Below are 72,089 nucleotides of genomic sequence, written 5' to 3'. Positions count from 1 at the left end.
ATTTAACTGAATCCTTGGACTAAATGAATCCAGCTATGGTATTAGACTTTGCTTATAAAGGGGCTATAAGCATCTAGTCTCTGGGCTCCCCAGAAAGCACAGCACCCAGACTAGTGGTTCTCAGACCTAATGGCACCTTAGAATCACCTAGGAAACTTAAATAACAATATGGGGGTGTGGGGTAGAACAGGACACTGTTAGTTTTGACAGTGATTCTAATTCTGCTTGCATTGAGAACCACACACTTAAGTGGTTGCTTGGCATGTCCTGGTCTGTGATCTTGCTGATTTTGTCTGTCTCCTCCCCTCCTTCATTCAAACATAATCATTGATGGGGAGGCCAAGGTATTGTTTGACTCCCAATCCCCAGTGCCTGACTCTCAGTGGACCATTGGCACATGTGCTCTTTATATGCCTACATTTCTTAAAGGACTAGTACTTACAGCCACCATCTGGCTTATCTGTAAACTCTACGGATGGTTCTTCAAGATGTAGAAAGATGAACCTCTCTGGACAAGGTCATGGTAAGAATTGTTTGTAATTCCCATTCTTTTCTTTAAGAACTAGGCCCCTGTTTACATTGTGTGAATCTTCTGAGTACCCTAAAGCATGGCAACTACTCATAAGGGAGAGAATTCAAAACAAAACAAAACAAAAACTTCTTAAAAATTGAAGGCAGTGGAGAGACAAAGCCTGTACTCTAGAACTCAGGCCATCTCCATCTCTTCTGCTGGCCCTTTTCTAATAACTGGAATTTCCTTTGGAAATCATTTATTCTAGGTAGTTTCCCTCCCCCGGTCTACTATTCTTAGAACACACCTATTAGTTGTAATTTCTTTCCAGCTTTTGAGTTCTTTGTAATGTTTTCCACCATCAGGGATGCCTGTTGTGGTTTATTTTTAATAAACTTATTGCCTATTCCCACTGGGAAACTTTTATGATGGAACTCATAGTTACTCAATTACTTATTTCACGTGTATTATATTTGTAAGCCTCCTGGGGAATGGTGGACAGAAGACACATGGATCTGGCTTGGTCTCTGATTTTCCCTCTTCCCCTGCAGGAGTCTTTCAGCCTGCACCGTGACCAACCTCACCTCCTCCCCCTTTCAGGTTGTGCCGCGGCCTCATCCATCAGGAATTTGAGTAAAAGTAAAACTGGAAAATTCTCCTTTACAATCAACACCATTCTCAGTTCACTTCAATCTTATTCCCCCTGCAACTCTGAAGCGCCTCAGCTGCCTGGGAAAAAGCAAATTGAACTGGGACTCTTTTAAGACCTGAGTAGATTAGAATTTTTTTAAGATTTTCCGTGTCTTTAAAAAAAACAACACTTTCATCCTTCTGAGAAAATGCTTGCAGGTTTTCAAACTGAGGAATAAAATCAATGCAGCTGCGTTTCAAACTGAGAACAATTGTGACAACGTGGATGAACCTTGAGAGTTTTATAGTAAGTTAAATAAGTCTGACACAAATAGACACCATATGATCTCATGTATATGTGGAAGCTAAAAGACAAAAACCACACACACACACACACACACACACACACACACTCACACACACACACTCAAAACACCAAAAAATAAAAATAATAAAACCAACAACAACAACAAAAACAACCCAAACTCGTAGACAAAGAAAACAGATCTGTGGTTGCCAGAGGTGGAAGGCAGTGAGCAGGCAAGTAAGTAAAGGTGTCTCAAAGGTGCAAACTTCCAGTGATAAAATAAAAAAGTTACGGCAATATAATGTACAGCATCATGACTATTGTACATTTGAAAGTTGCTAAGAGAGAGAATCTTAAAAGGTCTCATTATAAGGAAAAGAAAAAAAATGGTAAGATCTAGGTAATCAGAGTTGTTCTGGGACACAGATGTCCAAACATCTGTTTGATAACTCTCCAAGGAGCATATTTTCCCCAACCCCTCCCCCCTTTTTCTACTTTATTTCTGTTTTCATTAAAATTTAGGGGGACATTTTGTTATTTATCTGATACTTAAGCAAATATTGATAAAAATTATGATTTTTTAAAAGCAGGATAAAACTACTAACTGGGAATGGAAAGATAACAGTTAAAATGGAAGTTAGCAGAGTAATAACAATAACAAAATGTCAATAATAATAGTGTCTGCCTTTTTTACACCTTTAGATTTTCTGAGTCCTTAACTGATCTTTATATAACATCCTAGAGAGGCCTAGCAGTAAAGACTAGGACTCTAGTCACCCTCCTTTCACCCCAATAATAGGAAGGACAGAAGAAAAGTAAAGGAAAAAATATACTAGATAATTCATAAAAAAATGAATTGCCTTTTTTTAGGGTAGATGTATTTCAAGGCCCCATATCCTAGAAATTTTAAAATAAGGCAACTTTCTTCATTTTTAATGGAAAGTACAACCACTTAAGGGACTTAAAATTTTGAATGTATCATTTGGGAGAACTTTAATGAGTAGGAATGTCTTACTCATTCTTCCATGATCTCATTATTAATAGCTATAATTCAAAGGCACCATAAAGGTTCAAAGAATGCTTATCCACCGGGAGTTAAGGCCTATTTCTCTTGTACACTAAGAGGGTAATTAAGAGCCTGAAGGCTATGGGGTAAAGGACACAATACATTATTCCAAATGTTTACTTTTTTATTAATCCACTCACCTAGCATTCTTAACCTTTCTCCCTTTCCTCAGTTATCATTAGTAATTCTGAACTCCTTGGAGAACATATCATGGCCTTTTAGGAAGGAGAATAGAGTTAATAAGGATTGTACTTTGAATATCCTCTTTCTGGACAACGCAGTGGTCCAAATACTGGCCCATTCTGTGCAGCTCCTGGGATCCTAGGTAGAAGGAAACAATTGTATGCTTGAGTTTAAAGTCATGATAAATAAATTCTCTTTACACGGATGGGTAATAAGGGGGAAAAACCCATAAAACTTTCCTTGGGCAGAATGTAAAATTAAACAAGACTTGACTCAACCAGTTCAGCAGGCCAGGTCATATGTAGCTGAGGGGCAATAATACAGAGCTCCTTGTGAAGGATGGAAAAAGTCAGCCCATTCCATGGCCAGACTTCACATTCTCCAACCCTCAGGTATTCAGTTTAGTTCAGTTCAATAAATTTACTGAAGGCCAGTGATGTGCTAGCAACAGGAGCTGATGAAATAAATAAGGCATGGTTTTTTGCTGCTAAGAGCTTGGCAATTGGTCACCTGATGAGCTGAATCATGAATTCTTCCCAACACGATTATCGATGCAGCCAGGTTTACTTGGAGCCTTTTATTTCAGAAGATAAATGGATTCTGTCACTTATCTGCCTAATTGTATGTCTTATTCCTCTATTTGAGTTATTTGTTAGTAGGGTTATTGAATATTTCTCTCTAGGTATGTGAGTTTACTTGTTGTCATTTTGCTCAAGTAACTCTGCTTCCTATGAAACTTATCTTTAAGATTTTATCCTTGTTTTTGTTTGTTTTTGTTTTTTTCAAATCTTATTACACTGGCAATTTTCTTCTCTCTTTATCTCAGTTCCTGTAATGTTTTTTCCTCTCTCTTTCTTCTATTAGTTTTTGCCATCTTTTGAACATTGTTTTTACTTTTATTCTTAGAATTCACACACCTCTGTGCTCCCACACAACTTTGCTGTTTCTGTAAAGGAAAAACTCCTTAAAATGCCTATGAAATAAAATACAAACTCTTAACCTTAGAAATGAATATCATCCCTGAGGTTTCGGTAACTCACCTCCCCGACATTTCTCTTCCTACCTCCCAACACAGCCTGCTCCATCTCGCTGCTTGCTGCTCTGTGCCTTCCTGCTTTTATACCCATGCTCGCGATCTTCCCCACTGTGCGTTTCCTGAAGCCTGGCCTGCCTTCGATGTCCATCTCACCTGTGAACCTCATGAAATATTTTATACCTGTGAGCAGAATAACGACGACAAACGTTTGCACCTGCTCGACCTCAGTCAGACACTATGCTAATCACTCTGCATATATTATCTCATCCTCAGGATAGCTTCCTAAAATGGAGGAAACAGAGGTTTAAAAACTTGCTCAAATTCACAAACAAGCAAATGCAGAAGTAGAATTGGATCTCAAAGGTTCCTCCCAACCTAAGGCACAAATATCTCCAAGACACTGAAGGAGAAACTTCAGGCAGTGAAACAAATGAGAAGTTTACAGAAATAATCGAGGTGAGGAGGACAAGCTGAATTAATGGGGTTTGGAAAGAGAGAAAAATGATAGAAATATTGACAGGTGGACAATGCTTGACATTTTATTGAGCCTGAGGACAAAGAAAGAAGCCAAGAAAAAGCCACTGTGACAAGTCTTGGTGATTAGGGAAAGTGGGGATTCTGTCCAGAACCCTAGCCTGCATTGTTCGAATCAAAGCCACACAGAGAATAAAACATTTTGGGATAATACCTTAAGTATAACCTGTTGTAATATTTCCTCTGAGTAACTAAAATTTGCCCCTGGCAGCTCTTCAGCCATGAAGGCGAAGACCTGAGCCTGATCTTATTGCCCAAGGGCAGCAGAGGGCAGGCACTGCAGAGACTATACTAGTACAAAGAACTCAAAAGAAATTAATGTGCTGCTCTCAGTTTCAAAAAGTCAATGATGAGAGGATAGTTTGAAAAAATAAAAGACTATTGCTTAGCAAGAGCCTTGATTTATGGGAGATAAAGGGTTTCCTTAGAATTTCTAAATCTAAGCTTTGAATATGAAGAACCGTACACAGAGGATAGCAGCATGGGGCCCTGACATGAAGACACTTCCAATTAGGCAGGAAAATAAAATAAAAATTCTTTCTATGTCTAAGGAGAGGAGCTGGTAGGATAGCAGATGGAAGAGAGAGTGACAGCAAGGAAGAGAAAGAGAGCATAGAAACACAATAACACAACACAGTTATGCAGAGGCAAAGAGCAAGAGTGGTGTCTGGTCTATGCTCCATTGCCCCCTCACTAAGGAAAAGAGAGAACAGGATCTGGTGTTGGGCACAGGGTAGGAAAAAGCAATAAGTTTGGAATAATCCCAAAGCCAAAGGATTTGCTCCTTCTTTCCTACAGCATGGCCCTTTCAAGAAGGCTTGCCTTTAGCATTATGCCAGAGCAATGGTACCCCAAGAATACAGCAGTGAGCGAACGGCAATTACCAATAATTAAGAAGGGGTTTTGCTGGATGGACTAAAGACATCATTCCTCAGTGTCTCGGGTCTTGTATGTGGAGTGCAAGGGAAAGAGAACATTCCCTATGTCCTGGAAAGGAATGTGGAAATAGTAAGAGAGGTGGAAGAGGTCAGAGGTCAGAGGTCAAGAAGCAGAAGCTGAAGAGTGAGGTGAACTGTAGCACTTGAGGCCACTGCAGAGAAGTCAGCAGGGGAGAGGTATGGATCCCGAGAGAAAAGGGGGGCCTATCTGTGCTCCTGGTGTGAATAGCAGCAGTTCAGGAGGATAGTGACCAGTGGGGTTCCTACAGACCACCGAAGAGGCCAGGGGATGGTGGCTGACTAGGAGCTACTTCTCTTCTCATGCAACGGGCACATTGGCTACTTGAAACATTAAATTACCTCTGGTCAGACAAGTTGAAAGGGGAAGAGGAACTTGAAGCCCGAGTGTTTATTGCAAAAGTACTGATTTAATCAGGAAGAAAGGTTTAGAATTTAAACTGGAATGACTTTAATAAATTTAAAAATATATTTTTATTAATTTCAGAAAGGAAGGGAGAGGGAGAAAGAGATACAAACATCAATGATTTGAGAGAATCACTGATCTGCTGCCTCCTGCATGCCCCCCGCTGGGGATCAAGCCCGCAACCTGGGCATGTGCTCTGACCAGGAATCGAACCATATGACCTCCAGGTTCCTAGGTTGACGCTCAAACACTGAACCATGAAGGTCGGGCTAAATTTAAATTGGCAAGTAGAAAAGGCAGAAAGTTCTGTGGAGTGGTCTTTACATAAAACAGTTTACTTAAGTTATAGAAAAATAATTTCATAGTTTTCTGAATCTGCATCATAGTGGGTCCATTTTGACTTCTCCACTATGAATGGCCTCAAATCAACTTTGTATTTCATGGTGTGGTGCCCAGATTTGTATCATTATCAAATAGGGGCTCTCTGAAAAGCTTCTTATTTTAACCGTTCCCCCCTTACTATGCAGGTGCTAAATGCAGATATTAAATTTTTAAAATAATAAAACATCATTCACTAAAATCTATGTGCCTAGTAAATGTGAATAACCAAGGGCAAAGTCCTACTTGCCCACTGTAACTACACTGACAAAAATAGGGAACATAAAAAAAAAGTTTAGGGAAAGAAAAATGTTAAATTCATTTTCTGAATAATATTTTTATTTTACAATAGTTTAAAATTTGCAGAAAAACTATAGAGATAGTACAGAGAGTTTCCATATACCCACACCCAGTTTCTCCATTATTAACTTATGTGAGTATGGTACATTTGTACAATTAATAAACAAATATTTATACATTGTTATTAACAAAAGTCCATACTTTATTCATATATTCTTAGTTTTTATCTAATGCCTCTTTTGTTCTCAGATCCTTTCAGGAATCCACAATACATTTAGTTGGCATATCTCCTTAACCTCCTTGGCTATGACAGTTTCTTGGAATTTTCTTGTTTGGATGATCTTGATAGTTTTGAAGAGTATTGGCCAGGTATTTGGTAGAATTTCCTTCCACTGAGATTTTTGTGATTTTTTTCTCGAGATTAGACTAAGATTATAAGTAAGACCACAGAGGATGTGATTTTTTATCACATCATATTAAGGACATATACAATCAACATGACATTTCCCTGTGGATGTTGATCTTGATGATCTGGCTGAGGTCATGTTTGTCAGGTTTCTTCCCTGTAAAGTTCCTCTTTCCCCCTCCTTTCATGAAGTACTTTTTGGAAAGAAGTCACTGCAAAGCTCAAACATAAAAGAAGGGAAAACTGTGTTCCACTCCTTTGAAGGGGAAAGTATGTTCATAAAATGTATTCATTATTGACACACAAATTTTGAGATGCCTCAGAGAAATGTAGTGGGAATTCTGTGAGTGTTAAAATATGAAAACTTTTAGATCCATAGACAATCAGGGCAAAAGAAAGTGTGAGAGTGAGAGCTATATAGGGAGAAGAGAGACAAAGAGAGTGTCGTAGAGGGGTGTCTAGAAGATGAGGAGCCAAAAGAGGGAGTTAGAGGAACAATCAGTGGGGTAGAGGGAGAATGGGTATAGAACAGAGTCCTAGAAGCCAAGGGAGAACAGTTTCAATAAGGAAAGGACAATCAATGATGCAAAATGGTACAAGAAGGACAAGAAAGCCCAAGAAGCTTTTTTGGGTTTGGTAACTAGAAAGCTACTGATTACTTATTATTCATTAATTTTGTGCCCCTATCAATGAACAGAAACTGCAATGTGCTCGTTTGCACTTCTGCTATTATCAACTCAGCCATTCCCAGAGCTGAAGGTCCTGTCCCCACCCAGCTAAACTCTGATCATGTCTTATCTTGGTTTTTCAATGAATTATTTGTCACCATTACTACAAATTTGCATTTCACCACATTCAATGGGATTAGGGAATTCCTGACTTGGAAAATTGTTAGCATGCTTTGATATTACAGTTGGGTATTGACTTATGAAAGACTATTTCCTTGAGTGACCTTTATTTAAGTTTGGAGGGCCTTAAGAAAATAATGGGATGCTTAGAGTGCAGACATATCATGAGCATGGTACATTGACAGAGATCTCCTTGGGGACTTTGTATGCAAATACCTCATATGCCAGCAATAGGAGAAGGAGCAATAGGAGAAGGAGCGGTACAGTGGGAAAGGCAGGGAAATGGAGTGAGGAGAGCTGCATTTGAGCACAGCTTGCATTTCTCTTCGAGCTGCATGATGTCAATGGAGACTCTTCATCTCTTGGGTTGGCCTCTTCCTCTAAAGTGAGCAGGCTGAGCCCGTGGGCAACCTATGTGTTAATTTATACATTCTATGATCTGAAGTGCACATGATTTGGTGTTGAATAAACTTGAGATATAAAGAAATGTTTTATTCAATATATCATTAAGCATTTTCCTTCTGAACTAACTACTCTTGAGACAAAAAAAAAAAGAATAGCACATTTATATTTAGGTGAAATTCATTTGTTTTCTAAAGTCAGTATTAAATTGACAGCCTCAAGCCTTTGGCAAATATTTCAGTCAGACCCGCATCAGAATGTGGCTCTTTTAAGGGGCCGTGGAAACTATCAATTCTAAACCAAGTACTTGAGATCCCACATAGACCCAAATCACAGGAAATTAAGCTTTTTAGGGCCTTACTTTTCAAACGCTGTCCTTGAAGTGATATTTGGTAGGTAAGCCTATCCCTCCAAGACAACATTATTGTTGGGATGAGTAATTCGGGACTTTGAGATATATATTTGAATAATAACTATTCTGAGAAATTCTGTTAGAGATAATATATGTAAATCACCCAGCTATGTCTGTGGCTCATGGCAGTCACTCAATATTTTCAAATTTTTATAAAACAATGCTCAGCTTTCATTGGGTGCTAAATAACCAAATTAGCAATGGTCAGAGTACCTTCCTTTCTCTCCCAATGCAATGGTCAGGCACTAGTGACTTTTCTTTTCCATTTGTGGGTTCCTCGGGAGATTATATGCAAATCTTTGTATTTTGAGCCATTTAAAATATGTACTAATGAAGATAATTTGTATACACAACATGTGTTTTGGAAAGAAACATTTTATTTTATAGGAAAAGTGCTGCAGAGAAAGATTTCCTTCAGGATCTATGTCCAACAACCCCAGTTCCGTGAAGACTGCACAGCCTATTCTGGATAGAAGCCTGGTTTCCATCCCATTCATAGCACCTGGGAGCGAATGAAGTCCAGCTGGATGCTTATCGTGCTGCTCTATTTATTTGTGTTCAGGTCTCTGTCCCTTAACCAGCTCCTAAGCCCCCTGGGAAAAGATACTGTGTCTTTGCCTGACATCCAGTTACTCACTATCTATTTAAAGAACAGAAGTTATATCTAGATTCCAAACCTGAAGATAAACCCAGTATTAAAATCCAGGTGTCAGGGGTGGTGCTAAGGGGTCACTGGGTGGGAGCAGTGGGGAGGGGTTGTGGTTAAATATGTTCCATTATCTCCTTTGCCACCACCAAAGGTTTGCCAAATAAAGTCAGGATACAGCCTGGCTGGTGTGGCTCAGTGGTTGAGTGTTGACCTATGAACTAGGCAGTCAAGGTTTGATTCCTGGTCAGGGCACATGCCTGGGTTGCAGGCTCGATCCCCAGTAAGGGGCGTGCAGGAGGCAGCCAATCAATGATTCTCTCTCATCATTGATGTTTCTCTCTCTCTCTCCCACTCCCTTCCTCTCTGAAATCAATAAAAATCTATTTTAAAAAAATTCTACTTCTGTACTTTTTTTTGCTCAGTAAAACAAGAGGTCATAATATTTTTGCCCTGGCCAGTTTGCTCAGTGGCTAGAGCATCGGCCTGTGGACTCAATATTCCCAAAGGATTTTTTTTTCTTTTTTCCCAGCTTTACTGAGATATAACTGACATATAACATTGTGTGAGTTTACAATGTGCACAGTATTGATTGGAGATTATATATATATATATATATATATATATATATATATATATATATATATATCGCAAAATGATTACCACTCAAAGGATTATTGAAATAGTGTTTCTCCAACATCATTTTAACTTTGTAAGACTTGAGGGGAAAATGTCATTACAACTGCTTGGGTACTGTTCAAGATGATAGGTTCTTTTCCCTCACAAATTAATTTATTCTTTAGATATAATTTCCTCAACAAGTATACAGACCATAAACAAATCCCTGTGCAATTTGTGCTTCTTAACTGATAAGTACTAGTGTGGCAGGAAGCCCTCAAATGTACAGCATGCCTCTCTTTATTGAGATTTTAAGGACATTTTATTTTTATTATTATTTTTATATTTTTTAAAAAATATGTGTTTATTTTAGAGACAGAGGGAGAGGGAGAGATAGAAACAGCAATGAGAAACATCGATTGGCTGCTTCCTTTACGTCCTATACTGTGGATTGAGCCTGCAACCTGGGCACGTGCTCTGACCAGGAATCGAACCAGTGACCTCATGGTGCATGGGTTGACACTCAATCCGCTGATCCACACTGGACAGGCAGGTTATTTTTAAAATACAAATATAAAAAATAAGATGTAGAATATAACGTTTTAGTGAATCATCAGTTACACCTCATGACTTCAGAAATAGTCCTGTGTTTCTGTCTACTCGAGAGCATGCGGCAGGCATCTTTCCGGAGAGGAATATCTGGGAAGCATCAATCTACTCTATTTCAAACCCATGATTCTCTGTCTTTTACAGTTTATTTAGACATCCCTTCACATTTTATCATCTCTTTCTTAAGGTGCTGCAGTTTTGGATGTCAATTCAATACCGTGAAAAGAGAGGAGCAGATTTTAGGTGTAGCTCTTCCATTGCTGCGTTTTTCTTCTCACTGAGAAGCAGATTCAGAAGATGCAATACCCCCTTCACCACTCATTGATTAGGACTCTTTGTACTGTCTGTTGATCTAGCATCTACTTTACTGTCCAGAGACGGAAAGGTTGATAGGCCCACCTGCACAATTCATGGCAAGCTTAGACTGAAACACTTGAACTTACATTTTACTCTACACTGCACATCATGTAAGTGCTTCACAATATTCTATTTTTACTTAAGCCAAACTTCTGTGGTTTGCACTATTATTTCCCTCATTTTATAAATAAGGAGATTGAAGTTTTGTCGTTTTAAGTAACTTGTCATGGCTACATGGCCAGTAAGTTGCCGAGCCTTATTTTATTCTGATGATTGGACTTCAGGGCCTGTATTTTTATTATTTTTTATTTTTCTCAACAAGGGGTTATTATTATAAATATTTATAACACATTTAAAGACACAGAAGTAGAGGTTAGTTTATGCACATAAGCATTATCCTTAGCTTGAAAGACTGGAAGAAGGCATTCTTTTAACAGCTATGTTTCATAGGCAGTATTGAAATAAAGTAGTTAGCGATTAAATAGTCTCTTGGCAGGTCAGAATTCAATGCTGACTGCTGGGAAAAAGGGAGGCACATGCCTGCCTCTGGTTAACATCTAAATTACTTGGTTTTTAGATAAGTTGGACACTGACAACTTGTCAATACAATAAAAAAAACTTTCTCTTCTTCAATGATAATGCCCTTTTCCTGTAATAATCCAAGATGTCCTTAAGAATGGGGCCTGATGATAAATTACTCCCTGATAGAGCAGTCCAACATTATAACATTCTTACACACACACACACACACACACACACACACACACACACAGAAATTTGGCAGATATTTTTTAATGTTCAGTTAATGTACAATTCCAAGTCACTCTTCAGACAAATCAATTGGTTCTGTACTTTGGTACAATCTGCAGATAACTCTTCCTGGCAGGTCCATCAGAATAGAGTGCAACTTAGACCAGCTGGTCTGAAGAACTCATACTGAATGTCTTGCTGGATTACTGGTACTACCTGGCACTGAACTCCCTGAGTTAAAATCCTTGTCATTATATTTTGTGACAGGGATCAGGAAATTCTTTTTGTAAAAGGCCAGAAAGAACATATTTTAGGCTTTCTGACCATATGGTTCCTGTCACAACTACTCAACTCACATTTCCCCATGAAAGCAACCACAGGCTAATACATAAAATAATGAGGGTGGCTGTGTTCCAATAAAACTTTATTGATAAAAACTAGTAGTGGGCTACATTTGACTTGTGGGACATAGTTTTCTGACCTCTGTTCTATGATATAAAATCCTGAGGCCTCTTCCTAAGGGTAGTATTGTATGGAATCTAGATATATCAATGCTTGTTTGCACCAATGAAGGGATACATTTTCCCAAGGCAAATATACTCTCAGTGTCCTTAATTCTCATAATGAGATGCCAACTTTACTTGCATACATAATAAAGTATGAGAAACATATAGACTACTAATATAATATACATGCTCTGTAGAAATTTTTCAAATAACTACAAAATCTGAAACTTGGGGATCTCTTCTTGCAAAAATATGTTAAAACAAATATGTTTCAATATGCAATAGATCTGAGATTTTTAAAATGAGTAAGATTGATCTAGGCAAAGTATAAAATGAGATTGAGAAAAAGAGTATTTCTCGGCAGAGCTTCAGTATGTGCAGAAGTCCTGGAACAGGAGAAAGCTACTGTGTGGGATCTGTAAGAAGCTGAGGGTGGCTTAAACATAAAGAGCAAGGAAAAGAGTGACACAAGGACAGATGGGTCACCTTAAAGTCAATGTGAAGGGTTGTGGTCTATATCCAGAGGGCAATGGGATCATACCAAGGAGATTTCAACAGTGACACAGAAGAATTAGATTAAGATTTTAAAAGGTGACTCTTGAAGTATGCAACAGACTGACGTATTTCAGAGGGAAAAGGGGGGGGTGGGTAGGAGGGTGGAAAGAGAGTAACCAAAGAGCTTAAATGCATATATGCATAGCCCATGGACAGACAACAGTGCAGTGAAGGCCTGGGGAGGGGGCAGGAGCTGGGTGGAGGGGGTCAATGGTGAAAAGGAGACTGAGAAGGAAGGAAAGGGTGCAGGGAGAAGCATTTGATGCTGTTGAACAGTGCAGATGAGAGAGACTGGTAATTTGAATTAGAGTCATGGCCATGGGAGGTCAAAGAACATGCCATACACAAATTAGATGTTTGGAGTTCAAAGCTACAGGATTTAACGTCCATGGATGTGGGAAATAAGGGAAAGCAGGAGTCAGATATGACTTCTAGATTACATAATTGAATAAACTGAGTGCATGGTGGGGGCATTTCCTGAGACATTGGTGGAGGGTCAGGTGGTAGAGGGTGTGAGAAAATGTTTAATTTTGAACATGTTTAATGTGTGTAGCTTTAGAGTCATCCCAATAGAAATGGCAAGTAGAGTCTGGAGTACAAAGAAAAGAAAGGAGCTTAAGTAATGGAATCAGAAGACATTAGCAAAGAGATGGCTAAGTGGAGCTTGGCTGCCAGATGAGATAGAGTAGGGAGAGAGTTAGAAGAGCCCAGAGCACCGTGGTGAGGGACCCCAGGTTGAAAGGCCGTAGAAGAGGATGCTGTCAAGGGTACCTGATTTTCTTTCTGAAAATCCAAATGATGTACTTGTATGTACTGAGTACTTACAATATGTCAGGCACCAATCTAGGGCCTTGGGCTACAGCAGTGAAGGGCCTGAAGTCCTTGCCTTCGTGGAGTGAGAAGGCACCTATCTAACAGTAAATGATGAACAAAAGTCTGAACGCTCTCTTTGTTCAGCAGGTATTGCTTCTGGAGGCCAGCAGAGTGCTAGCCTTCGCATCACAGGTCTTCTCCTCATAGGTCCTGTCAGAGATCTTAATGCCCCATATACGTTGCAGAAAATAGCCGCCAGACGAGACTGGGTGTTTCATTCTCAAAGGTCAATCAGGGGGCAGGTGAGGAAATGCATGGAGAGGCGTCGGGTTAGCAGTGCACAGTGAGGTTACAGTTTTCCTGATTCTCATCTATTCACAGTGTCAGGGGGCCAGAGAGTAGAGGGGACCCGCACAGAGGAAAGGACTTTCACTAAGCAAGGCAGGCTAGTCCAGGAGTTTTTGACACCATGTTTCTACTCAGATATAGCTTTTAAAAGTGCAGCAGACATTAACTTCTCTCCTTACACACAAGGATGCTAAAAGAGGTGCATGAGTGGGGTGAGAGAAGAGCTCTCAGAACTTCCTGGGGAGCTGGGCTTTTTCCTTTTTTTTTTTTTAATTCTCACCTGAGGATATTTTCCCATTGATTTTTAGAGAGAGTGGAAGAGAGAGGAAAAGACAGAGAGAAACATCGATGCGAGAGAAACACATCGATTGGTTGCCTCCTGTGGGAGCCCTGACCAGAGCCCGGGCCGGGGAGGAGACTGTAACCAAGGTAAGTGCCCTTGACCGGAATCAAACCCAGGACCCTTTGATCCACAGGTCGATGCTCTATCCACTGAGCCAAACCAACCAGGACTGGGCTTTTCTTTTTCAAACTACACAGGCCCCACTGAAGCTTCCCCTTCTGTCCCCAGGGAGCTCCCCCTACTGTCCCTTGGGCAGCCTGACAACCTAGCACCACAGTCTGCCCTTCTTCATCTAGGTCTGAGAGGGGTGGGCACTGAATTTCTTTAGATACAACTGAAATTTTAAAAATTCTTTATGTTGACCCATCTAAATTTAATTTTTTTCTACTGTGTATATATAAAGACATAGATAAGATGAAATGCAAACTGGGAACATATTTGAAAATACGTATGAAAAACAAAGAATTAACATCGCTATGCAAAGAGCATGTGCAAATTAATTTAATATAATGTAATAAAACTAAATTTCCACAGAATGATTGGCAATGAACAGTAACATGGAATTCATAAGACATGAAAGCAAACAGCCCTCAAGAACTGAAAATAGCTTCACTAGTAATAAAAGAAATGTCAATTAAAAATAAAATATACTTCATTAGTCATATTGCAAATGTAAAATATAAATAATCCTGGGAAATGGGCTTTATCACATGACCTTGTTGGGACTATGACTTGTTATATATAGTGGAAGCAGAGAGGCAATATATTTAAAAATGTTGTGTCAGGTACAAACAGTTGTGTTAAATGACACCTATTTTAACATGGAATATTTTCAGAATGTCTTGCAGAGTGTTTTCTAAAATGTAAAAAAAGTAAAGTGATTCAATAATTCAACTGAAAAACCATAAAAATTAAGATGTGCTCTATAGAGTTTTAAATTACTTTTTCACTAAAGCAAATGCACAATCTCTTACCTAAAAGTCAATCTCATACCTATGCATCTTTAGTAACAAGGAATATTAGCTTTAAATGTCTGAAAATGCATTGAGTTTTATGAAGTATGGAAAGCAGGTGTATTGACAAAATTAGACCTTGTATAGTGGAAATCTGGCAACATTCTAGTTTTGGCATTGCATTTGTCATTGCATATGATAAGGTCTAGGTATTAGACTTACTAGTATTTACACACTGTATGTTTTTGACCTAGCTTGTCTGTCTTGCATTGCTTAAAGGAGCTAGCCCTGGGAAAGACTATTAGATTGTTTTATGCATTTTTTAAAAGCACATTAATCTATAATTTGTAAGTTTATAATGTTTTCCTTGGTAGTTTTAATTTTTGATTTGCACATATTTTTAAAATTTTTTTTTATTGATTTCGGAGAGGAAAGGTGAGGGAGAGAGAAATAGAAACATCAATGATGTGAGAGAACCATTGATTGGCTGCCTCCTGAATGCCCCCTACTGGGGGCTCAACCACTGAGCCATTCTGGCTATTTGCACATATTTAACAAGATTGCTTAAGACAAGAGGATGTGGATGTGTTGATAAGTGTGTCATAAGCTGTGCCTTACAGCAGACAGGTAATTCTGCTATTGACAAAGGCAGATTCACATTGGTTACTGAGCCGCGTCCAGCACGACCAGTGGTGAACCTGAGGGGATGATGGATTAAAGAAAACAGACAAGAGAATATAGCTGGAGCTAAGTGGGACACTATTCTCGGATGGAGAGACAGTACCACAGCCTGCAAGCCGAGTCTTTATTTTATAGTCAGATCCCACGAGGCAAAGCAAGGGCGTGGTCAAGATGTTTACAATGTTCTCATGGGTTTCGAATCTACTTGATTACATGTACCTGAGAACTCTATGGAGCTTTGTTTTGCCAGCACTTGTTGCACCTCCCACAGCCCACATCACTCAGTCACCTGGGACCACAGGTTCGGACCATAAGGTCAAGCTTACAACCATAGCCTTTGGCTATAATTGTACTGGGAGGGCTCTGCCCTCCAAGCTGGGACCTGCACGTGGCTTTGCCACGAGAGGACCGTGCCCTCTCATTAGTCCGAGGCTTGAACCTGCCCAAACGCTGTAGCCGCTCTCCACAGGTTACTTCATGAGTGCAGTTTCCATAGTGAAGAAACATCTATTTTGGATTACAAAGAATTTTTTTCTGATACATTCCAAACGAAGAGAAAAGGATACACTGGTAAAGTTCTATAAGGCACTTCCCTAGAACTGTACAGACATGACCAATTTTAGTTAACCAGGTACTTCAAAATGTGCTACTTATGTTTAACAGGCAGGAGAATGGAAACTTTAAAAAATATTTTTTGGAATTAACATGTTTTAACAAATTAGGAATTGATCCCAAGAATTTCAATAAAGGAATCACCAAAGACTCTCACCGTTGGTAACGGGAAAGCCGTCTCCTTTGGCACAGGTCCTCTTTGCTGGGTTTCCTTTTCCTACAATTCCCTAGCACGATATTTTAGTAGCTGCTGGTTTCATTTGGAGGCTAATAAAGTAATACTGTTGATTAAGAGGATTAAAGTCACTCTCCCCTTGGCTCCCATTCCTGCATGAATGAGTTGCATATATGAATGTAATCCAGATACGGAAAAGGCAGAAGCCAGAAAAAATAAGAACCACTGAGAAAGAAAGTGAGGAGAAAAAGCCAAGCTTGAATGAGAACTGTATTTGTGACTTTGCTACAAAATTTGTTACTGGAACATTTGGACAATTGTCAAAAAAATATGTCAGATTAACCTTTGGGGCACCAATAGACATTGCTGGTGTCTATGTCAAACTACCTAAGGTTTTTCCTTTTAACTATAGCAACAGACACTACTAGGCAAGTTTTTTCAACCTATTTTTGGTGCATGAACACCTTTGGTGAAGTTTCCTAACGTAATATTTTTAAATGCATACAATAAATAGGGTACTAGTTTTCTATTTATTGCTGCATAACAAATTACCACAAACTTAGTGGCTTACACCACACAAATTATTAGCTTACAGTTTGAAGGTCAGAAGTCTGAGAGAGGTCTTACTGGGCTCAGATGAAGGTGTTGACAGGGCTCATTCCTTTCTGGAGGATGTAAGGGAGAATCTGTTTCCTTGTCTTTTCCAGTAGAGGCCACCCTTATATTCCTTGGCTCATGGCTCCCTTTTTCCAACTTCCAAGTTTGCAAAGGCTGATCAAGTCCCTTGCACATCCCCCTCTCTGCCCACACTGGGAAAGGTTCTGTGCTTTTAAGAATGCATGGGATTAGATTGAACCCACCTGGATATCCAGGGTCATTTCCCACCCTGTGGTCCTTAACCTGAATCAAATGTGCCAAGCCCCTTTCACCACATAAGACAATATACCCACAGGTTCTGGAGAATAGGGCATGGGCATCTTTGGGGGCCATTATTCTACCTAATTAGGATAATAGTTAAAAATAATTATGTGGAAAAAATTATGTGATTAAGAATATGTTTGTCTTTATTAACACAGTAATAGTATCTAAAGCATCTTTAATAATGTCCATACAGTCAAGATGGTATTGGGCATAAATGACTTTTCAATATATCAGTAATGGCTGCAACAACTGTAATGAGGTATGAGAATATCTGTAATTTTTATTGGTGACAGAGTCACAGGACTTGCTATACAAATTGCTTTGTTGTTTACATTCACAATTGTAGGACATGATAAATTTTAGCAGATTAAAAGAGTAAAGACATGTCTTTCTTTTAGTCAAAATCACAGATCCTTCTTTGGCTTAAGAACCACTTAATAACAACAACAAAAAATCCTATTATCTTCAAGCTTTGCTTTTTCAGAAAACCTTCTTGAATATTTCTAGCTCCTCTTGGCCTCTTTCCCAACTCTGATTTTTCATTCTTTCCATACCCAGCAACAGCCTAAACCCTTGGTCTCATCTTTAATATATTTTTATTGATTTCAGAGAAGAAGGGAGAGAGAGAGAGAAACATTAGAGAGAGAATCATTGATAGGCTGCCTTCTGCATGCCCCCTACTGGGGACCAAGCCAGAAACCCAGGCATGTGCCCTGACCTGGAATTCAATCAAACTGTGACCTCCTGGTTCATGGGTTGATGTTCAACCACTGAACCACACTGGCCGGACAACCCATGTTCTGTTCTCTCTCAATCATTTGACATTTTATCATACATTGTCTTGGGATGCTAAATATCTTTTCCTGTGAATTTTTCTTACCACTCTGAAAAGCTTGGAATCTTTGTAAGTAGAAATGATACACATCTTTGTTTTTTTGGTTTTTTTCTTTTAGTGGGGCTTTAAGGGCTTTTAGGGTAATAATGAGTGAATGTCTATGATGCGATTCACCAATGAACCAATCATTGATTCCCCCTTGGAATTACATATACATTTTGGTAAAATGGTAAATTTCAAGAATGTGCTTGTTTAGCTGAGAGTCTTTTTGAACTAGGTCTCACAATAAGGTGTATTCCAAGAAAAGATTCTTGGTCTGAGAGTTGGAATTTTTTTCCTCCTTTTCTCTTCCAACAACCAGCTTTGAGATCCTGAGCAAGTAGCTGCATCTCTCCTGGGCTTCATTCTGTCCTTTGCAGAATGGAAGGGTTGGATTAGATCACCTCTAAGGGTCCTTCCATCTCTAAGAGTTCATGAACCAAAGAGTTTATGTCACCTTCATCAGCATTAATAAAATTTTTAACACTTCATTAGGACTAAATTCAAGTTTCCAGGATTATTCAGCTTCACCAAGTAGTTAAGAAATTTAAATGTTCAAACACTGAGACTTTCCTGAGGAGGTAAATAGTGACCAAATCAAACACACTCCTCATAAGATTCATTCCTTCTTGTCAAAAGACCCATTATATATTTTCCTTTTATGCTTTCTTTTGATCTTATCCACCTTAGTCTACTGGAATAAGGGGCAACTCAAATGCCACCCTCTCAGTGAAAGGTCCTGCTCCATCTTCCCTAATTTGGAGAAAATAAATTACTAAGTTTCAGCAGCAATTCATGAGTGTTTTCTTTTTGGCACTTAAAGCTATGCCTCCAATTATGTTTATTTATGCATGTCTAATCCCTAATTAGATTTGTGCAAATCTAATCCCTAATTAGATTTTAAGCTCCTGAGCAATAGAGAATTCTAATGAAACTTTGTGCCCTCAGGTTACTAGAATATAAACTTATCTTCTGATTTTCTTTGCTTATTGCTCCACATAATTCTAAAATTATTTTCAAGAGGATTACTATCTGATACATATATGGAGTGGGCAAAAGTAGGTTTACAGTTGTATGTGCAACAGTCTATTCTGTATTGTTATTAATTATTGTATTCTTTATTTGTACTTTCTCTTATTATTTCATACTCTTAATTATAATTTGTCTTTTAGGTAATGATGTCTGGTAATTTAACCTACTTTTGCCCACCCTTGTATATATAAAAAATCATCAAAATGTGTACTCTAAATACATAAAATTTCTGGTATGTCAAATTATACTTCAATAAAATTTTAAAAAAGTTTTAACTAAAAAAAAAAGGTGAGGGTAGACAGAGGAGTCAGATGGGAAAGTTTCTATCATTCCACCAGCCAAAGTGTAAAACTTTGAGGATAAAAAAATATATATATAGATAGCCCGGGTGTTGTGGCTGAGTGATTGAACATTGACCCAGGAACCAAGAGGTCACTGGTTCGATTTCCAGTCAGGGCACATGCCCAGGTTGCGGGCTTGATCCCCAGTGGGGGCCGTGCAGGAGACAGCCAATCAATGACTTCCTCTCTCATGGATGATTCTATCTCCCTACCTCTCTCTCTTCCTCTCTCTCTAAAAATCAATAAAAATATATTTTAAAAAATATAGATAAAACCTGTGATGGACTGAATCAGTGAAAATATACCTCTACATAATAATATTCAAAAAAGAGAAAAAAATTGTTACCATTTGAGGTGGTACTAGAACTTCAACTTTGAAAATTGATAACTAAAGAGAAAGAATTAAGCATTTATTCTGCCTTGCCAATAAGAACTGTATTTCAGAGTAACCAAATATTCCCATGTAATTAAAAAACAAAAACTCTCCTTTACAGAATAATGCTACTTAATAAATACAGAAGACAGAACTAAAAATATAATTTTACAAATCCAATTAAGTATTATCTCGGACAGAACATATCAATTGGTATTTTTGGTTTTTAAAAATCAAACATTATCTTAATGGTTGACAGGAAGCTGGACTTTTAATAATGCCAAAATAAAGCTTTAGCCACAGGAGGGAAACATAACTGAACAAAGGAGGAAGCAGAATGTGTTTATCCTGTTTCATTGGTCACCATTAGCATCATTAAGGCTGGGTCAACCAGATTTTAAATTACTGACATGACAAAACATAACAGTACATAATGGCAATCAACATGACCTATGCTATATGATAATTCTAACATGCTAAATACCTTTTCATGTAACTTCTTCACAAGAAATACTGGGGATAAAAAAGATCCCCAAATCCAAAGATATCTAGGTTGCATATCTAGAGATACAAAACTGGTCTAGTCTCTTAAACAGTGGGTGTCAGTTAAAAAAAAAAAAAAAAAAGACTGGGCTTGATTATAAAATAGACTTAGACATAACCAGATGAAATGTGAGGATGCGTCAGTTATAATGGTCATCTGAGCATCAATTCAGGAAATCTGAATATGTTCTGGGTATTAGATGAGACGAAGATTTACTAAAAAGGAAAGTAGAGATTCATTGCCTCAAAAAAACCCCTCACAGGTTATAAAACAGTATGTAAAGTATGATCTCATTCAGGTTAAAATGCACATAAACACACAGAAAGCATATGTATTACGGTGTTACTGCTGATTTTGCTATGGTTGAAATATAATTTTTTACTTTATTTTTATCTGTCTAAATTTTCTCATTTTCCACAATGAAGATAATTGTTTCTGCAATAATAAAAGGTTATTTTTAAAAATGAATCACAATATAGTTGTGGGCAAAAGTAGGCTTACAGTTGCATTATGACATTCTTTTGAGTTAATAAAGCTATTGTAATAATCAGAACCTGCATGTCTTTTTCAATACAAACAACTGCAAACCTACTTTTGCCCACCACTGTTTATCATATGCAGACACAAACCCATGTTTAACAAGATTCTCTATGTTATTCTACTGCAATACTGGGATTTTAAAAATAAATGGTACCAATAAACAATGAACTAATCTGCTAATCAAGCAGCTTGGAAAAAAGTTAGTCCAAGTTACTATAGCAAAACCTCTCAGGCTAATTAATTTCGAAAATATTTAAAATAACAGGGAATATTTATAAACAGTATCTCAAATGCATTTAAGAGAATCAGTAAGTATATCTACTCATTAAATGTATCTACTCACATTTAAATAACTAAAGGCATGCATGGGCTTTTTAAAATTATTATTATTCCCAGTATTTATCCCCTTTAAATTCAGCATCACAAAAGGCAGGTCTGTTGTTTTCAATCCCCACACCTGTAGAAATAAAATCTCCATTTATGAGAAAAACAGTCCGTAGATTATTTTTATATCATCCTATATAGAAATCATTCCAAAAAAAAAAGAAGCAAAGAAAAAAAGGAAGGAAGGAAGGAAAGAAGGAAGGAAGGAAAAAAGAAAGGGAGGAAAAGGAAACTACTGCACAAAGGAAAAAAATAGATTAGTTTTATTCAGGGTCATAAGAATCATTTTTAAGGGTTCAGTACACTAGTCACATTTTAATTGAGGAAATTCATAATAAACATTATTATTATATTTATGTTGAAGTCCACATAGTAATGCTTCCTGAAAGATGAAAGCTGTCCAATATCTTAAAAGAAAATGTTTAAAATAAATATTGTAAGTTTAAAATAAAAATAGTAATGTTACTTAAAATAAAAAGAAAAAAACCCAGGCTTGTCTGGGAAACTCAGGACTCCCTAGTAATGTGTTTCACTCTCTTCAAGATGATATTAATCTATTGCATCAGCTATTCAAGTCCTGCTTTCTCTCTGGACTTGCAGTCCATTTGCTGTCAGGCCATAGGCTCCAGTGTATGTGCTCATGCCCTGTATTCACTGCCTACCACCCAGTTATTGGAACACAGAGCCCAGATAATAGAAAAATCCAGCTGTTACACCTGTTAATGATAGGAATTGTGACATTGATTTGCCTAGTGACCTTGATAATGTGAAGTTAACTTAAAACATCTCACTGTAGTCATAACAATTTAACTGATGATTTACCTACATAGATGATACTTATTGTATGAAACTAGAGGTCTGGTGCACAAAACTCAAGCACTCAGGGCGGGGAGGGGAGGTCCCTCAGCCCAGCCTGCACCCTCTTGCAGTCCGGGAGCCCTTGGGGGATGTCCAAGTGATGGCTTAGGCACGCTTCCTGTGGGACAGCCATGAGCCCGGCTTCTGGCTGAGCAGTGCTCCCCCTGTGGGTGCGCACTGACCATCAGAGGGCAGCTCCTGCGTTGAGCGTCTGCCCCTGGTGGTCAGTGCACATCATAGCGACCAGTCATTCCACAGTTTTGGTCAATTTGCACATTAACCTTTTATTATATAGGATAGGTAATGTGTGCTTAGAAACTTTCAGTATTATCTGTGCAGCCTCAGGCAAATTTATTGCTCTGTGGTTGCCTCCTCACTTGTAAAACAGAAACAATGAGGCAAACAAAACCCACCTCTCAGGAATATTGGCAGGATTATATGAATGTGCATAAAATACTTAGAATAGTGCCTGGTATTTAGTAAGCACTCAATGATAGCTATTATATTACTACAAGAGGCCTGATGCATGAAATTCGTGCAAGGGGCTCAGCCCTCGCAACCACAGTGGCTTGCCTTTGCCCTCACAGCCCCGGCTTCCTCCATAAGGTCGTTCAGCTGTTTGGTATAATTAGCATATTACGCTTTTATTATTATAGATTAAAGTATCGCTTACTTGGAATTAGTCCTACTTAAGTATACTCCAATGAATGAGCTTTCCATCTCAACATTCCATGTAGACATCGGATTACAACCAACCAGATAAGCATATCTCCAATGAGGAGTGTCTTTGTATTTTGTGATCTCTTTTAAGGACAGAACTTTTCTACTGGTAGTTTATGGTCCAAACTAGATGACCTGATCCAGTTGTATTGGTTCATAATATGAGTAAAGTTTTTAAAAAGGGGAACATGGGTAGAGAGAGGATGCTGTGCAGATAAGCAAAACCCTCATTCCTACTGTTATTGTTCATTTAGAGTTCAAAATATTTGTGACAAAGCTGCAGAGTGTAAATTTCTTTAGAAAGAACAGCATATAACCTACCACATATGTACTGACCTCAAATTTCTAGAAGTACAAGCCATATATAGATCAATTCTATGATCACCTGAGGATGTTAATTTTCAAGAACTATAACTGGGGTCTTTTTCTTGGTGTAATCTTGAAGCCTGCAAACTTCCTTGGCCATGCTAACCATGGGAACTGTGGTTGGCTCTAGGTCAGTTCAGCTGTGATTTAGTGAGATGTCTGTGACAATCACTGCAGATGGAACTTATCTTATTTTTTCTCCCCCCCCCCGTGTGCACTGACAAAACAATGTTATCAAATAGTTTTACTTGGGATGGTCACAAGAACTTGGGAATATTGTACTCAGCCTAAACGTCAGTAGAATTTAGCAACTTTTTCCAGTTCAACTAATGAATACTCATTCCTGCCAGGTGTTCAGGTTAAAACTTGGTTCTCAAGCTTCTCTCCTCCGAAGCTCATTTCTCAGATCCAGTTGATCAGAAATACTGTGGTTCTACTTTAAAAAAAAAAAAAAAAAAAAAAAAAAAAAAAATATATATATATATATATATATATATATATATATTCAGAAACCAATTACATCTTATTACCTCCACCGCTACTCGTGACCTAAGCCATCAGAATATCTCAACTGTAATTACAGCACTACTCTTAACTGGGCTCCCACAGTAGTCAATATGATGCTTTTAAAAGTTGTCACATCAGATACTCTTCTGTTCAAAACCTCTTAGTAGCTCCCCATCTTGCTGAAAGTAAAAGCATATGGTCCTAAGCCTTCTAGCAAGTTCACAAGTCTTCCCACTTATACCCTCTGACCCCTTCTCTTGTCTACCTCTCTCTGCTAAGAATATCTTTGTCCTTCTTTCCTTCAAATGCCCTTCACAAATCTCAGAGGGAAAGCTGGGGTGGAGAGATTAACCAAATAATCTATATGCATAACCCATGGACACAGACAATAGTGTGGTGAAGGCCTGGGGAGTGGATGGGGGTGGGGTAGAGGGGTTAGTGGGATTAAAAAAAGGGACATCTGTAATACTTTCAACAATAAAGAAATCTTAAAAGAAAAACGAAAATAAAATGTCCTTCAGTGAGCCTATCCTATGTAAATATGCACACCTATACACACCTAAGTGTTTCCTATCCTATATTCTAGTTTTCTCCATAGCATTTATCAGCAATACAGTTCCTAGGTGATGCTGACGCTGGGGGTCCAGGGCCCACACTTAGAGGATGTTTCAGGGGAATCTGTCTTCTCTCAGACTCTCAATGTTTCTGATTTGGGTAGTGCTCAATTTTAGGGACTGCCAGACTACCTGAAGTGTTTTGTTTTTTTAATTTTTATTGTTGAAAGTATTACATAGGTCCTCCTTTTTTCCCCATTAACCTCTTTCAGCCCGCTCCCATCCTCCCCAACCCCTCACCACCCCATTGTCCAAGTCCATGGGTTATGCATATATGCATAGTAGTTCATTGGTTGATCTCTTCTGTTTCTTAAAACTCAAAAAGGTAGGCCCCACCCTTAGTTTCTGATAGGGTGGGACTGGAGGCAGGTAGGAACTGAGATTTGCATTTCTAACAATTACCCTTTGAAAACCACTGGTTGAATACATGATATACTTTTTATTTAATTTGTTACCTCTCATTCAAATATAAAGTCTATGAGGCAGTTTTTTGTTCCTCTTGTTTTCAGCAATTTCTTCATGCAAAAGATAATTGTCAGGTACAAAGTAGCTGCTCAATAAATACATGTTGAATGACTAACTGGAAATTTCCATCCTAGTGTTACATTAGTAAAGTTCTAACTTCGTCTTAGATTTTATAGGAAGAAGTACAAAGTTAAAAAATCTTTATAATTTAATCCCCATACAAGAAAACATTTTTAGGCAATAGGCCACAGAGACAACTGGGATCTCCTGAAATTCAGGAAATAAATTATTATTGACAATTTCTATTATTAATATAACATTAATGTTAACAACAATGAACATGTGTAGATTGCTACTATGGGCGGACTACTTGATGTATAGTCGCTCATTCAGCTCTCCTAACAAACTCTGAGGTGTCTGGTGGTGTTGCTTCCATCTTACAGATAAGGGCTGTCAGACCATGGCCCACTTATCAGGAGGCCCCAGCGTTCCCACACTGTCTTCTTCCCTCCTTCTTCTCCCAACTGGGAACAACAAAATAGAGTGTGAAATAAGAGGTGACAGTTTTTTTTTTTTTTCTTGTGTCCATACATATTAAGATTTGAATTAAAATTTTTACCTCTTTTAAGCACTAATAATCATTATAGCCACTTTTCTACTGCAATAAAGTTCTAAAAAAGTTTATCAGAGCACTGGATTTCTAGATATAAATATTGAATCCTACAAACTGCTGTAGGACTTTATTTGTGAAAGATATGAACATTAATCATGAGGCATGTTATTTGGGGCTTGTCTTTTCAATAATTTAGAACAGTTTATTCTGTCTGAATACTCATTCTATCAAACCTATACCACAGCATTGCAAGAAAAACTGAAAGACACAAATGATTAGGAGTTAATAATTCATTTTCTTTCAGATAGACTATGAGATCAGGAGTCAGCAAACTTTATCTTAGGGGGCCAAATAGTAAATATTTTAGACTTGTAGGAAATACAATTCTGCAGTCGTGGAGAGCAACCACAGATAAAACAAATGAATGAGTACGGTTTTGATTCAATAAAACTTTATTTGAACAACAGGTGGCCAAGCCATGGACCATAGTTTGCTGACCCATATGTTAAAGTATTTCAATCTTAGTGGAATAAATGGACCAGATACGTTACAGGTAAGTTTACCAAATTTCTCTCTCTCTTTTAAAGAAAATTGTGTCTTACTAAAGAAATATCATATTCCTGTAACTAAAAATAATGACTTAAAAATGACAATTCTAGCATGCAAATTAAAACAGACATTTGGCTCTGTAGTAAACTGAACTAGTGAAAAGAATCCTTGCATTTATTTCTTACACAGCACAAATGCAGGTGACACATTAAATCCAAAATTCCCCATAAAACTTATAAACCTAACAGCTGAAAATCTAATTTCTTATAAACTTCTGCATCATTCATAGCTATCACTCTAGAGAACCATTCCATAGCAGCAGAGGATAATCCTAACTTAAAGCACCAGGTTTCCAGGCATTACTAAAAAACTGTTTTTTCATTCTCTAATACATGCAGTCAAGCTGCCTATGAAGCAAATACCAATTCACCTTAAGCTTCAATGGATAAGGAAAAGCAGTTGGGAAACCAACATCCTTTTTATATCTAAAAGTGATTCTACCTCCTTATCTTGCTTCTTTTCCATGAACATTTAAACTTTTAACATAGTTATAACATGAATATAAATTGAATTTTGAACATAATCTCTTTCAGATTAATCTAACAGTTTAGGATGTTCGTATCTGTTTTATAAGTTTTGAGTAAAACAAAAAGCATGATTTCTAATCTGGAATGTTCTGGCCATCTTTATTAAAATTAAAATTTTATAGCAAAGTACTATGCTGTTTGTTCAAATTAGAAATTAAAATATTCTTTTAATCATGTAAATTAAGGTACAATGCTTATTCCCAATAATTTTTTTAGAACTGTATTTTCATTTTTTGATGCAGAGTTCAATGGGCATTTTTAGGATCTTGCTAACATCAGCCCGATACACTGAGATTACTGGATCCACTAAATGGGCAATAAAAACTGGTTGAGGCCACTGACGAATGCTTCAACAGGATCTGATACACAGACACAGGTTTCATTGTTATAGTCAATGGAACTGAAGTCTTCCTTAAAACTGTGCTCCTGACAGGCGGAAGATAGAGACTAATGGACTGTTAGTTCTTTAAGCCAAAAATGCATGGATGTGCCGTACAAAGGCTTTATTCTCTGCCTGTAGTCAGTAACTTGAGGGCCTTCTGCAGATTCTGCACAGCAGTGCTGACATCTTCGTATTGCAAAGCACTGCCAGCATATTTGCAGTATTTCTGAGCTCTAGCAAAGTCCTCGGGTGTTAGACAGATATCCCCTAGAAGAAAAGAATAATTAAGATATTTATAAGAATATAAAAAGTGTTCTGTTCAGGCTAGGAAACAAATTCAAGATTACAGAAAATATAGAAGGATTTTTTCAATCCCAGTTGTTTTTAAATAAATTTTCTCATGCTATTATTTTTTTATTACTAATATAAAGCACATATATACCAATACATAATAACTTACTTGAGCAAGATTTTCCTTTCAGAAGTAATAAACTAGAATTCTTTATATTTTGGAAAATTAGTTATAAAAAACTATACTCTGTGAAACAAGGGTAGCAGGTTTGGTGATTATGCTAGAATCACTCTGCCTCTCTTTTCATGGAACAATACACACAGACTAAACCATTCAACCCTCATTTGAACTGGAAATCTAACCCTCAATTTAAAGAGACAGGAATAACAAACTTTATGTGAAAATTTTACATAAGTTGTTTAACTTTCCTTTAAACATAAACAAAAATTTATCTTTTTGTGCCACCCATACAAAAACCTCTAAGGTTTAACATAAGTTTTATATAATTAAACTACACAACTTAGCATGTAAACCACCCTTACACTTTATTTCTCCAAAATGTATTTCCTCAGCAAGTTTTCCATTTACATGTGTGATTGATATGTGTAGAGCCCAACCTAATAATTTGGGTAAACTAACCATACTAAAAACATTTCATTCAATCTAGGATTTGAATATACCTGAATATATATTTCTAAAGATAAAATTAAATACTTTATCTTTTGAAATAAATACCCTTTTCCTTAGAAATGTTATGAGGATTCTAGGAGAACTGATCAGAAGGCTAGGGGCAGACTATAATAAACATAATATATTTTGTTACCCACTAAACCTAAATAATAATTATCCTGCAGTTCCTTAGATAATTTGGTCAGGCATGCCTCAGTTTTTTTGCTTGAAAATACCTACCAGATTCTTTAATGGTTTTCAACATATATTAAGAGGCTCTCGTAACTGAGATATACATACTTTCTAGGTAAGTGAGATACTTTTAAAAATTAAGTTTACTATAACTCTGGTCATTCTGTGTTTTAATATCCTATACTCCTATCTCAGGGCAATCTTTAAAAATATAAGGCATCCGCCCAGAATTTACTGGATTTGCTGGAAGAAATCCCTAATGCTCAGGACTAATCTTATTTTTACAGCATTAGCTTTAGCACTGTTTTGCTGACATATCACTTATTTATTAATCAGATAAAATGTGTATAGTGGCAAGAATTCAGTTACTATTTTAGGTTTATAAACTAACCTTATCCACCAATGATAAAACTATTTTAAAACACAAAGTATTTACTTTTCTTATAAAATAAATATTTCAATATTTATAAAATATGAATGAAAGTATTTTAACAAAAATGTAATTATATATATGTAATAAATGTAATAGATATGTATGAAAAGTTTGTAACTCAAAAAATAACTAGATAATAACCAACTTATGATTTAGATAAAAAATATAAGTTATAGACTTAGACAGACATGTAATTTATTTTCAACAATCAGAAGTATAAATAACTTATTAAGCCATTTCAAATAGTTACTTCTGGTATTTTGTAACAGTTTAGGCTTTCCCATTTTTTAAAAAAAAATAATATGTAAGTCATTAAATAAAACATTTTAATTAAAATTTTAAGTAAAAATAAAATCTGTCTCTTAATTATGACTCTTCTAAATTAGCATTTATTTAAAACCTAAATAGAGGAAGTGGAAAAGACATAGGAAGGAAAAACAGTTCAATTTCATTTTATTTGATTTTATATGAAAAATAGTAAATACTGCTTAATGTACCAAAATAAAAGTTGTCTTTTTCCTATCATTAAAATTTGCCAGAGCCCATAATCAGAACCAGACAGAGAGAATATTGTGGCCCTAAAAGTTGTTTAGAGGATTAGAGAGGTTGTTTAACATAATATCTCTTTTCTGAAATATGTGCTTTTAGGTTCCCGATGGCTTCAGACAAGACTGTCTGAACCACAGACCTGATTCTCCTTCACAGGGCAGGACAAGAACAGACACAGAAGACAGCTAGAGCTATCCATCAAGCTCCCTATTAGAGTGGAAAGAGAGCCTCGGTCAGCACGGAATCAAAGGCAACATTATTTGGTATAAAGAGAAGTCCCTGCATGCTAAGTTGGCATAAGCATCCATTTCCAAGGCTGAATTATCAAGTTTCCAAGGAATTAAACTTAATTGTAAATATTTCCAAAATGAGTCTTTAGGGATTCTTTCTTATTTAACCAGGTAGTTCTAGAAATTCATGTCAAGAACCCTGGATAATTTATTTGATCCTAATATACTCTATTATTCCCCGACTCAATGGATGCACAGACAGAATCGGAGGGGAACCCTCTGACCTGCAGTAAATCTTGGAGGTAACTGTAAAGCATAGTACTGTATACCTTCTATCCAGGCACTGCCAAAACATGCCACTTATTAATGGCAACAACAGCAGCAATGATTAGAGGTAGAGGTTTGTTACATCAGGTACTATGCGAATGCCTTTTAGATATTCGATTCTCAAAAAAATTTATAAGTTGTTATTCATATTCTAATACTATAGAGAGAGAGGTACACAAAGAAAAAAGTAAATACTGTGCCTCAAATACCCTTTCCAATTCCATTGTCCTCTCCAGAGATAGCCAAAAATTCATTACAAAAACATTTAAAATATAATAATACTAATGCACAAATATTATGTGTCTATTAAAAGGCAATACGTACTAAACACTAAAGAGAAAAATGTAACAGGGAGGGGGTATTAAAAGTACTAGAAGTGGTAGTGATAGATATGGTGGTTATGAAACCATTATTTATTTTTTTGAATTCTCTAGACTTTTCCTATGGATTTAAACACATATGTACACATAGGAGGATATAGTTTTGTTTTAAACTTTTTTGTTGTTTCCTAAACAGGGCCATACTATATAATGTTCTGCAACTTGAATTTTTATTTACTGTGTCTAGATCTTTTCACATGAGAGTTATCACATTCTTATTTATTTTTTCCATCACCATTTATCCTCTCTATGCACTCTTCCACCTCCACCCACCCCCTCCCCGCAATCAACCACACTGTTGTCCATGTCCTTGACTTCTCTTTTTTTTGCTCAACTGCTCCACACTCCATCCTTCCCTTCCCATTAGAGCTGTCTGCCTGCTCTCTATGAGTCCATCACTATTTTGCTTGGTAGTTCAGTTTTCTTGTGAAATTCCACATATTTAGTGAAATCATATGTTACTTGTCTTTCTCTGACTGGCTTATTTTACAGCATAATGTTCTCCAAGACCATCCATGCTGTCAGAAAGGGTAAGAGTTTCTTCCTTTTTTACGGCATAGTAGTATGCCATTATGTAAATGTACCACGGCTTTTTTTACCCACTCATCTACTGATGGACACTTGGGTGTGCACATATTAAAAAAAAGAATGTGACTGATGATGTGATCCAAATCCCATCCTTTCTTCATATGTGCACAGTATTCGTTAGTATAGAATAGATCATAAATGACTACTTTTCCATTAATAAGCATTTAAGATTTTCTATTACTATAAATGATGCTGACATAAATATTTCTGTAAATACATTTTATGCTCACATCTAAGTATATTTTAAAAATAGATTCTTAAAAGTATAATAGCTAGGTCAAAAAATTATATTTTCCATTCTGATACTGACATAATGCTAATGAGAAAAGCTTTACCAATTTATAGTCCCACCAACAGCACATAAAAGTCATTCTTTGTTTTCAATAACATTATAGCTTATAAATCTTTAAAATATTTTTGCATCTATTTAAATGTATAGTCACCAACATAGTCTTCAGTGCTTGGAGACACCATTACCTTCAGTAGAGAGTGCACTGTGCTCCAACCTCTCATGTCCCCTTTCATTAAATTCTGAACCAACTATAAATAAATCTTTTTGATGTCATACTAGTAAACCAAATGAATGCAGAATTAGAGGAACACATGTAATCAATTCATGTTATGTTCATAATACCAGCATGGTAGATGTGTCACCCCCTCCCATGGCCCTTCTAAATAAAGCTCTTCTAGTTCCACAACTTAGAGGCAGGTAGCTTAATGGCCAGTTTCCATTAACACTAGGAGAATCGAAAAATCATGTGGGAAACAGACCGGCAGACATAGTACCAGGGGAAACACAAACTCAAACTCAGTAATAAAATTAAAAATAGTAGAGCAAGGTGTTCATTCTAAATAAAGAGGACTAAATCCCATCAGACATATGACAATAACTGAATGAGAAAGACCAAAAGAAAATGATAAATTTCAGAGGGAAGGTGCGCATATGTATAACCCATGGACAGACAATGATGTGGTGAAGGCCTGGGGACGGGTGGAAGCTCAGTGGAGGGAGTCAGTGAGGAAAAAAAAAAGGACATCTATAATACTTTCAACAATGATAAATTATAAATACATAAATAAATAAAAAGAAATTATAATAAAACAAAACAAAAACACCACCATGGACTGGGGGGAAATAACAGAAATGCATAAGTAGCAAAGATTAAAATCAACAAACAGTGAAGGCATGTGCCGGGGGGTAGGAGAAGCGGGGGGAAGGTCAATGGGGGAAAAAAAGGAGACATATGTACTACTATTTGTAATACTTTAAATAATAAAATTTAAAAAAATCAACAAACAAATCACCTAGCCCCGTGGTCGGCAAACTGAGGCTCGCAAGCCACATGCGGCTCTTTGGCCCCTTGAGTGTGGCTCTTCCTAAGCCTTAGGAGTACCCTAATTAAGTTAATAACAATGTACCTATCTATATAGTTTAAGTTTAAAAAATTTGGCTCTCAAAAGAAATTTCAATCGTTGTACTATTGATATTTGGCTCTGTTGACTAATGAATGAGTTTGCCGACCACTGACCTAGCCTATGAAACAACCAATCAAAATAATTATCCTCAGAGATTTTTATTTTAAATTAGTTTCTCATCCTAGATAATCTGATCACTCAGTACAGATGAGAAATATAATCATAACACATGGCAATCTTTTTTAAAAAAATGTTTAATCTTGCCTGAGGATATGTTTTTATTGACTTTTAGAGAAGAAGGGAGAGGGAGGGAAGGGGAGAGGGGGAGAGAGGGAGAAGAGGAGAAGGGGAGAGGGGGTGAGGGAGAGAGGGGGAGAGGGAGAGAGAGAAACATCGATGTGAGAGAAACACTGATTGGTTGCCTCGCATACCTGCCCACACCTGGGATAAAACCTGTAACCACTTATGTACCCTGACCAGAAATCGAACCCACAACCTTTTGGTGTACAGGATGATGCTCCAACCAAGCCACCAGGCCAGGGCAACACATGGCAATCTTGAACTAAACTAATCTTAGCTTCCATGATATCTTTGGCTACATGTTTGTGCCACTACATTTATACAGTATAAAGAAAAGGAACTGTAAAAGAAAAAAAAAGTAAATGCCTTGAGATTTAGGTATTTTTGATAATATGAAACAATCTTGATTCATTAGAGAATCTAGTGAACATGGCACTCAAAGAAATGTGTTTCAAATTACCTGAACACTCCTAAGGTAAAATTACAAAACAATACCCCCAAACAAAAGACACATTATAACTTATAAAACACTCAGCTGACTTACCCTGGGAAACTGTATTGAAAAGTGAAGGATCAATGGCCGGAATAGTTTGTGGAGTAGGTTGAATAGTATTACTTGTTACACCTGCAAATCAGAAAACCACAAATGGGTATTAAAGTTTCATACCTCTTAATTATCTAGTAGGAAAGCACTTAAAGCATTATGGAGGAATTGCATCACTTCACTTCCTTGAAACCTTAATGAATTCTAAATTGATAAAGTTATTTGATGTTGGAGGCTGGTGTAGAAAATATGCAGGAAAATACATTTAGAGTGTTACGTACATAGTATTGGTTACACATTTCCTATTATGTAGTTTGTCATATGTAATACTTCAATTTGCTTCTCAATTATAGCTTACCAAATATCTGTAAAAGTAATAGAAGCCTTCCCACCTTTTAATTTCTTAGTCAATTAAATAATTTGGGGACAAGGTGGGATGTAATTATGATTTAATTTACCTTACAGGGCAAGTCCCATTTCACCACTCTGCATGAAATAAAGATCATATGTTCCAAATTTTCCAGTTAACATTCACTGAATATAACATATTCACTGAATATAACAGCCATAAAAAAATTCTAATAGGAAGTCAAAACTTATTGCTTATTGGCTAATAAAGAATATCATCTTTTTAAAAATACATATTTTTATTGATTTCAGAGCGGAAGGGAGAGAGAGATAGAGAGAGAAAGAAACATCAAAGAAGAGAGAGAATCACTGATCGGCTGCCTTCTGCACACCCCCTACTGGGGATAGAGCCCGAAACTCGGGCATGTGCCCTGACTGGGAATTGAACTATGACCATCTGGTTCATAGGTCAATATTCAACCACTGAGCCACACCAGCCGGGCACTAGCATTCTTGATAAATGCTAAGTAATATAATAGAATTGAAGATTACTAATCACCTAAAATATAACACAAATTGTTAAAACTTCCCAGAGGGACTTACATGATCCAATCAGCAAGCAAGCAAATGAAGAAAAAAGTTGATTACTCTAAATCAATAAATCAGAAAACAGGATTCATTTCCTCAAGCTAATAGATTAAATTTGAATAGGCAATTTGTAGTAAGTATAAAATGGGAAGACAATGTAATAAAAAGAAGAAAATCGAAGGAAGAAAATAAACTAGGAAGTTTCTAAAAAAAACACCAAAAAACAAAAAACATAGCCAATGAGAGTTCTAGCATGATGGTTTTAAAAAGGTTGACAAAATTTAAAATAGTATTCAGATCTAAGTTTTAACTTTGAAGGGCCTTCTCATTACCAACCCAAAAGAAAAATGGCTTAAATATATACTATTTTATCTCATTTAATTTTGATTTAGTGCAAATTAGTTTCATTTTACACCTTTGGAACTACTAAATCATGAAAATATTACTTTTTAACTAAACACTGAACTAATAAAAAAATAAAAGTACAAAGGGATACAGATAAAAAGTCAAGTATAATTTTTAAAGAGTAAAAAAAAAATGTGCATGAACAGCCTACTTTTTATTCCTACTCTAGGCCATTTTAGGGCTACCACCAGTTTCTAGGGCACCCTTCCATGCACATACGAGCATGTGTGTGCCCAGTCCAATGTACGTGTGTATAAAAATAAGTGATCGACAGCTTTCTCATTGATCCATCTAGGTATCAATGCCATTCCTTGCTAAATAACTCGTGTTTCTGCCGAAATTAAAGTCCTCCAAACAAATCCCTTTCTCTATGGAGAAGGCATACACTTTATGGTCAGCATTCTGCATTAATTTTTAAAAATGGAGGAAAATACATTTGATCATATTTCTTTATGATCAAGTAGGCAATATTAATTTATAAGAACAAAAGAGACAGGGAGAAAATGTAGCTATGTAGTAAAATTTTATTTCAGTAATATTTTAAAAATAGGTAATTTGCATTTTATTAAGGACTTCTGGTCAATCATTCAACTAAGACTTGAACTGACAACACAGGCTGTGCAACATGCCTCCTACAGCAGTCAGGAGATGCTGCATCTCGTCTGTCTTGACACACATGAGCCAAGTCCTGTCCTCTTGGCAACCATCGTAGAATGTTGCCATGGAGGCATAGCATACTGGCTCAATACAAGTGCATAAATAACAGTCAAATTAGGAAAAAAAAAATTTAAATTTATGTTTATTATTTTTTGAGATGCCCAAATCTAGTATTTTTCCCTTTTTTTCTGATTTGGAAAGGTATCATTTGTCAATTCACAAATGGGTTGCAGGCCCCAAGACTGTAGTATGTGTGTGGGAATAAACATTCCTGGGGGATGTTTCTACTTTTTAACAAAAAAGAAGTATTAAAAAGTAACTTTGGGTTAATTTTTAAGTAGATGGCTGCATATCCCATTAGATAGGATTAATACACATTAAAAAATTAAAGATCACAAAATTTCTAATTAAGTATGAGAAAAAAGGGTGTTGGTTAGAAAATTAAAGAAGACTGTCCAAAAAGTATAATTAAACAGAAAGCTGAAATGTAGCATTTGGAGCAACAAATAGGCAGAAAGACATGTTATCTATGAGGAACACACTAAGTAGAGAAAAGAGAGGAGGACTGGGTTGAATAAAACTTCAGTATAATCATGGAAAATAGCATTGATACAAATGATTAGGCGAGAATATAAACAACTTTGAAAACTGTATAGAAGAACTCAAACGCAGTACTTCTGACATTTAGAAGAACTACAATAAAAGAACTAAGTTTTTGATCTAAATATGAGGTGAGCTGCACTTATAATTAAAAGGCTGGCATTAATTATAAAATTGTGACTTAATCTATTTAGATTTTTCACTGAGATCTTCCTCTATATTTATCAACTGTAAAGTGATGTTTCAAAAGGAAGAAAACAGTACACTGTATTGCCCATATCTGATATTATAGTGATTAAAGCCCAAGAGCAAACGCAGGTCCTCTTTAAACAATCACTATCCCTGCTCTCGTTGTACCCATTACTTTCTTGTGGAAGAACTAAAAACTGTATATTAGCACATACTATTCTTTTCAGCTATCTTAAGGATTTCCTTTTGATAAAAGTGCATCCTGGACCTTTATATGGGAGAAAGTAAATCATTCTTAAAGTGAGTAAGAGGGGAAACATCTGCTATATTTATAAACTAAAAATTTTATTTCAGTTTCTATTAGGCAACTATAATGGATTTAAAAAACTGTTTTAAATATAATAGAAAAAAATTCCTCCAGCGAAGAGAAGATTCCAACATCTCAAATCAATCTTAGGAGTAAATATATATCAAAAAGTAGGTTTTTATTTGCTAGAATATTAGCTCCTTGGGGGAAGGGACAAAAAAGGCTCCAAAAACACAAAATCAGAATGACTTGGGTTCAAACTCTAGTTCTTTACTGACTAAGTATGTTTGTATTTTAATTTTCTTGAGATAACTGCTTAATTTGTTTACTATTAGTAAACTAAGGACAACAATATCCAATACAGTTTCTGTAAGAGTAGATTTATAAAAGCTGTTAATTATATAAATGCTAAGCCTATGTAAAAAGATAGGACCTTATTCCTAATAGAAGATTACCTCCTAATATCGATCTTTATGTGATGCATATTCTAAGCAGATTTTGTCTGTTAGTTTGAACATATGAAACTACAATATTCTATCACTTTTGTTGAACAAAAATAGCAATTTCATGTGGTTCAAAATTATAGAGCCCTTCTATTGGAAGTATATGTTCCCTTGCATATGTACATATAGGACGTCTACAAATAAAATATGTATGTATGTATTGTCTAAAGCAATACCCGTTAGGCAATCTTTTTAAGGTCATAGCCTATCCCCAAAAGTGACACTTCCTTTGATTCACAAAATGATTTTAAGTGTTCATTAACTTGCTATTAAATATCCTGTCTTTCTTTGGCATAGAAATAGGAAGGAAGAGAAAAAAAAGAAAGGAAGCTAATTTGCTGAATATTAAGTTTGTGATAGGCACAGTACTAGTCAAATTTATTCTTTTTCTCCTTTAATAATTAAAACCACGAGAAATATGATTAATTTCATTTTAGAAAGAAGAAAAACCTTCATCAAAAGAAGATAAATAGTAGTTGAGTTTGTGGTTTAGCAAGGGGAAGAAACTAATAACCAATACTATTTGACTCCAAATGCATTTATTCTCTTTTCACTCTTCTGTAGAGCTGCTTGTGACTGAGCTCTTGATTAGTGTTTAAATTTAGTAGTATAACTCAGACAGTACTCACCTAAGAATAATATGTCTAAAGCAGCTGGTTTTGCTTACATTTTCTACATAAATTTTCAATAATTCTGAAAGATGAAATATTTAAAAGAGTGCTCTATAAAATTTTACTTACAAACTAATTCAAATTGGTTTGCCTATTAATATTATTGCATGATAATAAAGCAGTGAAAAGGCAGGACAGGTAAAATATACAGAATGATGACACAAAAGAGATCAGTGTTAAAATTATTCCTTTCATTAATACTGTTAAAATTATTATCAATATTTGTAGATACGCTGAGGCTGACAACTAAAAGTCAATGAAGTAGTGGTGTGCTATATAGTAGAAATGGTAGAAATCAGGACTCAAAGGATGACTTTCATTTTATCAATTAAATGCTTTGAAATGTTAGTATAGTTTACTACCACAGATTAACCTTATGCTGAAATAAAAGTTAAACTTTAAGAACAATTTTTATTAAAAAATGAAAATAAGTTAAAAATTTAAACTATGGTTTTAAATACCTTTCTATCTGGAAGTAGGGTTGATGCTATATTAACAATACACATACATAGAAGAGTATCTCTTTGCAACTTATAAAAATATCTATATCTACTCATATTAACTTATTGGAGGCTAGTTTTGTCAGACTATTTTTCTATGAAAATAGACATACAATCCTAAATTATTCCAATATATTAGCTATCACTTCCCTTCCTTGTTTTTAGTCACATTTTTGTAATCCTAAAAAAAAAAAAAAATGACCCAAAGCCTCTCCTTTTACTAGTCTGTGATTCCATTGCTACTGAGATTCTGTGCCTCTCCTTCATCAATAACCCATGTAGAAGGCAGAGCAGGGTCCTAAGGAAATGAGACAGGAAAAATGGAGTCTTGCTATCATAGTGGGATGCTGACGGACACATCTACACTAATAAAAGACAAAGATGCTAATTGACTGTACCTTCGCTACACCCCAAGCCATGCCCACCAGCCAATCAGAGCAACCATATGCAAATTAACACAACCAAGATGGCGGCCGGCAGCCACAGAGCTGGAGCAAGGAGGTGACTTGGTTGCCTGGGTGATGGAGGAAGCCAAGCTTCCTGAGCCAGCTGTGGCCTCCGCTCTTGGCAACAAAGTTTCAATTATATAAGACAAATAAATCCCAGATACCTGCTGGCTGAGGACAGTGGTCACCTGCAAACAGCCATCAGCCCCTCACCCAGGCTGGCCAGGCACCCCAGCAGGACTCCCCACCCTGAAGGGGCTGTGGCCAGCCTGCAAATGGTCCTTAGCCCATCACCCAGGATGGCCAGGCACCCCAGGGGGGACCCCCACCCTGAAGGGGCTGTGGCCAGCCTGCAAACAGCCATCAGCCCCTCACCCAGGCTGGCCACCCACTCCTATATAATAAAAGGGTAATATGCAAATTGACCCTAACAAAAGAATGACTGGGAATGACTGGTTACTGTGACACACACTGACCACCAGGGGCAGATGCTCAATGCAGGAGCTGCCCCCTGGTGGTCAGTGCGCTCCTATAGGGGGAGCTCTGCTCAGCCACAAGCCAGGCTGACGGCTGCCAGTACAGCGGTGGTGGTGGGAGCCTCCCGCCTCCTCAGCAGAGCTAAGGATGTCCGACTGCAGCTTAGGCCTGCTCCCCGCTGGCAAGTGGACATCCCCCGAGGGCACCCGGGCTGCCAGAGGGATGCCTGACTGCCAGCTTAGGCCCAATCCCCTAGGGAGCGGGCCTAAGCCAGCAGGTGGTCATCCCCCGAGGCGTCCCAGACTATGAGGGCACATCCCCCTGAGGAACGCCCCCGAGTGCACAAATTTTTGTGCACTGGGCCTGTAGTACAGTGGGGCCTTGACTTACAAGTTTAATTCATTCCGAGACCGAGTTCATTAAGGAGCTCGTTAACTCAAATTACTCTGTCAACTCAATGCAAAAAATCGGCCGAGAGACAGCTGGTATCTCAAAAAACTCATTAGTCGGGACAATCGTAAGTCAAGGCCCCACTGTACTATATAAAACCCCCCTCACTTCAGTGCTACTCTTAAACAACATTAAAGGGGAAAGAGTGGGAGGGGAAGAAAAAGAAATGAACAACACACATAAAAGCATAGAAGCTATTCTTATTAATAGAACATAAAGTCAATGTAATCAAAACATTTAAATGTTGTCATTCTTATAAAACTAAAAACACAATTGATATTAAAAAACTTCAATAAAAAGAATTTAATGTGTGTTTTTTTGTAGGTCAAAATGGAATTAAAAGATCTTATCATGCTCGATGACTATCATTATGTAGCACAGATATAAGTGCAGCTCTTATTTATGAAAGAAGAGTTCCAAACTTTTTGAGTTTCATTTTCTACCTGTGCTGTGAGGCACTTCTGCTGGTGTATTTGCTGGGGCATGTGCACCAGGAGGAATCTGTATTCCAGTATAGTTGCTCGAAGGCATGTTGCTGGGGTCATAAGTTGAAGATGATGGCTGAGGTGGCTGAGTGGGCAGGGAGGTGGCTCCAACATCTTCATTTTCTTCAACATCTATTATAGAAAATATGTGCAATGTTAAACTAGGTATTTTGAAATAAAAATGCTGAATATTCTTATTTTGCTATACAAGCATGGCAGACCTTTAAATGCAATTTTATTTAAGGTTGTTGATAAGCAGGCTCTATCTTTAAAAATTATGGTTTTAAATATTTTCTAAAAGTTATGCCTGGCAATATGATTACCACTTCTTTTAATTCTAATTCCAATTCTATAAAATCTTTGCATATAGTGTATTTTTTTCTAAAAATAAACTTCCTTTAAACTCACTCTTTAAACATAAAAAAGTGACATTTTTGGCAAAACATGTCACATTTATGCTACCCAATGAGAACTCTATTTTCTTTCAGCTGCCCTATTAAATGACTGTGTGTTTGCTGTCCAAATTATTAAGTTAATCAACAAAAACAAAGAAATAAAATTTCATATTTAGCTATCTATAATGAAAGGAGTAATAAGAGACTTGTGTTGATAAGTTTTAATATGTAGACTTCAAAATGTACTAACTATCATTAGCTAAATTTGAAAACTACTTTGAGAAAATTAAATTTTGATAGTGTATTTAAAATGACAATCACTTTGGAGAATCTTAGTAATTTAAAATAAAATAAATATAAACTAGAACTACAGATCTCTGAAATAGATTTGTTTCCTATTAATTTTAAAATATTTTTTGTCTCATTATAAACATACTAGAGGCCCGGTGCACAAAATTCGTGCATGGGAGAATGGGGGGGCGTCCCTCAGCCCGGCCTGCACCCTCTCCAGTTGGGGGATGTCCAACTGCTGGGGGGATCGGGCCTAAACCAGCAGTCAGTCGCACATCCCTCTCACAATCCGGGACCACTGGCTCCTAACTGCTTGCCTGCCTGCCTGCCTGCACGCCCCTAACCGCCTCTGCCTGCCGTCCTGATGCCCCTAACTGCTCCCCTGCCTGCCTGACTAGCCCCTAACTGCTCTCCCCTGTGGGCCTGATCGCCCCCTAACTGCTCTCCCCTGCCGGTCTGATTGCCCCCAACTGCCCTCCCCTGCCAGCCTGATTGCCCCTGCCTCTGCCTCAGCCCCCACCACTGCCTCTGTCTGGAAGGACGTTCAGAAGATGTCTGGTCTAATTAGCATATTACCCTTTTATTAGTATAGATTACATGTTTAATGTAGATAATTTTAAATAAGTAAAAATCTACCTACTACTCTGAGATATGCATTTTATTAAGTAACCCTATAGATGTATTTATACCTTATATGCACTACAATAGTTTTCTCCTATATTAGAGAACTCCAACATTTATATATTCTGGGAAGGAACAAACCCCTGCTGTTTAAAAGCACTGAAGAGTGACCAAAATCTGGTAGAAACTAGGATGATGATGGACCTTGGAAGAAGAAATCTCACCAGGTAAGAACTACTTTTTTGTGGCTTTTCACCTGAGGGTACTAAACAGTCTGTACAAAGGGAAGTACTGCAGAAAAGTGAGCCTTAAAATGTGTATATGAACCCCAACTAATTGTCTGTTTGGCACTGAACTATGCATGTACACTGGGAGAAGACTCTAGTGGGCCTTGAAGAAAGCAACAGCCTTAAAGATGAAAGAAAGACAGGCAGTGTTTGAGTTCAGGCAAGTTAACTGCTTGTTATAAACAAAAATCAAGACTTCACAGAGGAAGATAACAGAATGCAGAGGAACTATAAAATTGTTTATTTATCAACAATAAAAGTAACACAAATATGGGGTGAGAAAAATGTGACCAAAGTCATGAGAAAGTCTACAGAAAAAGAACCCCAGAACAACCCATATATTGAAATTAACACATTGTTTGTGGGTAGTTTTTATCGCGTGCTAACAGGTGGCGCGGGCCATTTTTGCTAATTTTTTGCGCAAATGGCAATGTTCAGTAAAATTACAATAACTTTAGTTTACGTATTTATACGTTACCCGCATTCTACCGCTAGTCTATAAAATACGTGTCCCGCGCTCTACTACCAGTCAACGTAAAACATATAAATACGTTTCCCGCATACAATGTGTTAACAGAAAATGACTTAACACCAGGTACTTTATCGGAGAACAATATAGTCATAATGAATTAAAGAGGAAAAACTCACTGGAGAAAAAAAAAAATATAAGAGGGAATAGAAACAGATGGGACTAACAAAAAACAAATGGCAAAAGTACTAGCTTAAATCTAGCTAAGCAATAATATATTAAATGCAAATGTACTAAACACTATTTTAAAGATTGATGCTGTCAGACTGAAAAAAAACAACACCTATATGCTTTAAGACTCATATATGTTTAAAAGAGGAGGATGAAAATAAGATATACTATGTAAATACCAAGCAGACAGAAGCTGAAGTGCTACTTTCAATAATAGACAATATAAAAATCATGACAAGGAATATTAACAAAGATAAAACAGGATATTTCATAATGATAAAAAGGTTAGGCAATTAACCAAAGAAACAATTATAAAGGTGTATGTGCTTAATAAAGTTTCAAATAAACAAAAACAGAATTAGTAAATACTATATTAAATACTATATATTTTACAAAACTTTTTAGACATTAGAAGAGTTTGGTTCTAATCTCTCACTGTCCCAAATTTATGATTTTATATCCAATTTTCATGAATTTTTGGACCTGATGGGAGAAACAATTATATGGTCCCTTTAGAAAACTTTAGATACTACTAAAAAATTATGATTCTACTAAATCACTTTACATAGAGTAAATACATACCATTATCATCTTCAATTCCAACAGGCCCTGCTTGAGGAGTCTCTCCATTCTTTAAACAATTATGGATATATGTTGCCTTCCACCTTGCATACTTTCTGTGTCTCACATTCTAAAAAGAAAAATATTTTTATCGATATTAGATTGCAGTAAAAAAGTCAAGCAAAAATATACATTTATGATAACTTATAACATATTATTGAGGTAAAACCCATTTTTGAATTATACAGCTCTGAAAGAGTCCAGCACCCTCTCAGTCTTACCACTGGGTTCTACCAACTTTCTAGGGCTCAACAGGCTTAATAAAAAGCTATCTTCCTCAAAACACATGTCTAATGGTTCTGAATTTCAGAAAAGGTCTGCAATGGAAATATGTGAGTATCCTTTGAGCAAAACTTGCAACTTATATGCACAGGGGAGAAATAGGCTAGACGGAATTATAAAATCCTATATAATAAAAGCCTAATATGCTAAGTGTCCAATCTTCCGTTTAATCAATCAGAGCGTAATATGCTAATGATATGCTAAGGCCACTCAACTGCTCCCTAAAATGTGCACTGACCACCAGGGGGCAGATGCTCCAACTGGTAGGTTAGGTTGCTGTGGGGTCCGGCCAATCGGGACTGAGCGAGATGGGTCATACATGCCCTAGAGCCCTCAGACTGGCCAACCTCCTGCGTCTCTCCCTGGCCCTGATTGTGCATCGGTGGGGTCCCTCGGCCTGTCCTGCGCCCTCTCGCAATCCAGGACCCCTCGGGAGATGTTGGAGAGCCAGTTTCAGCCCAATCCCATGGGAGAAGCACCGCTCAGGCAGAAGCCAGGCTCATGGCTGGCGAGTGCAGCGGCAGTGGTGGGCCTCTCCCGCCACCGCGGCAGCACTAAGAATGTCTGACTGCCAGCCATCAGTTGGACAGGGCGCAGACCAGGCTGAGGTACCACTCCCTGAGTGCACGAATTTCATGCACCGGGCTTCTAGTTAAATATAAAAAATAACAATAACTTGAACTATTTTCACTAGAGGAAAAAATAAATCTGTACAAATCTAAAAAAACTAACATGATGTACTGGTTAAAGCAAGCAAACACTAAGACAGATAGCCAGGCAAACTTCACTTTTAACCTGTAGCATACTATTTACCAGCTCTGAGTCTCATTTATTTCAATTCCCAAAAGGAGAAAATAGTAAGTCATGGGATTGTTGTGAGAACTGAGAATATTAGTGAAGAACCTGCTAGTTGCCGCTTCTTTCCTGACTTTAAAATTTATGCTATATACCATAAAATAAGAAAAAAATTGTTTTAAAAAATATGAGAGTAAAATCTGTCAGAATTTTGAATGGACTAGTGATTTTTCAGTTCATATAGTTAATGGACCTTTATGATACTCCTGGACCAGTGGTACTAGTATCAATTGGGAGCTTGTTAGAAATTAGAATCTTCAAGCCTGCATCAAAATCTATATTGTAACAAGATCCCCAGAGGATCTGTATGTACATTAGTTTCTGTATGTACATTAGTTTGAGAGAACAGTTTCATTATGTTGAAAACAGCTGTACTTTGCCTTTTGTAAAGATCCACCAAGTCACCAATGAGTACAAATATTGCATATAGTCTAGATATTTAATTGAGTATTTTATGTGAGATTCTCTAGATGCTACAGATTAGTATACAGAAACCGAAAGAGTAACCCACCAAATTACTGAATTTGTGGCATATTTAATTTCCCTTTCCTTATCAAAATATACTCTTATATACTCCATTATAAAAAAGGTCCTATAGCCCAGCCTGTGGTTCAGCTGTTGAGCATTGACCCAGCAATCAAGAGGTCCCAGGTTTGATTCTTGGTCCAGACACATGGTGGGGGTTGTGTGCTTGATCCCCAGTAGGATGCGTGCAGGAGGCAGCCAATCAATGATTCTCTCTCATCATTGATGTTTCTATCTCTCTGTCTCTCTTCCTTCCTCTCTGAAATCAATAAAAATCTATTTTAAAAAAATTCTACTTCTGTACTTTTTTTTGCTCAGTAAAACAAGAGGTCATAATAGTTTTGCCCTGGCCAGTTTGCTCAGTGGCTAGAGCATCGGCCTGTGGACTCAAGGGTCCCAGGTTTGATTCCGCTCAAGGGCATGTACCCAGGTTGCGGGCACATCCCCTAGTGGAGGGTGTGCAGGAGGCAGCTGATTGATGTTCTCTCTCATCGATGTTTCTAACTCTCTATCCCTCTCCCTTCCTCTCTGTAAAAAACCAATAAAAAAAAAAAGTCATAATATTTTTATCATTTCAACTCAACCATTAATATCATCACGAGGAATTTGGCTTTCATAATAATTAAGGTTCAACTTCATTTAGTAGTTTCCCTGACTCAGTCCTTTCTACAAGAATCCTGGCTCCTTCTACAGATGGCATTTAGAACCCAAAATCAGACACTGGGGGTACTCATTTCTACTGATGCATCACTGCTTCCAGGACCTTTCAGTATAGGGACACAGGAACTTTGTCTCATGTACATGTATACACAAACCTATTATATATGCTGTATACACATAAATGCATGCATATATTGTATATACACACATTTGTAGTATACATATATACCATCTGCATACATATATAGATTTTTATCTATTTATCTAATACATTTAAAAGCATAATATGGACATTTCCAGTTCCAATCCAACACAATACAATGTAGTATTCTCCCATCCCGTATTTTAAGTTCTTTGTCCAGAAGTGAGAAACCTGGCTCCCTTAATACACTTACTCATTTGCTTAATCCTATACACAGTGGTTCTCCACCTTCCTAATGCCATGACCCTTTAATACAGTTCCCCATGTTGTGGTGACCCCCAACCATACAATTATTTTCGTTGCTACTTCATAACTGTAATTTTGCTACTGTTATGAATTGTAATGTAAATATCTGATATGCCATATGTGTTTTCTGATGGTCGCGACCCACAGGTTGAGAGCCGCTGATATACCGAGTAAGCAGTTTTAGAATTGATAACCTAATACCATCAAGGAAAACCAAACCTACAAACAAGAGTTCAATATTTAACTATTATTTTCGGGTAAAACTGACATACCTTGAGATAAATAAATCTTAATGTATATAATTTGATGGGCTTTGAAAGACAGATATGCCTGTGTAAAACATACTATCAAATTATAACATTTCTAGTTCCCCATAATGATAATATTCCTTCATATCCCTTTCCAGAACAAATTTCCCTTGCCCCATCCCCTCCAACAAACATCCTAATTTTTTCACTAGAATTTGTCATTATATGTAGGGAATCATCCAATTTGCACTGAGTTTTCTTTTACTCAGCATAAAATCCACAATCCACAAGATTCATTCATGTTGAAGGGTAGATCACTAGTCCCTTTTAATATTCTAGTAATAGTACAATTTATCAATTCCTTTGTTGGTGGACAACTGGGTTATTTCTAGCTTTGGGCTATTATGAATAAAGTTCCTATGAGCACTCTTGAACAAGTCTTTTTCTAGACACATGTTTCCATTTCTCTTAAATAAACACCAAGGAGGAATTACTGGATAAAAAGGTAGATGTGTTTAACTTAATAAAAATCTGCCAAATCTTTTCCCAAAGTGGTTATAATGTCTAACATTTTCACCAAGCAATGTATGAAAGCTCTTGTTTTTCCACATTCTAGCCAATATTTGATGTGGCTCATCTATTCATTTTAGTTAATTTTACTGTTTTTAAACTATTCTACTGATGGGGGGGGGCATTAAATCTCTAAGTATGACTATGAATTTATGTATACTTTTATTTCTATCAATTTTTGTGTCATATAGTTTACAACTGTTATTTTGGTACACAGACACCTTTAACTGTAATATCTTCTTGATGAATTGAACCCTTTATTACAAAATATCCCATTTTACCTCTAGTAACACATATTAAAGTTCCTTTTGTCTAATACTAATATAGCCACTTGGAATTTTATTTCCTCAGCATTTGCATTAAATATTTTCCCTTCTTTTACTTATAAAACATCTGTCTCTCAGTATTTAGAGTGTCTCTTGTAAACAACATTAAGTTTGAGCTTGTTTTTTAAAAAATCTAGTCTAAAAATCTCTACCTTATAGTATTAGTCCATTTACATTTATGGTACTTACTGATACAGCTGTATTTAGGCCTCAAATCTGCTATTTGTTTTATATTAGTTTCATCTGTTTTTGTTTCTCTCTCCACTCCTTCCTTCTTTTGGCATAATTATAATATTTCTTATTTAAACAGGTATATGTCTTTATAAAAATAAAAAATATAGCTTTTTATATATTTATGTACATAACATGTACAATGTACTTCCTTTCTCCCTATAAATCCAAGTTACCATCCGGTATTATTTTCCTTCAGACTGAAAAACTTCCTTTCTGCTGGTTAGTAACTTAGCTCTATAGTGCAGATTTGATAGCAATGAATTAATCTGCCTGAAATGTCTTTTATTTTACCTTGATTTTTTTGAAGGATACCTTTCCTCAAAGAATTCTGAGTTGAAAGGGATTTTTGGTTTGTTTTTCTTTCAGTACTTTAATTGTGTCAATTTCATTCTCTTCTGCCCAACACTTCTTAAAAAAAAAAAAATGAGAAGTCAACCATCCTTCAAAGCATTTTTACCTTGTGCAGAATTTTTACCTTGTGCAGAATGTGTTCTTTCCCAAGACTGCTCTTTTCAAGGTCTGCTCTCATTACTGAACTTCACTGCTATGACTATGACATCCTCAGATATGGTTTTCTGTACATTAGCCTTACTTGGCATTCACTGAGCTTCTTGGATCCATAACTTTTTCACATAATTTAGAAAATCTATGGTCACTATTTCTTCAAAATCTTTTTTTCTACATTTTACTTCTACTCTCTTTAATGGGACTCCAAATATAGCTAGTAGCAATACATAATGGCCATCTATTTCTAAATACATTAATCTTAAGCAAATATATGATTGAGCAGTTTTGAATAATTTCCATTAAAATTTTAATGTATTTGCTGATGTCCTCTCTAAATGTAGTACACTAGACCAGTGGTCGGCAAGCCGCGGCTCACAAACCACATGCGGCTCTTTGGCCCCTTGAGTGTGGATCTTCCACAAAATACCGACTTCTGTGCATGGGCCACGAAGTTTCAATCGCACTGTACGTACGCGCCCGCACGTGGTATTTTGTGGAAGATCCACACTAAAGGGGCCAAAGAGCCGCATGTGGCTTGCAAGCCGCGGTTTGCCGACCACGGCACTAGACCATTATCCATGAACTAATAAGAGCAAGAACTAATGTTTTTTAAGCATTTACTATTGCTAGGTACTTTGCTAAAGGCTGTACGTGTATTTTCTCATTTTATCCCCAGGACAACTTAATGAAGTATTACAATTTTCTTCATCTTATAGATGTGGGAACAGACTTAACGTAAGTCAAATAACTGATTGATTCAGTTATGAAGTGGCATGTGGAATTTGAAATCAATGGCTATAGTATTCTCAACCACATTGTACGAATACTGTATGCAAAAATACTCCATTCACAATTAACTGAATATTAAGTGCAGGTATGTGTACAGAACACACACTTTTGTAATTAGATAAAGCTTTCCCACTCAACCATGGTTTTCTAGGTTAGCAGTGAGATGTTGCTTAATTCAGAAACTTCCAATGCAAATGGATACCTGAAACAGACTACCTCCAGATGGCGACATAAGTACATAATTGCTCCACTTGTGCCCGAGCCCTGTTTTTCCAGAAGCAAGAGTCCCAGATTGGGATAAATCAGGATTCACTGTGGTCTTCCATAGAGGGATCTAAATCAGTGCTAAAAAGATGTGGTCCCAGAACTGGTGCTGGTCTGAAAACTGCTTACCAGTTTGGACAAAATAGTACACAAACTGAGTATTTAGAAACTTAACGCAAATTAGGCTTGTATTTCACATGTCTTTTTTAAGTTTCATTTTTCTAGTGTTTCAATTATTACTTGTATTTTACATAATCAGTCTGCAACAGACTGCAAACTAAGAAAAAAAATATAGCTGGACTTTTATCACCAAGTCTGAGATCACTGTTCTGGGCTACAGCATCTGGAGACAAGGTACTCACATTTTTCTGACCCTTACTTCTCTCACTATAATTCAGAGTTGCGAAAGAACAAACAAAATATATCTGAGGCGTCTAAGTACAGAGCCTGGAAAGTGGTAGAAGTGGATCTCGACCCGTATTTTCTCATTAATAGATCACACATCACAGAAACAAGTTAGCTTGTTTCTCTTTCCAAGTTAGAACACAAGGTCTGTGAGGGCAGAAAAACACACCATATTCATTTGATTCCTTAAAATTAGCAGAAACTCAAGAGATAGGAGCAGTGCTATTAACTTTTAGAAGTGATTTTCATATTCTTCTTAAATTAGCAGAAAACCTAAACCAAAGACTATAAAGAAAAAAAGGTAAAATATCTGTTCCTTAGACATTGCTAGAAGCGAAATCTATAATAAAAGAGTAATATGCAAATTGACCAAACAGCAGAACGACCATCTGGACGACCACGCAATGACAAACACTGGCGCCAGGCCAGCCAAGGCGGGTGTGATGTGATTGGTTGGGGGGCCCCGCCATCGCCCCACAGAGGGAGGCCCAGGCCACTCTCTGTGGAGCAATCGATGGGGGAGCTCCGTGATCGATTGCCCCAACGAGGGAGGCCCAGGCCACCGGCTGGCCGGGCAATCGATCGGGGGTTGGGGACTGAACGATCACCCCAAAGAGGGAGACCTCTGTGCGGCAATCGATCACAGAGCCCCAGCTGGGTGGGTGGTGCCTCCCTCTGCTGGGCGATTGATTGAGGAGCCCCATGATCGATTGCCCAAAGAGGGAGGCCCAGGCCACCGGCCAGTGATGCTGTGGCAGGTGTGCGGGGCCAGCCATTGATTGCCATGCAGAGGGAGGCACAGGCCAGCCAAGTGATCGAACTCCAGTCTGTTGCCTGCAGTGGGAGGCGACCAGTAGTGGGGGAGGGGAGGGCAGCGCTGCACAGATGGCATGCAGTGGCAGCAGCGGGAGCTGGGCCAGCTGCTGGCAGCTGGGGGAAGGAAACCCCTGATAGGCCCTGATCAGTGGCCAGGCCTAGGGACTCTACCTGAGGGGTCCCAGATTGTGAGAGGGTGCAGACCAGGCTGAGGGACACTCCACCCCCAACCCATGCACGAATTTTGTGCACCGGGCCTCTAGTAAATGTATAATACAAAAGAAAGCCTCTCAATAATGTTGATCATAAATAGAGTAATCAAGAGGATATAGTAGGAAAATAGTATGTTTTGAACATTTCTTGCTTTAAAATATAAAATTAACGTATATTCTTGTGACTCTACTTAAAACTGGGACACTAAATCCAAGGAAGCTATAGGAATGTGAGAATTTTGCATTACAAAAGTTTAACTAAATACTAAGATGGAATTATGTTGGGTATAGTTAAAAGAGTTCAATACATAGACCTAAAACAGAGGTAGAGAGTTGAAAATCAGAACAGTAGCAGACAAAATACACATATATAAACAGCTGAAGACTAAAGAAAATACAGACTTTGCTTAGTTCTGTGTAACCATGAGTAATGACCTGAAATTAAAAGGGAAAAAAATCAGGAAGTAGACCAAAATGCTGTAATTGAGACATATTACATTTCAGAAGAGTTATGAAAGAAGTTCTATGTAAACAGGTCTGAACATTATTTCCAACTACAGGTAAAAAAATAAAAAGCTAACTATAAGAACTTTTGAAAAATTAACTAATTAGCACTGTATTTACTGTGTGTGAATTGCACTTAATGCAAAAGAAGAGTAGAACAGAATAAGACAAAGTTCCCTTTTCAAGAACTTGCAGTATAACTTATTCCAAAATATAATATATAAAACCCAAGTCAATACATTTATAGTGTAATGTCCATATAGTTAAGACTCTAAAGGTGGAAGAGTTACGAAAACGGAGTAATTCATATAAGGTCTACTAGAACAATGGAGCTAAGAGTAAAGGCAATGCAATTCAAGCAGGCTAAAATCACAAAGTCCCCAGCGGTAAAAGCTGGGAGGTTAGTAAGCAGGCTGGCCTGACAAACATGAAATGGGATTGGTAAGAAAGTACCACAAGTAAGATAAACCTGCACAATGCCTGAAAATGAAAAGTCCCTATGGGTTCTTCAGTAAAACAATCACAGTGAAGACTAGATTGCATGAAAAAAGAATGAAAAATAGTATAAACTCTATTTTTTTAAAAAGAAAAGTAAAAATAATTTATTTAGAAGACTAAAAATATTTATGTACAAATGTCATACACAGAAGGCCTTAGGTGTTTAGCTTGCTCACTCCGACACTATTGCTATGCTACCTTTTCTTCTCCTTCTCCCTACTAGAATTTGTTCTGACCTGGTTGATGACTTACTTTTCTAATCTGAGGTCCATTATTCTCTTTTGTCTGCCTGGTACTCTCCATAACCGTACTGAATTATCTAAAGCTTTCCATAGTTTCATTGATTTTCTAGTATTGTGCCACATACTAGTACAACAGAGGGGGAAAGAAATCCAGGTCAGGAATAGGAAACGGAAGTACAAAGGGAGTTAAACAGAGTGGACACACTGGGCCTTCAGAATATAAAATGTGCCACCCATTGAGAAGCATTTCAGGTTTCCACACTCCAGGTTTCAGTTTCCCCTTATACTACTCTGTCTCATGAAAACTGGACAGCAGTGGCTCTCAATGGGCACTGTCCCATACGTTAACAGGGGTCCTCAAACTTTTTAAACAGGGGGCCAGTTCACTGTCCCTCAGACCACTGGAGGGCCGGACTACAGTTTAAAAAAAAACTATGAATGAATTCCTATGCACACTGCACATATCTTATTTTGAAGTAAAAAAACAAAACGGGAACAAATACAATATTTGTATTTGCATGTGGCCCGCAGGCCGTAGTTTGAGGACCCTTGCATTAGAAGGTGTTATCTGAATGACTGGGGAATGCTGTGTAGGCAAGGGCCAGGAATGCTTGGTGTTTTGAAATAAAAGGAACAATCCCATAATAAACTGTCTCTTGTTCAGCACAACTTTGAAATGTCCTGCATAACTCTGCCAATGCAAAAACTCAGCTTATAATCATCAAGTCTAGAACCTGATTTTATTTTACATACAAACATAAAAATATTTTTGCACAGTTTTGATATATTGTTTTATAAAAATGCAAATATCTCATAGATTATACTTTATTTTGTTTGGAACTTTACTATCTGCTCATCACTTCGAAAAAATCATATCACAGAAAGCAATGTTCTTCTTAGATATCAAATCACCAGTATAAGAAGCCTTTATCAGTCTCATTATGGCTTTCCTTTTTTTTTTTTCACCCTATCTCTTTCTAGATTAATATCTCCCTCTTAGAAGACAAATTTTCTTGTGACAGTAAAACAACAGTAAATCCACAGCAATGTTTGTCACTTAGCCTCAATTTACTCATGTATAAAATGAATATGCACTCTATTTATCTCTGTGATTATGAGAAACTAATAAATATGAAGTACTTTGTAAAACATCATGTTCTATATGTATGTTACAATAGAAACAAGTCATAAACAATATTTCTGAGTAGAAATGAAATAGGAAAAAACCTTAAAAAGTTTCTGCCTCTATGTTTACCAAATAACAGTGAAGAAACTTAACAGCATACAGGATTAGTAGTATTTAAATCCTTAATAAAATCAAACTCAAAACCTGTGCTGCCCAATACTAAATTTAAAGAACTTCCTACAAAAATATATTAAAAATAATTTTATCTTTTGTTTATACTTTAAAAATGTGTAGTAAATTAAAATTAAAAATTTTCTTACATTACATTTCTTATGAACATGCTGCTCTAAGTAAACATTGTCATAATAAAACTGGTAAACAGCAACAATACTGACATTTAGCTATTAAGACAATAAAAACTATATACTCACTTCATCAGTAAGTTCTCCAAACACAGTTATGACATCTATTAAAAGACTTGCTGTATAGAAGGACTTGATCATGTTTCTGGAAGAGAAAAGAGAACTGGTCTAGTTTAAAGGAAAAACATAATGATGTAGAATTAGTTATGTAGCTATAAAAAAAAATTCCAATGTTTATAAAAGCATTCTGAAATTATTTTAAATAAAATCAGATTTTAGGAACACATTGGAACTCCTCTTATAAAGTTATCCGGAGAAAGTAACAACACTAATACTACACGTAAATATGATACAGTAAGGTTTTATAGTATACACTTGATCTTGAATAATGTAATTACAGTACTATCTAAAAGCATATCAAGCCATGTGCATTTTTTTGCATTTAAATATTATTATTATAATAATGACAAACCATTTGAATTAGTGGAATGGGCGTTTTTAAAATCAGCATCATTGAACCAGACTGTTTTATGTCTAAAATCAACTCTTACATTTTCAGCACTGTTAAAGAACTAGAGTATATTTCCTGAGAAAATAAATCTGCCCTGGGTGTTCTTCTTTTAGTCATTTCTCTAAAAAGACAGGATTGCATCTGATACTCAAAATCATTCTAGATTCTACAAGTAATTTTTAAATATTTAAATCATTAATCAGGAAATCAGAAAGTGTTTAATGCAAAATTGGATAATTCTGGTTTAGAGTAACTAAACTTACCATTTTTATTTTCCTCTTTCTTTACTTACTTGTGAAATCGTGCAGCCCGATCTTCATTATCTGCATACAAAAACATTTTCAAAGCATAATTCTCCAAATGGGCACAACCAACTATTTCTTGAGTAACAGCTTCATTATCACCCAACTGTTTCTTAAGCTAAAAGAAAATCAAATGCAAAGCTTATGATTTTGGACTTACAGAAATGTATACTTAAGTACAAATTATCCTAACAATCATTTTAAATGAATGATTTATATGCATTTCAGTAAAAGATGTATCAATGAAACCCTGCAAAGAAAAATCACACTGTCTTAGCCTAAGGTATTTAAAACACAATCCAATGTTCACAAAATTCTGATTATACATACGATAACCTGAAAGTATCACTTATCTCTAAAAATCAAAATAACCAAGAATAGAAAGATAACACATCCAATTAGCTACTTTAAAGCATCAAATATTTCAAAATAATATATTATCCAATGTACAATCAGGTATCCTAAAATGAAATTAAAATTTATTTCCTAATCATATGTTAAAATTTTAATTTATTCCCATTTCAATTTCTTATCAAATAAAAAAAATACTAAAAAGGATCACTATATCCTAAAATGGTATCTTTCAGAGCCCATGTATAAAAAGGGAGGTCTTATCCTAAGTAAGGTATAGATGAAAAACTTGGAATTGGATTATAAGTTTTTTAAATTTAGAAAAGCAGAAACCTCAAATCAATACAATTTAAAAATGTGTAAATTTCCAGTCAGTATATCCCTTTCCTAAGCATATAATAATTTAAAGTATTTAAAAATCAAACTAAATTCCTACATTATACTCAGACAGTCACACTGAAATAAATGACCTTCTGGAATATTATATCTTAGCACCATACTACTGTTTTAAAACTACTTTTATCAAAGACATTATAAAATAAAAAATTATATTTAAAAAAGGCTTCAGGATTTTCCATAAAATCAATGAAGTAAATACTCTCAACAAAATAATTTAATGTCAGAGGGATTTAAATGTTGAAATTTAAGGACATTTTTAGCTATGATTATCCTAAACAAAAATAGAAAAAGCCTGAATGTAATACTAATTACTATATCCAAACTGTGACATCATTTAATTCTATATTAATTCTAGAGGCAGATTTAACTCTAGAAAAAAGTTTAAAATACCCAGCAGCAAAAATATACTAAAAGTTTTCAAAATGTGATATAAATGTTTTATTAGGTAGATGTGTTCTCACCATGGAATAAACTCACTCTACTTGTTATTTAATTTAGATACTAATAAATCCTGATGAGTCACTTTATAAATGTGATTTTACACTTTGCTTATTATAAAGACTGAGTTTTGTGTTATCCAAAAGCTATTATTTTACCTACTAGAGGCCCGGCGTACGAAATCATGTGCGGGTATGGTCCCTAGGCCTAGCCTGCGATCGGGGTCATCTTCCCCAGCTGCTGGCAGCTGGCCCCGCCCTCCACCGCCACCCACCCGGGTTCCCAGTATACTACTGGGCAATGGGAGCCTGATGGCCAGTGGGGAGGGACCAATAGGTCGGCCAGTCCTGTCTGCTCGCTGGCCCGACCACCGCCGCAGGTCGGCCTGTGTGTGGGGAAACCAGTGGGGCGGGGGCCTTGGCCTGGTGCCACCCGCATCCCCCGCCACCCACCCCGGTTTCCCGTTTGCCATCCGGTGATAGGAGCCTGCTGGCTGAGGAGAGGTGGTCAGTGCACCGCATACTACTGGTCGAGCGGTTGTTCTGGCTTTTATTATATAAGATTATTGTTATACTGAGAAATTAATAGGGGTATATTCTACATAAAATGTCTGCTAAAGATGAATTTCACAAATATATCACTATGTGTAAGACACATTCTCCTTCCTGCCATATAACCTCATCCTCCAAAAAATACTATAATTTTTCCTGCACTTATAGAAGCAGTGTTAGAAGTGCAAGGCCAATAGAGGCAATAGAATGCCACTGCTGCCTATGTTTTCATCAGCTATAATGACACTGCTGATTACTGCCAAGGGAAAAAACTACACAAATGAAATAAAATAGCATTTTAAACATTAACCAGAAAATAAATTCTGTTTAACTCACAGTTTCTAACTGATCCATCAGCTTTGATAAAAATTTACGACATTCAGGAGTTTTACTATCAATCTTCATTCCAGTTTGCATCGCATATAAACGACCTAAAAAAAAGGAAAATAATTTAAATAATTTAATTTTTAACATCTTTTGTTGACTGAATTTTTAAAATGTTTCATCGAATAAATCATTTAACATTTAAGTAAACTTAGAAATAAAACTCCGATTTACTAGGAATCTTAATTACAAATATAAAGAACACAAAATATTATTCTAACAAATTGTTAGCAAGTAAGGCATTCTCTTTTGGCATGTTAACAAAAAAAAAAAAAAAAAAAAAGACTAGGTTCTAAACCAGGGGTGGGCAAACTTTTTTGACTCGAGGGCCACAATGGGTTCTTAAACTGGACCGGAGGGCCAGAACAAAAGCATGGATGGAGTGTTTGTGTGAACTAATATAAATTCAAAGTAAACATCATTACATAAAAGGGTCGGTCTTTTTTTTTTTTTTTTAGTTTTATTCATTTCAAACGGGCCGGGCCGTAGTTTGCCCACGGCTGTTCTAAACTGTCAAAGGGACCTATAATTTAATTGGTTAGTTGGGGTACTCAGAAAAATAACCCATATGTAGAAAACCATGTGCCAAGTATCAGATAAGTGATGTTGATAAAATATACAATATGGGCTGGAATGATGGGAAATGTGATTTAAGTTGAGGCTAATGAAAAGAACTGTCTTAACTATTTTTATGTACACATATAAAAATATACTCTCTCTAAAAGAATTAATGAAAACATTAGAGATAAAGCTAAAGCTAACAACCTCTCTAATAGCTTTTCCAATGGTAAGAGCTGTGAATAGGTTAGTGGCAATTGTTATCACTGGTGTGTACATATATCATCTGTAATTTACTCTTACATTCAACAATATGTTTTGGAGGTCTATGTTCATTCTATAGTGCTCCACAGTATGGACACATCATTTTAACTAAAGCACATTTAGGTTGTTCTCAGATTTTAATTATTATAAATCATGTTGCCCTATCATACCTTTTTTGTGCATACATTCAAGTTCCCTGAGGTAAATATCAAGAAGTGGGATTCCTGGGTCATAGCATGTGTACCTTTTTCACTTTGAAAGCTACTCTTAACTGTCCTCCAAAACAGGTTACTACACTAACATGCAGTTATACCTGCAATATATAAAAGCATTCATTTCCCTCAAACTCATACAAAACTGTTATTACTAAACTTCCTGTCAATCTGAATTGAAAGTGGTATCTCACTGTTTGGTTTTGCATTTTCCTGACTACTAAATAGGGGTTAGATATTTACTGGATAGTCCTATATCCTCCTTTATGAATTAGGACTATCTATCTATCTATCTATCTACTATCATCTATCTAAAAGGCTAAACTTAGAAATAAAATATGCAAAGTGTCCCCTTGGGAGTTCGACCGGGAGTTCGATCGCTCGCTATGACGAGCGCTGACCACCGGGGGGGGGGGGGGGGGGCGGAACAAAGGAAGGTCCCAGCCAGCAGCCGGAAGGCCCTGATTGGCCCTGATCGGCCCTGATTGCCTGCCAGGCCTAGGAATCCTAGTTTCATGCACCGGGCCTCCAGTGTATCAAAATAAAAGAAAAAACTTCCACTAAATTTTCTATTGGGTTATTTGCTTTTTAACAAATTGGCTTCTGGCTGTTCTTTATAGAGTATGAAATAGGAACATAATGTCTTTTTTCCCCCAAATGGAATCTTGTGAACACTATCCTCATTCCCTGTTTTACTTTGCTCTTCGGCGTGTAATCATCTTCTATTTATTTATCCTGTGTCTACTATTCCAACTAGAATTTAAACATGATGACCGCAATTTTAATCTATTTGGTTTGCTGGTGTATCCCTGGCATCCAGGCTAGTACTTGGCCTTCAATAAACATTTTCTGAATAGATAAGAGAATAGCTCATTTTGCCCCACTGATTTAAATGCCATTTTTATCATTCATTATCATATATTAAGTTTCCAATTCTGTATACTGTCCATCTTGCTTCCCTAGCCTAGTGGGTCTATCACTGCTTTATTTACTAGTTTATAACATGGCTTAGTACTCTGAGGATTTTCAGTTCAATTATGTCTACCTGAGCATACCATCTTTAAAATATGTATTAATATACACACACTACTGTATATATTCTGTGTGTTTTAAATTTAAAAACTTTATCGGAAGGAACTACATTTTCATGCTTAGGTTTAGAGTTTAAGGTTTAATTTATTATTATATTTATTTCCACAAATCAAATTTAAGGGTTTTATCCATCTAGGGATTAACAAGAGGGGAATAAAAATTGAGTTCCATAAGTACTGTACAGATATATACTGCCACACAGTGAAAAAACATGGTGTTTCATTTTCACTGCACAGGATCCAGCACTGGATGTCACTTGGACACAAAAACAGACATATGCTACTTTAAAATGCAGAAAAGCATGTTTTCGTTTAAGTATCCATTGCTTTAATCACAAATGTGACCAAGTTTTCTTTCTTTTCTCCTTCTTTTAACTAGTCATGTTTCTTTAGTATGTTGTCTTGGTCCTTTTCCCCTTATACCTATTAGGTTTTAAAAATCAATTCCCCCATTCCACCAGGCTTTTTAAAGCATGGTTGAATGCCCTCCCCTTTTTAAACCAATCATATTTCTTTTAAGTTCTATGCCTGTTTTAGTCAGCTTTTTTCCTTAAAATGAACTGAACTACCCAAGATTTCTTTTTAAGCTGTTAGGTATTTTCTTCCAGCATTTTTGTTGCATTTATTTTATTTTATTTTATTTTTTTAATGCATCATGAGCACTTTAGATAAACATATAGGCTGCAAATACTATGTGGTCTTTCAATTGTTGCATGTTGTTTTAAAACACAGAGGCTTCAAATACTTATGTATTCAAAGCTATTATTGTTTTCCCCTATCAGTTGTAAGCTTGGAAAGTTCTTTTATTTGCAAGGACTTGATATTCAGTTGTACAATATTTCTAGTTGTTTTTATGGTTTAATATTTCAAATATAACTTTTTAATTTGCATTTCCCAAGTTACTGGCACTTAAGATCTGTGTTCCTTCTTTAATATAGGTAATTTAACTTCTTATGTTTCCTGCCTATTTGATTTTGCTGGGAATCTCAGATCAAATGTCATCCTATGTAATAAAAGGGTAATATGCAAATTGACCCTAACGGTGGAACTACTGGGAACATCTGGTCGCTACGATGTGCACCGCGACAGAGCTAAGGATGTCCAACTAATAGCTTGGGAGAAGGCCTAAGCCATTAGTCGGATATCCCCCGAGGGCTCCTGGGCTGCCAGAGGGATGTCTGACTGCCAGCTTAAGCCGTCAGTTGGACATCCCCCGAGGGGTCCCGGACTGTGAGAGGGCACAGGCTAGGCTGAAGGACCCCCCCACCCCCAGTGCACGAATTTTCGTGCACCAGGCCTCTAGTCTCCTTATATGATATCTATAATTGATATAAATTTTTCTTCCCCAAATTTAATCTTACTATGTCTTACTGTATTACCAAAATTTTCTAAGAAATTTTTAAGTGTTATTACTCTTTATTTTTAAGTGGAAGGCTTTTTTTTAGTTAAGAATAGAAATTGTTAAAATATAAATTGAGGCATATTAAAAAAATTAACTCATCTGGATAGGTGACCAAAACGTTAAGAAACACATTTCACTGCATTCTCACTTCTCTCAAGTATAAATGGTATTTTCTTGCCCCAACCTAATCCATACCCTTCCCCAAGACCCCATTTCTTCTACTGTATCCCTTGGAACTGCTTCATAATCATCTCCTCGGATTCCTTCTCTCTTTTTGTTTTAACTAAAACCTGAATGTCACTTGAAGAAATCATTTGCAGTCCTCTCCAGAATTTTTAATTCTCTTACATTCCTCCTATGTCAGGATTGGCAGGTATGACCGGTTTTCTCCTTGTACCCCCCTGCTATGTACGTTCCAGTATTTTCTCAATGTCTTCTAAACATGCTGGTCTAGGGCTCGTGCTACCTTCCTCCACTTGATCTTATTATGCTTGTAATCACCTATGGACCTCCTTGTTTTTCCACCATAACCCCTATTCACAAAGATAATACTTGTGGTAGAGACTGCAAACTGCCTTTTCACATCTATTCTTCCCATCTTCCTTACTAACAAGACCCCTACATTATTAGGGAGTTGTAATGTACCCAGCCAAAATAGTACATTTCCCAGGATTCCTCAAAGCAAACTATGGCCATATAACTAAGACTAATATCATTCAACCAGAAATTGTTAGGAGAGACTTCATTAAAGTCACCTTTAAACAGAAAATGATAGCAGGGGAAAGATCTGACTGACCCTCTCCCTATTCTCTTCTCTACTGCCTGGAATAAAAATGGGATGACTGAAACTCCAGGGACGTCTTGGACACAAGCAACCTTGGAAATGGTAACCACATACTGGTTTTAGATTTGAAATTGAATGTGATTCCCTAATGACTTCATGGAATTTGCACTGGCACTGGGTACTGCCAATACCAAACTTTCTTTTAAATGAGGAAGTAAATTGTATTTTACTTAGTCATTTTTTTTTTTTTTTGGGGGGGGGGGGTCCTGTGATTAGAAAGCAAATCTAATTCTAATGCTTACCCAGTACCATGTTCTCAATTCTTACTGACCCTGATCTCCAGTAATTCTATCTACTCTCCCTTACATGCCAGCCATTCCATTATTAATTTACCATCACAAACTTCCAAAATCAGTAGATCAAACACTCACTATAAACACAATATCCCTTTTTCCAACATTCAACTATGCCTCTTACAACAGGCTTCCAGTTCACTGGTATCTCCCTACTTCTTCATGATAGTCTTCTCATCTTCAATGTCCTTCTACAACCAGCTTTGATTTTACAGTATATTTTTCTAGAACATTACTATCCTATCTCCTCCTATCCCTGAATCATTTTTCACATCCCTCTGGTAAAAGCACGCTCATATATAAAGCCATCTATTTTTTCCCTCTATATCTACATGCAAACCGCAGAGACCACTGGCATATTAGCATCATTATAAAGATCATAATTATCAAATAAGTTTAATACCCGCCTTCCCAATCTCCCAAATGACTATCTCAAAGAATTTGAATATCATTAAAAACAACATGACCCAAAAGACACAGAAAATTTGAGAGATTATTTGTTATCTATATACAATATTGACCAACATGGTAGAACATGATAACATTAGTTCTGTACTCACATGAAATACAATACTGACAGTTTCATTTCCCAGGTCTTTCTCCTTATTTTCTAACCACAGTAGTGAACACTATGTGAATCCTACCATCCAGAGTGTAGTTAGCCACTTGGTAGACCAACCTTGGGGATAAATGGCTATCAAGCACAGGTAATGGCCCAGATCATATGAAATGAGGTTGATTCCTAGGTTCACCTTGGGTTTAGTGGCAGTCATCTCAGGACTTAACCATTAAGCAGACATGCAGAAAATTAATCCAGCATTTTCTTGCTACCTTGTACAAGAAATGTATTCCTATGTAAAAAGCACAATTTTCAGTTTCAGATTTATTACTCTTCATTTCTACTGTTGCTTACAATAAAAATGGTGGAGTCAGTCTATCTGTCTATCTCCTTTGAGGCAAAAATCAAATAATTCCCATTTTGCTATCATCAAAACCATGATCCCCCCAGCTCTTGTCCTTTAAAGGTTAACCTCAGTACAGATGGCTGATTCCTGAAATACACTGTAATGACAACATAGTTACTGGTTTTTCCAAATGCAATTTTTTCTTGGTTTACATGCATATTTAGTCTTTGCAATTACAAGAACATTATTATACAGTAACACTTTTAAATGAAGAAATGGATCACCTCAGAATTGGAAAGATTTAGGACAAAAATTGGGCTGCCTTTACATTTTTAAATATCTTATGTGGTTTACAAGTCTTAAGTACAGAAAATGTATCATAAGACGCATTCTGTAAATGTAATAAAAGCGAAAAGAACTTAAAATCTACTTATGAAAATTAATAAAGATCTTTTTGCCATAGGGATGGAAAAAAGAATCACATTCATATAGAACTCTATTCAAGACAAGTAACTCATTGTAGCAGCAGCATGATGAAAAATTAATGTCTAATATGGAAATTACCTACTAAAACAGCATAAATGTGTAGCTAAAATCACGTATAAAGAAATATATTTGATTCATTTCATCAAGGAAATGTGTTTATTTTAATGAATAAATATTATTTGAAGATGAGTAATGAGGCATATTTGCAAAAGGATTAAATACTTTCCAACTCAATTTTAATTTCATGTGAGGCATTTGGTGACATTTACTAATCCTGAAGGTATGTGTAATTCAAAGTTCCATAAAATCTAAACATTAACATTCTAACACATCCTTGTTTATATGTGAGGAATATAAAAATATGAAATGCATGATAAAAATACACAAAAATCATACATTAAAAGCAATTGTGAAGAGTGATGCTTGAATAGGTTCATCAATGTGGCACTCAAATAGGAATCATTATGGTATAGATTGATGTCTAAAGCAAATTTTATTCCAATAAATAGAACTGAATATATTACACTATTTATATGTACATTGTAAATATTTGCCCTATGGTTAGTATTACATTTTGTGTAGGGACTTTTGAACCCATAAAGAAAAATAAGTCAATAGCCCAATGAGATCAAATAATGAAAAAATAACAGAAATAGTAGATGACATTAAAATATTAGGAAACAATTATGAAACATTTTAAAGGAAACCATGTATAAAGTGAGGAGATAAATAGAACACATACAAAGGAATATAAATGAAAATTCTAGAGATGAAAAATATAACATATGAAATAAAAAATTTACTGGATAAGTTTAAACACCACAGAAGAAAAGATTTGTGAACTTCAGAATACAGCAATAGAAATTACTCAAAAAAAAAAAAAAAAAAAAGCAGGGAGAAACGGATTGAAAACAAAAGAAGAGCAAAACTAGAGTCTCATTGAGGTGTGGGAAATATCAAGTGTTCTAATACATATGTAACTGGATTCCCCACCCCCCCCCCATAAGGGTGGGAAAATGTGGCAAAAAAAAATACTGAAAGAAAAAAATACAAAGTAAAATCTTTATGCACCAAAAATATCTTTCAAAAATAAAAATAAAAGTTAATTTCACACAATAGAACAGAATTCATTGTCAGCAAGCCTCATAAAAAATTATAAAGTTCTTGCCCAGCTGGTGTAGCTCAGTGGTTTACCATTGACCTATGAACCAGGAGGTCATGGTTCAATTCCTGGTCAGGGCACATGTCCGAGTTGTGGGCTCGATCCCCGGTGTGAGGCGTGCAGGAGGCAGTCGATCAGTGCTTCTCTCTCATCACTGATGTTTCTGTCCCTCCCTCCCTTCCTCTCTGAAATCAATAATATATATATATTCTATATAATAAAACCCTAATATGCAAATCGACCTAAAGGTGGATTGACTGATTGCTATGACATGCACTGACCACCAGGGGACAGACGCTCAATGCAGGAGCTGCCCCCTGGTGGTCAGTGTGCTCCCACAGGGGGAGCACTGCTCAGCCAGAAGTCGGGCTCACGGCTGGCAAGCACAGCAGAGGTGGCAGGAGCCTCTCCTGCCTCTGCAGCAGCGCTAAGGATCCCTTGGGGGATGTCCGCCTGCCAGAGGGCACAGGCCGGGCTGAGGGACCCCGCCCCCCATCCCCCACCCCGACACCAGTGTACGAATGTCATGCACCGGGCTTCTAGTATGTATGTATATGTGTGTGTGTGTGTGTGTGTGTGTGTGTGTTTGTTTGTGTATAATAAAGCTCTTCCAAACAAAAGAAAGTGACAACCAGATTTAAAACTTGGTTCTATGCAAAACGATGAAGAGAGCTGAAAATGGTAATTATGGAGAAAACATTTTTAAAAATTATTTCATTTTATACATTTCTTTACAACAAGTTTAAAAAATAAGGTTTTGTGGCATATGTATAAATAAAAATTATGAAACCAAAACCAAAGAACAGGAGAGGAGAAAACAAAGTTCTTAACTTTATATGTGAGATGGTATATTACATGACAGTAGGCTGTGATAAGTTATTGTAAACATTAGAGCAACTACTAAAAAGAAAATAAAGAATATCTAACAATCCCATAGTGGAAGTACAATGGAATCCAAGTGCTTTCAAAGAGAAATAATAACTAATTGAGGTAAAAAACAAAAACCACTTAAAAAAAAAAAACCTTGCCAAGCCACAGAAAAACGATACATTGAATGAATGCAGAAAAATATCAAACATTGAACCTTTTATATATAAACCTGTGCTGCTCAAGAGAATGTAAGCTTTCACTCTGAACAATCAAACACAACTGACATAAAAAATGAATCTTACCAAAATTGCATGAGTACCAAAAGAAAAGAAAATGATAGGTAAGAACAAGTTAGTTAATTCCACTGACCCTGTCCATTCAATCTTAGGGACAGGTTAAAAGAACCTAATGATGAAATGATTTACTTTACTCAAAAAGGAGTAACTATTAAAATGACTATTTTTACAAAATAAAATTCATGTTTGTATATGTTTGCAAAAACAAATATAAGCTAAAAGAATGAAATGCTAGTGGATAAATCAATTGTCCAACTTTCTGTGTGTTTTTTGTAAATTATTAACCTGTTATTGCTATAGTAAAGAATCCTTAGATGGCTAATAAAAAAGTAAGTACTCAGATAACAGGACTCTGGGTTCTGATTAATCTTACAGATTTAGAAATTAACAAAAAAGAAAATAGCTTATTTTTACTGGCTTAGTTAAGCTTGTCTGACTGGCTTTAGAAAACCCAGTTTCTATGTGATTAACAACAACAATGAAAAATAGGCAACTAATTATTAATCCTAACATCCATATGTGTTAACATCATAGTTAGCCTTTATTTAAACAAAACTATAATTTTTCACTTGTTGTCCAGAATTGAAATAACCATACATATTTACAACTTCCTGAAAACTGGATTTACTTTTTCTATGATCATATAAATAAATGGCTCTTAAATAACATTTATACAAGGTCATGGAAAGCCTTGTACAATGTCACCCCCTAGAGGAAACTTTTACAAACCAAACTTGAAACTTCATGTTTAGTTAATTAAGCAAATTTAAAAGGAAGAAATCTTTCTGGGTTTAGCTTTATCTACAACAGCAAATCTGATAGAATACATATATTTATAATACAGTGTCCGTGTTTAATGGGGACTCAAAATTTTTCTGGATTCACTAAAGAGAAAAAAGAAAAAGAGAGGAATATAGTATAGAGCTCAAACCTGTCCATTATTTTTGTTTGCTATAAGACTATAGAAAAGTATCTCTTCACACATTTTAAAGTTAACATCTACTACTTTCTATCAGATGTTTAAATAGGTACAAAAAATGTAACTAATATACTACATTAAATACTGAAATCTAAAAACTATACTCTTTCATCTGAAAATATAGCAAATTGGTATCTATCACAATCTATTTTAAAACACAAAAAGCTCTTTTTAAAGTCACAAATACACTGTTGTATTTCATTTTAACTCATCTTTCCATTTACTTATCCTTTAAAATTTTATCATAAAAAAATATTTATGGCTCTGGCCAATTGAATGTCTTCTCATGAACCAAAGGTTGCTGGTTCAATTCTCAGTCAGGGCACATGCCCTGGTTTCGGGTTCAATCCCCAGTAACAGGCCTGCAGGAGGTAACAGATCCATATTCAGCTTTCATATTGATGTTTCTGTTTCTCTCTCTCTCTCTCCCTTCAAAAACAAATAAATAAATAAAATAAACACAATTTAAAAAATGCATATATTTGTATGCTCAAAATTCCTAACTTGCTTATCATACTTCTCTGCAAAGTGTACAAAAGCTAAAATTTAAATTAATCAAAATTTCCTGTGAGGTAAGGTGCTAGGTGTTAAAATTTTCCTTTTGAAATTTAGTTTTTATACTTATTGTAATGCATAATTGATCAAACATTAATTTTATATATCTTAATAATCATTATATACACTTCATTGACACTTCCAAAAATACTGACTATTGAAAACTTCCTAAGCAAATACTCTCAAGGTTTTATTATTCTTATTTGCCTAAGTAATTCACTTCATTGTACTGATGGGGTGGTCATAATAATCTGACCGGTCATAATAATCTGGCCACACAGTTATAAAAGCTAAATTTTATTAGAAATTCATCTTATGCCCTAGCCGATGTGGTTCAGTGGATAGAGCATCAGCCTGTGGACAACCAAAGGGTCCTGGGTTCGATTCTAGTCAAAGACACGTATCTTGGTTGCAGGCTCCTCCCCGGCCCAGGCCTTGGTCAGGGCTCATGCAAGAGGCAACCAATTGATGTGTTTCTCTCACATTAATGTTTCTCTCTCTACATCCCTCTCTCTTCTACTCTTCCTAAAAATCAATAGAAAAGTATCCTTGGGTGAGAATTAACAAAAAACAAACAAACAAAAGAAATGCATCTTATAATGAGTCTTATAATGAGTTAAACTGCATTATCTATGAACCAATACGATTTGTCATAATGAACCATATTAGAGTATTGGTTCTGTTTCTACTTTCATTTTTATTAATGTAACATGGGAGAAAATTCATTCACATAAAGCAGCAGATGAGTATGAAAGTTTTGTCATAGCAAACCACTGAATCCTTTAAATTCCTTCTGAGTATGGACTAAAAACCTTGTAATCACCTATCATCAAGTATTATCCTATCTAATAAAAGACAAAAAGGGTAACTGTCCGTACCTTCGCTATGCTTCCCATTGGCTAATCAGTGCCATATGTAAATTAGCCGCCATCTTTGATGGCAGCTAATTTGCATACTGCAGGCAGGGCTGGCCAGTGACAGACGCCATCCGGGCCCCCTGTGCGGTCGGGCTTAGGCGGCACGATCACATCACCTAAGCCCCTCCCCCAGCCGGGACCCGCGTGTGCCGCCTAAGCCCCGCTGCCAGCTGGGACCCCATGGCGATCCCAGAGCAGGCAAGTGCGGAGGGCGGCTGCCTCCAGGTGGGCCTGCTCCTGGGATCGCCATGGCGATCCCAGAGCAGGAAAGTTCCCCACAGGCAGCACCCAGCAGGGCTTGCCCCTGGTCTCTGCAGTGATCCGGTGGTCTATGAGCAGGAAAGCTCAGCCTGCAGGCAGCACCCCACCCTGGCCACAGCTTAAGGGAGAGAAAAACATGCAGTGGAGGCCAGGAGTCTGAGAGATCAACACAGAGGGACGCCTGCTCCAAGCCTCCACGGTGTGGCTAGGGGCAGGCCCCCAGCAGACACTCACACTCACACACACACACACACACACACACACACACACCAGGCCCCCAGCAGACACTCACACTCACACACACACACACACACACACACACACAGCACCTGCTCCGAGCCTCCAATGCGGCTGGGGGCAGGCCTCCAGCGGACACCACACACACACACACACACACACACACACACACACACGACGCCTGCTCCGAGCCTCTGCTGCTAGACTGTGGCCGTCAATAGGACATCCACAGAGGGCTCCCGGACTGTGAGAGTGGCAGGCTGGGCTGAGGGAACCCCACCCCCCAGTGCACGAATTTCGTGCACCGGGCCTCTAGTTTTTAATAATCTCTTGGCTGACATTTCAATTAAGTCTCCCTCAAAATTTGTTTTAAAACTAGAAAAGAATTTGTTACCCCATCAGTAAAGTTATTTATTTTCTCAATTCCCAGGAAGCTTATAAAAAAAAATTCATCTTTTTTTTTTTTTTTTCAGTCAGAGGCAGACACAGGATTGTGAAAACTGAAATAACATTTATTTCAGCATCCTCTGGCAAATAAGTTAGCTTATCACTTGTTTTAAATGTATTTCTGAAAAAAAGCAGAACATCCCAGAGTTAAAGATATAGCTATTTAGTTAAAGGAGAATGCCTACCTTATTACATAAGACAAAACCTGATGCTAATGCCAAACCAATCAGTCAATGAGGTTTACTTTTTCAGATAAATACGACTTAATTTTCCAATTCGAATAAATATGTTAACCTATATCTCCATGTGCTTCATGTCATCTGAATTCCAACTCTAACATTTTGATAAGTCACAAAGCCCTACATGAGCTTGTCACTTGGATGAAAAGGCAATGGCCTCGTAAGCATTTCTCTTTTGCCCCTTTTCTCCCTTACCTCAGGAATGAAATTCTTTAATAATGAAGAGAGAATGAAAAGGTAAGGTCATTTCACAAAAACTCTTTACCATTTTGGGAATTCAACACATGGCAATACTGGCTAATTTTTTTGTTTGTTTGGGTGTATTTTTATTTTGATTTTTTTAGCCTGAACAGATATGTGTATAAGAGAACTTTCCAGTGTGGTCCTTCCATGTCGTTGTCCCCACAGCTAATCCGCCCCACCCATGTTGCATAGGACCTTGGTCCCAAACTGTCCCTCCTCACTCCTCTGGATAAAATCCAAAATGATCAAACAAAAACTGCTAATCTCTAAGAACAATTCCCTCATCTTCTGAAATTAATCTTGACAAACTTCAGGTGCTTCCCCATTTCATTTATAAAACATAGCACCCTTTTTCCCAAATTAGAATGTTCCTCTGACATCTTTTCTCATGCCAGCATTTTGAATAAAAGCTTATTCTTTACTCTGACTGATTTTCTTCCACATGACACAGGGAAAGACAGGAAGCTCTACCTAATACCTTAATTAATGGAAGCTTCACTAATACTAGTAATTTAAATTTTTCTTTTTTATGGAACCTGGAGGTTTTCTACCTTCATCCCCAGGGTAACTTGCCCTAAAAATACTCATGATTAATAAGAACATGTCTTTCTTCTTTAAACTAGGAGAATGGCAATTGTGAACCGGATGTGGAAAAAGAGAAAGCAGCATATTGCATTGCTACTGTAGCCAAAGGAGCCTTGCAAGAAAGAAACAGGGAGTTGAGAATTGGGAAAAGGATTCCTGTAGAATTACTTACACACAGAAGTCTGAAAAGTACTGGTTCAGCATGCCTAGAGCACAAGTTATATACCCATGAATACAGCAGCTACAGGAATTATCAGACAGCATATATGAATATAAATATATTTAAATCATTTAAAGAAATAAGAATGTTTAAGAAATATAGTAACAAAAGATTAACAGAAATGGGTAGGTCAATTTGAAAAGAAACGATAACAGAAGATCTAGAAATAAAAAAATAAAGTAGAAACACAATACCTGGGTTATACTACAGAATACCTATATGAAGATGAGCACAGACCTAAAGAAATTACACCAAATGTAGCTCAGAGAGACAAAGGGATGCAAACTCTGAAAGCATTAAGAAACAAAGAAATAAAGAAGGAAAGTGCAACACATGTGTAATCAAAATTTCAGGAGAAAATAGATAAAGAATAATATGCCAAAGTCTCAAACAACGTACTACTTACACAAAAGGAAACCAAGGACTAGAAAATCAGAATACAAATCATAGGGAAGAGGGTGGTAAACTGGCTATATTTTAAAATTAAGAACTTTTGAACATCAAAGGACTTTATGGAATGAACTCGGAGGAGACATTTGCAATGCATACAACAAAGGAATAATATCTAGATTATTAACACATATGGTGAAATAGAATGGTCAAAAGCAATAAATAATATTTCAATAGGAAATCACAAATGATTAATTAACATATGAAAAGATGCTCAATCTCATTAAGACTCAATGAATTGCAAATTTTGCTCCAATGACACACCATTTCATGTCCACCAGACTGGCAAAAATTTAAAAGTCTAATAACATCAAACATGGTGGGTATGTTCATTTTATTATTCCTTAAATTGCATACACCCACTATATATGTTCTTTAATATGCATATGTTTCACTAAAAAATATTTTTAAGTTGGATTTAGCAATAAAAATGTTTGTTCTTGACCCTGCTGAGCGCAGTTTCAGTGAAATAATGGGCATGAAAACCAGATTTCAATGGGCTGATAAGATTCTATGGGATAAGGTTGTAAAAACAACTACAGGCAGTTATTTCAAGCTAATCTTTGAGGTTGGGCACACAGGAAAGCAACTTTAGGAGAATGTCACAGTGAGAATTTCTCCTATTTTTTAAATGAAGGAAACTGGGGTAAGTTTAGAAAGAAATGGTGAGAGGGAGAGGATAATGACACAGGAAATAAAGGGTCCTTGGGTAGTCACAAAGGCATACAACACAGGGCCCATGAATAGAGATTAGTTTCAGACATGGACTATAGCTCCTATTTCATTGTTGTAAGCGATTACCTCTTTGTCCACATCACATCATTTTTCTCCTTACTCTAACCACTCCAGTTACAATGGCTGCCTGATCCTCCTTCAACAGACCTCCCTCAGAACTTTTGTACATGTTATTCCTGCTATGGAGAAAAGAGAACACTGTTTGCCAGATGGAGCAAAGCCTGTTTTCATTCAAGTCTTTGCTCAGATATGAACTCATTGAAGCAGTTAACGGACCACTTTGAAAGTGAAATTTCTTCCGCGCTCCCTACCACCCTGCTCCTGGTACTCCTATTCTCTTCCCCTGCTTTATCTTTCTCCATAACCTTCTAACCGTCTACATAATATACTCATCATATTGTTTAATCTCTCCATCCCACTGCATGCAAACTCCATGAATGCGGGGAACTGTAGCCACAGTGCCTGGTAACGCTTGACATAAGTACAAGCTCAATATAAATACACGCTGAATGAGTGATTAATGGTCCCTGCTTGAGGAACCGGATAAGTATTCAACTGAAATCATACTGTAAGATTTGAACAAAATGAGGCAAAGCCTAGAGAGTATTCAACTTACTGACTCCAGAATAGGTGACATCTGGGTTAGATTTTTAACCATTTGGAATTTGCCAAGTGGAGAATAAAAGGTAGATGCTCCCAGGTGAAGAACATGGAGATTCGAAAGGGCCTTGCACATGTGAGAAATGAAAATGGGTACCCCTGGACTACAGCAGGGTGACAGAGGATCAGATTTCGGCCAGCTTTAGTAACAGTCACAACAGAGGACACCTTATGTGGAGCTTAACTCTAAAAGTCCTTTTCAAGAGATTTACAGTCGCCAGGTTACTTATGTGCAATAAAGTTGGAGTACGGGATCTAAAATAAAATGGACATAACACTACTAGAACTACTCTCTTCACTGCGAAGGAAAAATGTTTGAACAATTTTAAGCCGTGCTTCCTTTGCTTCGACTGTACATTACAAGTATGACAATCAACCAAAGCGAGAATGTTGCTACCAAACGTCTAAATCGCAGTATTAAAACGACAAATTCTCACTGGTGGGAGAGAGCAGCTTGGATGCAGAAGTGGGAATGGTAAACTCAAAACGCTTGTGTTGTGGCAGATACTCTCCATTTAACCATGTCTGAGTCTTTGACCTGGTTTGCATTTGCCATAATTAACCTGCACTTACGGCTATGTTTACAAAATTAGTCTGTATTCCTTTTGTCCACATCGCTACTGTCTTTGGGACGCTCACCACCTTCGCTACTCCAGTTCAATTGCTCAGCTACCCCGGTTGTTGTCAGGTTTCCCTGGCGGAGATCAGAGGCTTGTGTGTGTGCACACAGACAAAACACAAACAAAAACACCTTCGGGCAGTCTGTTTCAGTGTTCACGAGGCCAAGGAGTCAGTTTAGGAATAGGCCTAACACAGGAGGGACGGTGGACACCACGGTGCTTCTGCAGTTTTGCCTTGGCAGGGCCTGCACGGGGGCAGAGCAAAGGTCGGGACCCCGCGGGAGGAGGGGGCACAGGTTAGAAATCCAGTCCGAAGCCAGGAGGCGGGGCCTGCCCCTAGGACCCCAGAGAGGCGTGTGGGCCCCGGGAGGGACGGAAGGCCGCGGCGACTCGGGAAAACTCACAGTAATAGGCTACAACGGGGTCCCGCTTGTCATGCTCCTGAGCCGTCCTCAGATGATGCTGTATGCTCTTGAACTGTGGGGGCAGCGGGGGCAGCGGGGCCAACGCAGCCATCTCCACGCCAAGACTTCCCACTTCCTACTCGCGCGCCGCCGGGACTTCCGCTTCCGCGGGGAGGTCACGCGCACGAGCGCGCACGGCAAGTCCCGCCCACTCTCCCGTTGCTAAGCAACAAGTCAACGACGGGTTTCCAGCAGGAAACCATCTCAGTGCGCTTGGCTCAGGAGAAAGTCTGAGAGACACCAGCGCTCTCTCCTGGTGGGAAGGAGAATGTTTGTCTTGTTTTAACTTCTGTTGGTGGTCACAGGCCCCATCACCCCTTTTATGGCAGAAGGAAGGATAGAAAGGGAAAAAAACAAAATAAGGTTTATTGATTTGAGAAAAAGGATAAAGGCGTGAATTGCCCTTGGGACCTTTGAGAGGTGATACATTTCTGTTGTTTATAAGCTATGCAGACGGTGGTCTTTTCTTATAGCAGCCCAAACAAACAAAGCCATTATGATTTCTTTCTCTTACTCCCACTATCCTGACTTTCCAGTCAGAAGTTGCTGGTCGTAGAGAAATTAATGAAGCAAAGCAGAGTGGGTGAACCATAAATGTCTTTCTCTGTCTTATGACTTCTCATTTATTCTCTTTGTATTACTTCTTGATTCTCAACTGTGGTTGTTCTTAAAGATCATCTCAGAAGTTTTCTTAAAGATTCATATCTAGGTCCCACCACAAGGCATTCAAATTTAATTGTTCTGGGTTGGATCCTAAATATCAGCACAGTGGGGCCTTGACTTACGAGTTTAATTTGTTCTGTGACAGAGCTC

The 72,089-nt window shown here is 37.0% G+C and overlaps 1 protein-coding gene across 4 annotated transcripts; it reads right to left on the bottom strand.

Moving 5' to 3' along the window:
* Nucleotides 1-25,927: 25,927 nt before the first annotated feature.
* Nucleotides 25,928-71,385, bottom strand: VTA1 (vesicle trafficking 1). Of its 4 annotated transcripts, none has more exons than XM_036316848.1 (9): nt 71,217-71,385; nt 55,234-55,328; nt 53,149-53,276; nt 52,415-52,490; nt 50,016-50,048; nt 42,434-42,542; nt 39,516-39,689; nt 32,932-33,012; nt 25,928-27,278 (listed from the first exon to the last, which is right to left on the bottom strand). In XM_036316848.1, exons 1-9 carry the CDS (start codon nt 71,326-71,328, stop codon nt 27,133-27,135), a joined length of 954 nt encoding a protein of 317 aa, XP_036172741.1. In that variant the 5' UTR covers nt 71,329-71,385; the 3' UTR covers nt 25,928-27,132. The 4 variants fall into 4 exon arrangements, with proteins under 4 accessions (XP_036172741.1, XP_036172744.1, XP_036172742.1 ...); XM_036316851.1 differs by lacking the exon at nt 71,217-71,385 and adding an exon at nt 60,698-60,781; XM_036316849.1 differs by lacking the exon at nt 71,217-71,385 and adding an exon at nt 60,625-60,733.
* Between the last annotated feature and the right edge of the window lie 704 nt (nt 71,386-72,089).

This window comes from Myotis myotis, unplaced genomic scaffold, assembly GCF_014108235.1.
Source record: "Myotis myotis isolate mMyoMyo1 unplaced genomic scaffold, mMyoMyo1.p scaffold_m19_p_7, whole genome shotgun sequence".
Classification (NCBI taxonomy): Eukaryota; Metazoa; Chordata; class Mammalia; order Chiroptera; family Vespertilionidae; genus Myotis; species Myotis myotis.
This window is presented reverse-complemented; position numbering and strand designations above follow the sequence as displayed.

Bases quoted from the DNA above. Each gene is read 5' to 3' on its own strand.
- VTA1 (XM_036316848.1), bottom strand. From the start codon at position 71,328: ATGGCTGCGTTGGCCCCGCTGCCCCCGCTGCCCCCACAGTTCAAGAGC. The intron at 33,013-39,515 runs GTAGAAAATGAA...TCTGATTTGCAG, and splicing joins AGAAGTGCCTCACAGCACAG to GTGTAACAAGTAATACTATT. The intron at 27,279-32,931 runs GTAAGTCAGCTG...CTTTTCTTCTAG, and splicing joins TTTCAATACAGTTTCCCAGG to GGGATATCTGTCTAACACCC.